Source organism: Macaca mulatta, chromosome X, assembly GCF_049350105.2.
Source record: "Macaca mulatta isolate MMU2019108-1 chromosome X, T2T-MMU8v2.0, whole genome shotgun sequence".
Lineage (NCBI taxonomy): Eukaryota > Metazoa > Chordata > Mammalia > Primates > Cercopithecidae > Macaca > Macaca mulatta.
Window position 1 is genome coordinate 57,025,877 of NC_133426.1, and position 72,089 is coordinate 57,097,965.

Below are 72,089 nucleotides of genomic sequence, written 5' to 3' on the forward strand. Positions count from 1 at the left end.
AAAAAATAGATTTAGCAGATAAGTACAGCCATTCTAACAAACAATCACAGAATATACATTTTATTCATCAGTGCATAAAACTTTCTCCAAGATAGACCATATGATAGGCCACAAAACAAGTCTCAACAAATTTAAGAAAAGTGAAATTACATAAACTACTCCCTCAGATCACAGTGGAATAAAAGTGGAAATCAACTCCAAAAGGAACCTTCAAAACCATAAAATACATACAAATTAAATAACGTGTTCCTGAATGGTCACTGAGTAATCAATTAAGTCTAAATGGAAATTAAAATATTCTATGAACTGAAGAATAATAGTGACACGACCTTTCTAAACCTCTGGGATACAGCAATGTCAGTGGTAAGAGGATAGCTGATAACCTTAAATGCCTACTTCAATAAGTCTGAAAGGGCACAAATAGATAATCTAAGGTCACACTTCAAGAAACTACAGAAACAAAAGCAAACCAAACCCCAAACCCAGCAGAAGAAAAGAAATAGCAAAGGTTATACCAAAATAAAATAAAATCTAATATAAAAATATAAAACACAAATAAAACAAAAGGCTGGTTATTTTAAAAGACAAATAAAATTGATAAACCTTTAGCAAAATTAACCGAGAAAAGAGAGAGAATATCCAAATAAGCTCAATTAGAAATGAAATGGGAGATTTTACAATCGACACCACAGAAATACAAAAGATTATTCAAGGCTACTACAAACACGCACATAAACTAGAAAACCTAGAGGAGATGTATAAATTCCTGGAAAGATATAACCCTCAACCTTCCTAGCATAAAACAGAAAGAATTAGAAACCCTGAACAGACCAATAAGAAGCAGCAATATTGAAATAATAATAATAAAATTACCAACAATAAAAAAGTTTAGGACGAGACAGATTCACTGTTTAATTCTATCAGGCATTAAAAAAAAAAAGTGGGTACCAAGCCTATTAACTTTATTCCACAAGATAGACAAAAAGAGAATACTCCCTAAATCATTCTATGAAGAGAGTATCACCAAGGAGAAGACATAACCAAAAAATGAAACTACAGACCAGTATCTGTAGGGAGCTGAAGGCCTGTGGGATGTGACCAACTCGGCATTCCACTGGAGGCTATGTGATCAAACAGCAAACTGTTTATCATGAATGCAGGATGTGGGCAAACTCACACTGTGCCTGATGCCAAAAGGTTTGCTGAGGGCCTTCACTCCCTGGCACCGGGCTCCTTGAAGTTCTCTACTGGAAAATTTAGTGCCTATTTTTCGAGGGATGCAGTCTCAGAAGCCTGCTGTGAACCAAACGGCAATTGACAATTATCCAACAATCACCACCCCCCCCTCATTATGTCTTTTACCTAAAAAATTTGGAGGACTGAAAAAGCGTAGGACCCTTGTCCACGAGATGCAAGGTGCCCCCTGACCCCTTCTTCCAAACATATTCTTTTGTCTTTGCCTTTTATTCCCGTGTTTGCCCCGTTTGTTCAGTCCCCCAAGGTCCATGCAGGTTATAAGTGGCGTTCAAATACAGGGACTTCAAGGACGTGAACAAAGAAGGTCTGCTGGAGCAGAGGAACTGAAATTCACAAGGTGAACGGGGACCCTGGGACGAGTCTGCCTGCAGTGGATACAAGGTTAGTGCCCTAAAGAGGTACTGATCAGTGCCCTAAAGAGGTACTGGGTACTGGGAAGAGGAAGTTTTCTGAATCAGGGTAACGTGGGGCAGAATTTGTCTGTTGAAGAAAAACATGTGCGGTTGCTTAAAGTTCTATTGAGACAGTCTGGAGGTCAGGTTAATTCACAGACACTAAATAACCACCTGCAGAAGCCACAAAATGTTTTCCACAGGCAGGCACTTTTGATGTGGAAAATTGGGACAGAGCAGGAGATGGATTAAAACAGGCTCATCAAAAAGGTCTTAAAGTTGATTCTTCTGTTTTTTCCACTTGGAGTTTAATTTGTACTGTACTTCTATCATTATCTCTTTATTCTGCAGGACAGCAGGCCGAGTCTAAAAACCTGAAATAATCTGTTGTCCCACCCACAGCACCAATTGAAAATAAAAAACAGGAGAGGGAGGATAAAAATTGGCCTATAACACCTCCTCCAATTGCAGAAACATCTGTACCACCTTCTTCAGTAGAAGAAATAGAAATAAAAAATACAAAGAATTTTACCCTCTGCTGCGATAGCTGAAGAGCTCTTAGGACCTTGCACTTTTCCTATTTCTGTAAGGCCTGATCAAAATAATCCACAGCAGCTTATTCATGAACACACTCCACTAGAGTTTAAGTTGTTGAAGGAATTAAAAGCAAGTGTGGTAAATAATGGCGTACAGAGCCCATTCACTTTAGGATTGCTAGAATCTGCATTTGGTGCTATGCGTCTTTTACCCTTTGATGTAAAACACTTGACACGAACTTGCTTGTCTGCTAGTGCATATCTGACAGGAAATTTAAATTAACAAGAAATGTGTGCAGATCAGGCTAGACAGAACCGTGTTGCAGGACACAGAGACATTACAGAGGATATGCTACTGGGTAATGGCCCTTATTCAGACCAGGAACGTCAAATGGCACTCCCAGACGCTGCTTATCAGCAGTGTGCACAGGCTGCTAAACACACCTGGGCCACAATTCCTGAAGAAGGAGTCCCAGTACAATCCATTTTACATATCATGCAAGGGTCGCAGGAACCCTATGCACAATTTCTTGCGTGATTACAAGAGGCAGTGAAGCGTCAGATTCCTCATATGATGGATGCATAAATGCTAACCTTAACTCTAGCTTTTTTTTTTCCACAGAGGTGATAATAAAATAAAATTAGACCGTGTTTTTTTATTCTCCTTTATTTTTACATATTAATTAATATACAGAATCAGTAAAAAAATAATAAAAATGCATTCATATTATCATCTAAAAGAAGAAATACTGTTTTTAATCAACTCTAGCTTTTGAGAATGCCAGTGCAGATTGTAAATGTGCACTGACACCTGTGAGTTGTACAAAAAACTTGGGAAATTTTCTCAGAGGTTGTCAGGATGTAGGAACTGAGCTTCATCGATCTGCAATGTTAGCGTAAGCAATGGCTAATTTAGCAGTTGACAAATCTAAAAGGAACCAAGGGTCAAACTCTAAAATGTGAAAATGTAATAGTTGTGGGAAAACTGGACATTTTAAAAAGGATGCTGCAGGATCTCAGGACAGAAAGCACCTTATAGTGCAGTTACCCCCCAACCCCAGTGGAAAAAAATGCCAGAACTTTGTCCTTGCTGTAACAAAGGAAATCACTGGGCTAATCAGTGCTGCTCAAAATTTCATAAGAATGGCACCCCCAGTTGGGAAGCTAGATGGGGGCCTTGACCCACGCCCATCAAACAATGAGGGCATTCCCAGTTCAGACCACAAGGCTGCTTCAGGGATGGGTTCCTGGAAGCACATTGATTGCCTCACCGCAGGAACACCAGGAAGTGCAGGATTAGATCTACCCACCAGAGAAAGAATCACGTTAGTTGGGGGAGATAAACCCATCAAAGTTCCCACTGGTATTTGGGGACATTTACCAACAGGAAACATGCGACTAATTTTAGGCAAAAGCCATCTTAACTTACAGGGCATTACTGCAGTCCCAGGAGTTGTTGACTCTGATTATGAAGGAGAAATTCAAGTAGTTTTAATGTCACAAGATCTTTGGGTTTTTGAACCAAGAGAATATATTGCTCAATTATTGCTTATTCCCTGCAAATTACACCCTTCTCTGCAAAAGAAGAAACGAGAAAATAAATGGTTTGGGTGCACAACTACAAAGAAATTTATCTATCCCATCTTGTAGCCTCTAATAGACCCAACCTGTGTAGTACAAATTAAAGGAAAGGAATTTTATGGGCTTATGGATATGGGAGCTGATGTGTCAGTAACATATAAAGATAATTGGCCCCCATCCTGGCCCTAGCAATTAACTTCTATGTCCCTGGTGGGAGTAGGAGCATCTAAGAGTGTTCAACAGAGTGCTAAGATTTTATCTTGTCTTGGTCTGAATGGACAATCATGTACTTTTCAGTTTTGTGTTGCAAATATAGCTATCAATTTATGGGATCAAGAATTACTTACAGCATAGGATATGAGACTTACAAATGAAAACTTTGATAACCCAGGATTTAAAATGTTGAAGAACATGGGATATCAGAATGGGAAAGGTTTAGGGAAATTCCTACAAGGAAACCCTAACCCAATATCAGTAACTAGAAAAACAGATAGAAAAGGGTTAGGACGTCAGGATTTCTGATGGGGGTCATTTATATTTCTCCTCTGCCTTACCATTAGAATGGCTTAGTGACAAACCTGTGTGGGTGGATCAATGGCCCCTAACACAGGAGAAGCTACATCAGCTTCATCTGTTGGTAAAAGAACCTTTGGATTCATATAGAAAAGTCAGTTAGCCCCTGGAATTCACTGGTATTTGTTATTCCAAAAAAGTCCAGAAGCAATAATGACCTCTGGGGTTTCAGCTCAATGCTCAGAGCTAATTGAAGTCATTCAGGTTTTACAGCTCACAGCTTCAGATTCTATCAACATTGTCTGTGATTCAGCTTATGTTGTAAATGTAACCAGTCACATAGAAACCACTACAATTAAAAGTCCACTAGACCCAGAACTGCTTAATTTGTTTATGTTAATGTGATCATAGACACTTATTCTCATATGCTGCATGCTACATGCCAAACAGGTGAGACAGCTGGTCATGTATGGCAACATTGTCTGTCATCATTTGCTCATATGGGGATATCTAAACAATTAAAAACTGACAATGGACTCACTTATACTAGTCATGCTTTTCAAAATTCCTTACAGCTTTGGACAATAACCCATAAAAAAGGAATTCCTTATAATCCTAGAGGACAAGGGATTATAGAGCAGGCACATCAAACATTACAATGCATGTTGAAAATAAAAAAGGGGGTATAAGAGGACAACTACCACCTCAATCAAAACTACAATTAGCCTTATTTACTTTAAAATTTTTGGCTCCTGGTACAGATGGTAAGACTCCAGTGGAAAGACAATGACAAGTGTTAGAGACAAAGACAAAAATTTATCTGAAAGTGCTATGGAAATCCGCAGAAGAAGGACAATAGAAAGGTCTGGTGGATTTACTGACATGGGGACAAGGGTATACTTGTGTTTTCACAGGAGATGGACAAACCGTGTGGGTGCCCTCAAGGTGCATGCAGCCATGGAATGGGATACTGGAGGAACCCAGGGTGGCCAACCATGGGCCCGGTCCCTCTGGTATGAGCCATGAGCCAGTTGAGCTTGAGTGCAAAGACGGAGAGAAGGATGACGAGAGTCACGAGGACATCAACCCCCATAACCTGGGGACAACTCAAGAACACCATGCAGGAAGCCGAGAAACTACTGGAGCGTCAAGGTGAGACAAAAACCCCTGATTCCATGTTCATGACCATGTTAGCCATAATGTCCTCTGCAGTATGTTTTCCCTGTGCAAAGGCAAAAACATATTGGGCATATGTTCCAAATCCCCCAGCAGTACGACCTATACTTTGGAGTGATACTCCTCCTGGGATTTATCACGATCAGGGAGAGTGGGCTCCAGGACCCATAACTCCCCCTGACATAGAACAATTAGACTCTCAGAATACTGTCATTAATTTGAACGCTCCACTGGAAGGATTTCCTTTGTGTATCACCACAAAGACATCGCTCAACCATAGCTGTCTTACAATTCAAGCTCAAACATGGTTGAGTCACTATGGAAAAATAATGTACTTATTAAGTCTTGGTTCTATTAATGTAACTGATGTGCTAACCAACCTTTCCTGGCCCAGTCACCCTAATTGTGCTGACTATATGGAATGGATTCCCTTCAATATTTCCTACCCCCCTCCATGAAACCAGTGTCTTGGCCCACTGGCTAGAAAACAATCTATGTTAACTGGAGACATTGTGGATTGGGGACCTAAAGGTCAATTAGATGGAAAAGATGAAAATCAGAAATCATGGCACAAACTTCACTGGCATTGGTGGCGAGCTTTTAATACTTCTTCTTTATACAACACTGGGATCCAATCCCCGTCTGCTGCCCAGATTGCTTGTCATGGAGCAGGCTTTAGCCTGCTTCTTCCTCAGTGGCATTATGTAGGGAGGAAAGGACCAATTCAAGAGACGATATGGAAGGCAGCACTCCCGTTTATGAATGACAGTATCTGGATTGGGATACTATCCAATAATAGCAATAGTAAACAATACTGTCTTAATGTTACATTTGTAAAGAATATCACTACGCAATTTACAGTTTGTGTTTTTAATCCTTATGTCTTTTTGGCAGCTAAGAAGGACCAGCTCCAGGTAAACAGTATCCAATTGACCTGTAAATCTTGCCATTTGTATCACTGCATTAATCATAGCACATTGCAAACACATAATAGCTCGACTTTGATTTTAGGTTGCATCCCTGGGCTATGGATTCTTGTTAATCTGTCCGAGCCTTGGGTTGCCACAACTGCCTTGCATTTTGTGAAACTTCTAACTCATCATGTCTATAGATCCTTAGGTATGATAATTTTTGCTATTGTTTCCTAGGTCACGCTAATAACTTCTGTTGTGATGTCCTCTGTAGCTTTGCATAGTTCTATTCAAACAGCTCAGTACATGGAGAACTGGATGTGCACAGCCAAGCAAGCATGGCTACATTGAGTTACAAACTGAAGTGGCAATGTTGAAATCCATGGTTCTATGGTTAGGAGAACAAGTACAAAGCTTGCAGTTGCAGCAGCAATTGCATTGTCATTTTAACCACACTCATATTTGTGTAACAAACTTAGAATATAACCTAAGTGAGTATCCATGGGACCTCGTGAAAGCCCATTTGTAGGGAGCTTTCACATCCATCATCACCTTTGATATTGGTGAATTACAAGACAAAATTCTTGATTTAAATAGGCAAACTCAAGAATTTCAGTCTTCTTTAGAAGACTGGACTGAATTCCAGCAAGGCCTGGAGAGCCTCAACCCTTGGACCTATCTAAGGCACCACATTAACATCTTATATGTAGTTCTTAGAATAATGTTGCTTTGTCTCTGTCTTCTGTTCATAGTCTGTGAAATTGGATGGACCACCAATTGGAAAACAGGTGCTGCCAAGCCTGGATTTACATTCTTTCTATTAATTTGTAAACACAAAGGGGAACATGTAGGGAGCCAAAGGCCCGTGGGACATGACCAACTCAGGATTCCACTGGAGGCTATATGATCAAACAGCAAACTGTTTATCATGAATGCAGGATGTGGGCAGACTCACACTGCTCCTGCCACCAAAAAGTTTGCTCAGGGCCATCACTCCCTGGTGATCCTTGAAGTTATCTACTGGGAAATCTAGCACCTACTGTTCAAAGGATGCAGTCTTACAAGCCTGCTGTGAACCAAATGGCTGAGTGACAATTACCCAACAATCACCACCCCTCTTTCTCATTATGTCTTTTACCTAATAAATTCGGAGGGCTGAAAAAGCTCAGGGTCCTTTTCCACTAGAGGCGGGGTGCCCCCTGACCCCTTGTTCCAAACATACTTTGGTCTTTGTCTTTCATTCTAGCGTTCGCCCCATTTGTTCAGTCCCCAAGGTCCGTGCAGGTTACAAATATCCCTGATAAACATAGATGCAAAAATCGTTAACAAAACACTAGCTAATGGAATCCAACAGCATATTAAAAACATAATCCGTCATGATAAAGTAAGTTTCATACAAGGGATACAGGGGTGGTTAAACATATGCAAGTCAATAAATGTGATACACCCCATAAAGAGAATTAAAAACAAAAATCACATGATTATCTCAATAGATGAAGAAAAAGCATTTGACAAAAGCCAGCATCCCTTCATGATTAAAACTCTCAGCAAAAGTGGCATACAAAGGACATACCTCAATGTAATAAAAGCTATCTATGGCAAACCTACAGTCAACATAATACTGAACAGGGAAAAGTTGAAAGCATTTCCTCTGAGAATTGGAAGGAGAAAAGTATGCCCACTCTCACCACTTCTGTTCAGCATAGTACTGGAGGTCCTAGCCAGAGCAATCAGACAAGAGAAAGAAAGAAAGGGCCTCCAAATCGGTAAAGAGGAAGTCAAACTGTAACTGTTTGCTGGTGATATGATCGGATACCTAGAAACCATAAAGACTTCTCCAAAATGTTCCAGGAACTGATAAATGAATTCAGCAAAGTTTCAGGATACAAAATTAATGTACACAAATCAGTAGCTCCGCTATACACCAACAGCAACCAAGCTGAGAATCAAATCAAGAACTCAACCCTTTTCACAATAGCCACAAAATAAATAAAATACTTACAAATATATATAAACAAGGAGGTGAAAGATCTCTACAAGGAAAACCACAAAATACTGCTGAAAGAAACCATAGATGACACAAACAAAGGGAAACAAATCCCATGCTCATGGATGGGTAGAATCAACATTGTGAAAAAGACAATACTGCCAAAATAAATCTACAAATATAATTTCAATTCTCATAAAAAAGCCACCATCATTCTTCACAGAACTAGAAAAAAAAAATCCTAAAATTCACATGGAACCAAAAAAGAGCCTGCATAGCCAAAGGAAGACTAAGCAAAAAGAATAAATCTGGAAGCATCACATTCCCCAACTTCAAACTATACTGGAAGTCCATAGTCACCAAAACAGCAGGACACTCGTATAAAAACAGGCACATAGACCAATGTAAATAATAGAGAACCCAGAAATAAACCCAAATGCCTACAGTCAACTGATTTTAATCGAAGCAAACAGAAACATAAAGTGGGCAAAGGACACCCTATTCAACAAACGGTGCTGGCATAATTGGCAAGCCACATGTAGGAGAATGAAACTAGATCCTCCTCTCTCACCTTATACAAAAATCACCTCAAGATGGATCAAGGACTTAAATCCAAGACCTGAAGCTGTGAAAATTCTAAAAGATAACATCAGAAAAACTCTTTTAGGCATTGGCTTAGGCAAAGACTTCATGACAAAGAACCCAAAAGCAAACGAAACTAAAACAAAGATAAGTAAGCGGAACTTAATTAAACTAAAGAGTTCTGCACAGCAAAAGGAACAGTCATCAGAATAAACAGGCAACGGACAGAGTGGGAGGAAATCTTCACAATCTATCTATTCAAAAAGGACTAATATCCAGAATATACAAGCAACTCAAAAAATTATCAAGAAAAAACAAATAATCCCATCAAAAAGTGGGCTAAGGACATGAATAGACAATTCTCAAGAGAAGATATACAAATGGCCAACAAACGTACAAAAATGCTCAACATCACTAATGATCAGGGAAATGCAAATCAAAGCCACAATGCAATGCCACTTTACTCCCATGAGAATGGTCATTATAAAAAAATTAAAAAATAATAGATGTTGGCATGGATGCAGTAAAAAGGGAACACTTCTACACTGCTAGTGGGAATGTAAACGAGTACAATCACTATGGAAAATAGTGTGGAGATTCTTTAAAAAATTGAAGTAGGACTAACATTCCATCCAGCAATCCCACTACTGGGTATCTACCCAGAAGAAAAAAAAGTCATTTTACAAAGAAGTTATTTGCACACGCATGTTTATAGCAGCACAATTCGCAATTGCAAAAAAATATGAAACCAGCCCAAATGCCCATCAATGAATGTATAAATAAACTGTGGTGTATATATACAACAGAATATTACTCTGCCATAAAAAGAAATGAATTAATGGAATTTGCAGCAACCTGGATGGAATTGGAGACCATCATTCTAAGTGAAGTAACTTAGGAATGGAAAACCAAACATTGTATGTTTTCATTCATAAGTGGGAGCTAAGCTATGGGGATGCAAAGGCATAAGAATGATACAATGGAGTCTGGGGACTTGGGGGAAAGGGTTGGAGTGGGGCATAAATGATAAAATACTACAAATTGGGTTAAGTGTTTACTGCTTGGGTGATGGGTGCACCAAAATCTCACAAATCACCACTAAAGAACTTACTCATGTAATGAACTACCACCTGTTCCCCCAAAACCTATGAAAATAAAAAAATTATTAAAGAAATTAAACGTCACACTTTGGGTCACCTAGAAAATTCGAATATTGGGGACATATAAACCATGCAATACTACCTAGCCATAAAAAGGAATGAGGTCATGTCCTTTGTAGCAATGTGGATTGAGCTGGGGGCCATTATCCTAAGCAAGCTAACGTAGGAACAGAAAACCAAATACTGCATGTTCTCCCTTATAAGTGGGAGCTAAACACTGAGTAGAGATGGACACAAAGAAGGGAACCATAGACACTGTGGCATACTTGAGAGTGGAGGGTGAGCAGAGGGAGAGGATTAGCAAAGTACCTATTTAGTACTATGCTTATTACCTCGGTGATGAAATAATTTGCACACCAAACCCCTATGACATATAGTTTACCTGTATTACAAACTTACACATATACCTCTGAACCTAAAATGAAAGTTAAAAAAAAAAACACTAAAGCATGAGCCACAAATATAAAAAAAAGATTAATTCAGCCTCATCAAAATTAGAACCACTTATGCTTGAAAGCACACTCTCAAGAAACTGAAAGGCAAACCCATAGATAGGGAGAAAGTATTTGCCTCTCATGTATCTGATACATAAAGAATTCTTATAATTCACCAAAAATAAGTAAATCAACCGAACAGATATTTCTCCAAGGAAGATATACAAATAGCCAATAAGTTCAGAACATTTTGCTTAGCGTCATTAGTCATCAGGGAAATTCAAAGTAAAACACAATAAGGTAACACATCAGACACACTAAAATGGTAAGAACGTAAAAGTCTAATAACAATTGTTGAACATTTAGAGAAATTGAACTCTTCATATACTGCATGTGGAACATAAATTTTCACAGTCACTTTGATAAGCACTCTGGAATTCCTCAAACAGACATAGAATTACCATATGGTCCAGCAATTTCTCCCTTGGTATAAATCTAAAAGAAATGAAAAAAAAAAACTAAATAAAAACATTTATACAAATATTTATAGCAGCATTAGTCATAACTGTCCAAAGGTGAATACAGCCCAAATATCTATGGAGGCATAAATGAATGAACAAAATTGTATATATCCATATGCTCAGCCATAAAAATGAATGATGAGCATGCTACAAGCATGGATAAATTTTGAAAACATGCTAATTGAAAGAAGCCAGTCACAAAGGACCAAATATTATACAATTCCATTTACATAAAATGTTCACAATAGGCAGATATATAGGAACAAAAAGTAAATTAGTGGTTGCTTAGGGCAGGAAGGATGGGAGCATTGGGGAAATGATAGCTAAAGTTTAGGGATTCCTTTATGAAGTAATGAAAATGTTCTAAATTTACTGTGATGACGGTTAATTGTATACTTTAAATTAGTGAATCATATTCTATGTGAGTTACATCTTAATAAAGCTATTTTTAAAATATCTGGTGCTTCTGTATGGTAGGGAGCATGGACAGTCCATGAATACCTTCACTGTTAAGCCATTGTTGAATGGCTTTCGTGATGCAAGATGCACCATTTCCAACTGCAAATGGTCCAGGAAAATAAAAACATGACACATGGTTTCTTCAGGGACCATAATGTTGTGTCAGTGCTGGATAATTGGATTGGAACAGCAGCATTATTAATCTGAAAAATGGTCAACAGTGGTAAGGCACTGCCAATAACCCATAGAGGAGATAAAAAAATTCATTGTCATCCAGGTGCCAAGTACAGTGGTGTCAGGAGCAAAACTTTATGCAATGTGGCCACTCTCACTGGCAGATAAGATTTGGAAGGCCAGAAGTCTGGCATGCAATGGTAGCCTCCACAACAGAAACAATCCTGTACTTTGATCCTGTTTATGAAGGTGGATGTTTTGCCAAATCCAGTAGAATTATGGATTCAGTTAGAAATTGAAGCAACTTAAGTGGTTCATGCTCATTCTGGAGCTTGATTTCAGTGTCATCAGATCATGGTCTCTTATGTGGTCATCATCTACATGAGTAAATCAGATACATTAAGCAGGGGCAGCAGCAGCAACAATTTGTTTCTTTAGTTGCAGGCCCAAAGAGAGGTGTCTTTAGTCTGCAATTTTGTAGTTTTCCAAGTGGCAACCCAAACAAGTAGGTCATTGTCAATATCCTATGAGTCAGTAAAAGTATAACAAACTTCATCTAGTGGAGGATAACCCAGATCTATGAAAATGGCTTTGCATTCTGGCCACTGAGGAGAGGATCCATTATCTTTTCAATTTTGCATAGCTAGTGGTAAGATTGAACATATGCAGCAATCCAGGGGACATCAGCAGGTTTCAGCTTATCTGAACTGTCAGTGAACCAGGCCCACACATTTAGTTGAACCTCTGTGAGTCAAGGGCCTCATTTAGCCAGCTGAAAATGGGTAATAGCCACTTTTTCAGGTAAAGCCTATATGCTGCTGGGGTGAGGCCAACTAAGTTTTAAGATGCAATTTACCTTTCACAAGCAAGGCTTGCTGAGCTCTTCTCACCATTGGAGGTATTAAGTTGAAATTGATCAACCCCAAACAGGAATGTCAAGCTGGAGAGGTGCAAGGCTGACCTCCATGGTTCAGGTGTTCAGTTCTGAAATGAGCCCAGTAGCAAAATGTATTAGTCAATTCTCACACTGCTATGAAGAAATACCCAAGTCTGGGTAATTTATAAAGAAAAGAGGTTTAATTGACTCAGTTCTGCATGACTGGGAAGGCCTCAGGAAACAACAATGGTGGAAGGGGAAGGGGAAGAAAGGTACCTTCTTCACAGGATGGCAGGAAGAAGAAGCACAAGCAGGGAAAATGCCAGATGCTTATAAAACCATCAGATGTCATGAGACTCACTCATTATCACAATAACAGCATGGGAGAAACCACCCCCAGGATTCAGTTACCTCCACCTGGTCCCACCCTTGACACATGAGGATTACGGGGATCACAATTCAAGGTGAGATTCAGGTGGGGACACAAAGACAAAACATGTCACAGATAATAGCTGCTTTTCAAAAGTGGTGTATCTGGCAGTCTTGTCAGGAAGTAGAGGAGTCCAAAACCCCAAGACACCCCAGGTGAAGATTGCTTCCCATTTCCGGAAATAGCAATTGTAAAATCATCAGTTACAGATACTTATATAGCTCAAAGTTATCATTACAATTGTAGGGCTCCAAAGGTAGAGAACATGACACAACTTACTGGACTGTTTTCATGGCAGAACTTCATTTCAGGCTTTACTCAAAAGATGCTGATTTGTGGGTTAGCTAATATAAAGGACCAAGCAGAATGTCCAAGCAATCACAAAGCATTTCCAATATCCAAAGAATCTAGTTAGTTGCTGAAACTCCTTTTTGGTGGTGGGGGTGCTGAAGAGACAATTTTTCTTTGCCTGAGGTTTTATTGTGAATTTTCCTACATACTTCCAGGAAACATTACTGGCAAGCAAGAGACATTACTGGCAAACAACATTACTCTTGAATTTTGGCAGTGATTTTCAATATTAATCCTGATTTTTTTTTTTTTTTGGAGACTTTCAGTCATTCTTCCTAGAGGATGTGTGATAATACCACAGCTAGGTAGGGCTATTGAGACTGAGACTTCTTACTGCCAACCATCAGGACATCATGTATAGTGAAACTTTTGGAAATCTGAATGAAGAAGAACTTGCCCCAAATTCTAACCTATTCAATTTTGGCAAGTGGCACTGGAGTTTAGGTAACACTGGCGGAGTACAACAAACATGTATTAGAGGCCTTGTCACATGAATGTGAACAGATCTTAATTCTCAGATGCTAATATGGGAAAGAAAGTGTTGTCAATGTTTAAAACAGTGCACCATGTTCTATTAGTCTGTGTCTTAGATTCGTATAGAGTCAAGATGTCTGCAACAGCTGGGGCCATTGGAGAAACAACTGAATTTATTTGAAAATATTCCACTATCATTCTTCAACTCCTGTTAGATTTTGCACTGGGCATACAAGGCTGTTCTGTAAAGATCCTGCATCTCTTACTACTGCCTCCTATAGGTACTAATATTTACTCAGGGCACAGATTTTCTTTTTTCTTCCTAGAATTCTATGCTTTGTGTTGGATCAGAAAGCGCAGAATGTGGGAGAGACAGGAAAGCTGGTGACAGATAAATTTATGTGTCCCACTAGTACTTATCTATGTATAGCTGAATTTCATCTGGCACTTATGAAACAGGGAAATACAAGCATCAGTTCCCAGTGATATTCAGATGTGAAGGTAGCAGCATCAGTATGCTGAATTAGCCTAAAAAGTTTTGTTCACAAGGTCATACTGGCTTCTTTCTTTCTCCTGCTGTAAACCTGGCCAAACCCTGTTATCTAATTTGGGATGCTTTCTCCTTCCAGGAGTCCAGTAGAAGAGTTTACTTGGGCACCCATATCTAACAGAGCCATAAAAGCTTGATTCTTTCCTTCATGAAAATTCTCTGACCTACTAAGATGGATGCATATGGAACTTGATCTCCATTAAGGACAGAGATCACTTGCCCCGTTTCTAATGATTTTTCTCCTTATGGCAGCTGTGCCTGAGAAAGTAGAGACAGAGCTGCACTGTACCATTAGCAAGGCTTAGCATTTACTTTCGATTCTGTGTGGCATAATGGCTGCTTGTGTCTCAAAACAATAAACTTCCAATGTTTTTGGCTGACTCAATTCTCAGTATCAGGCAACAAAGTCCTACATAATAGCTAGGGGAGTTATCCAGAGGGGCAAAGCTAATAACAATAATTTATCAATGAGACTCAGGGTCGGTTTCTCATTGTTAGAGATCACTTCATCAGTATTGTATACCCAATCAAGGCATTGAGTATAGAGCCCAATTCTGTCATCTATGGTTTTCACTGGGAATTTGTTTCTCTTAAGAAAATCTTCAAAAGAAGACTGGAAAAGGTCGTGCTGTCCTTGATTGATATTTATCTTCTACACAGTATTATCAAATAGGAAAACATGCAGGGTATACCTGAAAACAGCCAGATCCAACTAATTTTCACCATGTCTACTACCACCAGGATACTGAAACCCACCATTATCAGTTACCAAAATAATTGGAATATCCTACTAATTATTCTCCCTTTATTCATCATATACTAATAAAAACTATTCTCCAAGTTGTCAGAGTGATCCTGTAAAACTAAGACAAATCTTGTCTCCCCTCCACTATCAATACATGGATGGGTCTCCATCACATTCCATGTAAAAGCCAAATTGCATTTTGAAACCTACAGGGCTATAAGCTGTCTGCCTCTCTCTCTCATCCCCATTACCTCTCTGAAACCAGCTCCTGCTTTTCTCTGCCTTGCTCACTCAGCTCCAGACATGATAGCATCCTCCTTGCTCCTCAAACATGCCAGCCTAAACCTGTCTTGGGGCCTCAGCACCTGCTGTCCCTCCATCTGGAATGCTCCTTCCCCAGACAGCTACAGGGTGAGTTCTCCCACTGCCTTCAGGTGAGACTCAAAAGCCAAGTTCTCAGTAAGGCCTTCCCTGGACACCTTATCTATCTAGTTTCAGCCTCCCTCCTGAAATTTTCTATCCCAATTCCTTGCTTTATATTTTTCTATTTAACACTAGTCACTATGAATACACATTATAATTGCTTATTCATTTTGGCTACTGTCTATCCCCCACACTAAAATGAAAGCTCCATGAGGATAAGAATTTTGGTTTGCTTCTTTCATTCATTATTACATCATCAATATCTGTGCCTAGAAGAATGCCTGGCAGAGAGCCCACCTGAAGTAAGTATTTGTGGGGTAAAGATAAAACAAGTAAATTAAAAAGCAAATGGGATCAAAGCGAGTCAAAGGGGCAGTGTTTCCAGGGTGTAGCCCCAGTCACAAGTGCAAACGCTTCCAGGGAACAACTGTGCATTTTATTAGAGTGAAGCAGGCCAGCTGGGGGTGTGGCCAACTGGAGAGGGTATTCGGAGTATACACTGGACTGAGACCTACCTAAGGCCCAGCTGCATGTATCCTTGTTGGAATGAGGGCCCCAATCCTCACGTTGTTGTTGTTGTTGTTGTTGTTGTTGTTTGTAATTGTTCTGTTTCACTTTCAGGAGATGCCAGAAACATAAATTTTCATTGTGTGCAATCTCTCAAATATCTAAAGTACTTAATTAAAAACAGAAAACAATGAAAACACAAAGATGAAACAAAATCTGGCAGCTGACTGAGATTGGTCCCTGGGCAGTCAGCTGGTATTTGTTGGACTGAATTGTGTGATGTATACATGAAAATTAATCCCTGCTACGGTGAGGTAGGCTTGCCTTGTGTAATTCTTGAGGCAGTCAGCCTCAGGCCATGTTGGGTGCAGAGAATAAACTCTATTTACCATCTTCTTTCAACTCCTGACAGCTCCTTGCATCTCCCACTATCCATGGAGTTAGGGTAACCTGGGCAGCAGGTGTCACCAGCACTCTTTCTTTGGGGTCAGAGGTATAATTTAGTGAAGGGTGTGGTTGCAGAAACTAGTGAGAGGGTTTTCAGATGGGCTACAGGAGAAAGACTGGGGAAAGGCAAGGAGGGGAGGAAGAGAAATACACAGATCTATCTTTGCATCAGACACCATAGTTCTGAGGGACTTTTGGTGGGTTGCTGCTCCCTCTCCCCACCAACCTTGACACTTCCTTGTGATACTGTACAGCTGAATGAGTTATACCAAGTCACAACTTCCAGCCCGACTGCCCCATGGCATCTGCCTCACCTGGAAACAAAGAGCTTCACAGACTTCTATCACAGATTTCTGTGAGCTTGGGTAGGCAAGACTGGCCAACAGGTGCCTGTGAGGGGTATGCAGACACCAGCTTTGTGGGGAAGGTCTAACCAGAATGTGGCTTCTTGGGACAGCAGGTGTCTTTTAGTGGGTCATTGGTCGGAGCCACCTATGGTTTCAGGCAGCTGCTGAAAGAAGTGTGGACAGTGAGGCACTCCCCATAACCTAGAGAGAAACACTAGGCTCAATCTTCTGATGCCCCTGGTCTATAGATAGAAAACAAACATTCCAGCAGAAGGAACTGGTGTGATGAGACTGCTGCACCTGAGTTCAGTAAGGTTCCATTTTTTCCTGGATAAAGTATTTTCAAATGCAAGATGGCACATCTCTTAAGTTCTGAGAGCCCCACGAACCCATACTCTACCCAGATTGTTTATCTAGTGCAGGACAAATGTGAGGAGGCAGCCCACAGTCCAGCACATGTGGTGCACCACATTAGTGTGTTTAGGCTGAGGGCTGGGGTTCTGCTGGGTAGCAGCATCCTGAACTCCCTGAAAGAGGAAAAGCTCTATGGTTATAAACTTTGCTCCGGATTAACTTGACTGAGTCATCCCTGTCAGAATGCCATTCTAGGGAACCTCCAATGTATCTGGCATCTTTGACAGATGCCACTTCCTTTGTGCGTAGAGCCAGGAAGAGCAATGTAAACACTACCAGAAGTCCAACATTTTCCTCGGCCTTCCCATCTCTCATGGGCCCCACACCCCACAACTCTTTTCCTGTATTCCCACTCCCTCTGTCAGTCTTTCTTCTTTGAATTCCTCCTTCCTCAATGGCCCTCTTCTTCTAACTGCTCCAACACCCTAACCCACATAGCTTCTTCCTTTGTGTATCCTTTAGGCTCTCCTCAGATCCCTGTCAGGTTGATCCTTCTCCTCTTTACTCTGGATCTCTTCTAAGCTTCTTTGTGTTCCTCTCTACTCAATTTATTCTGTGTATTTTCCTCTAAGCCACAAGATCTCTGACATCTGTTCCTTCCTTTCATGCCCCATTCACCAAACACACCCGATCTTTCCAACAAGACAAAGCGCTTACACACAGCATGTCATATACACACGAGTTTGTATTTTTTAGAGCAAAACAACAGTTAATGCTGGCAAAGATGTTGGGTTATCAGGGATTCCATAAGCTTTCAATACACTGAAAGGCAACATTTTTTGCATGTCTACAAATTATACATTTGTTTCCACACATGTGCCAAATTTTACCCTAACAGTTAGGACTTTTTCACCAAATCATAGACATAGATATGGAAATCATCATCAAACTTGATGAAATACACAGAGGGTTTGGCTTCCACTTGGTGAATGACCATGCCGATCCTTTTGGAGCCATCTTCTTTGGTATATTCCACATGCTTACCTATCAGGCCATCTACAACTCCTCCTGGCTCCCTCTCTGTTGGAGGAGACTCATTGGATTCTGGCATGATGCGGAGGTCACCTTCCTTATAATCATCTAGAAGCTGGTACATGTACAAGACAGGATCTTTCTCATAGGTAATATAAAACCAGGCTTTCATGATAGGTGCTTGAGCTAAGACCATACCCCTCCATTCATCCTTAGAACCATGCTCTCCCTCAAACATGTGTTCCACTGCTTTGCCAATTATGGTATTTGCAAGGTTGGCATCACTAACGTGAGATGATGCCACCCTGTCAGAAAGAATTTTAAGAGACAAAACTCTTTCATCTCTGTGAAGTTCCAGTCCATAAACACAGTCAATTCCATCATATTTCACCAGATAAAGAGAGGGATTTATAGGCACCTGATCCAGAACGGTTCCTTTCCACTGGGTGATGGGCTCATCTCCTTCTTTCCATCCATGAGAAATTCTGCATCCCACGATGTTCCTGCGGGGCTGGGATGAAGGTCTGCCTCTCTGCTTCTTTTGGGAGACTTTTTTCTTTGTCATGTTTGCAGACCCAGTGGCCCGTCCTGCAGCTGCCCTGGTTTGTTGCCCTTCGGCTTCCTGTGCGTTGGGGGTCTTCATGCCTGCTGGGGGAGGAGAGAGGATAGAGAGACATATCCAGTGTGCCACGAGGCAAACTTTTCCCTATAGCCATGTCTGGATATACTCTGCGCTAGTGCCTAAGGTTCCCCTAGGAGCCTGGAAGCAATGCTGGAAATCTGGCTGCATGCCTGCAGTGCTCTCCCTCTTAAGTTCCTTTGGGCTGTGGGGAAAGGCTGGAGTGGTGCAGTAGAGCTGTCTGTGGTTAGGAACTCTGCAGAAGTGGCTGGGCCACGTCCTCCTAGCTCAGAGCCCACTGCCCTCCCCGAACCCCTTGCTGCCACTGGAGTCCACTCCCAATCCCCTGCAAAGCGGCCTTCACCGGCACCCACTGACCTCCTTCCCTGAGTGTCCCAGCTGCTGTCCACAACAAACCCTGCCTACCCTAACCACTTCCCTGATACCCACCGCCCTTGCTTCCTGGAGCTCACCTTCAAATCCTTGTCTGGCTCCCGTTCTTACCCCCTTTTCATGTAGCTCACCGCACTCCCCAACCCGACTTTTGCCTGGCGCCCACCTCCACCCCAGGTCTCCTGCTGGATTCCTTCCCATCCCCCTCTCCATTCTGGCGCCCACTAATGGCCTTGCCCTGCCTGGCGTCCACCGCCGCGGATCGCGGGCCTCACGTGCCCAAATCGGACACCTCGCTGCTGCCTCCGCTATGAGCCTGTGGCGAAGGAGGGTCAGCAGGCGACCGGCCGAGTGAATGCTTGCAAGAGCTGGGAGGGTAGGATCCGTAGATGAGCGTGTCTAGGAGGGCTGCAAGGCAGGCAAAGAGGACTGCAGCGGCGTTGCCACCGCTTGGCTTGCTAGCCCTCCGCCTCCCTGCTGGCGGTGGCGGCCCCTCAGCCACATCGGGATTCCACCAGTCCCTGCTGTCGCCGCCGCAGTCTCCTCCCTCTTTCCGTAGCGCAGCTTCCTGCCCAGAGAGAGGCCTCCTCTTCCTGTCAAACACCGCGCCCTCCTCTCCACCAGGCTCCCACGCCCACCACACAGCCTGGAGCCCTGGAGAAGCTATAGGCTCTGACTCCGCCTCTTCCCAAATTCAGAGTAGTTGGTGCCACAGTAGTCCTCGGAACCCTGTGGCGCCTTCATCACCCGTTTCAGGGTCCCTTGATTCCCACCCCCACCTTCTTAGTCCTCCTGCCCTATCTGCTTTCCATCTTCTTGGAATTCGCCTTGCCGCCGCCCCGCGCCCACACCGCTCCCCCACCCCGCCCCGCGCCCAGTCCCTTGCCCTTATGGATTTATTCTTTACACCTAAATATGTCTTTCCTCTTTTTGAAAGGATTTGGAGTTGGAACAGAGAAATTCACTATGGTAAGTCTGCCGTTTTGACCCAGTCTCTACCTAATTTTTCCTGTCTGATCTTTCCTGACGTTTTTGTTTTTGTTTTTAAGGGATTTTTTCCCTTTTCTTTATTGCAAGATAAGTGCATGTACAATGTGAGCACTATCTAAATTTTGGGAAATTAATATTAAGAGGAAAATCATCAACTGCAGTCGTATCTCCCATTTTTGAGGGCCTCACAGCAAAATATTAATGCTCATAGGTTTTTTCCCCCCTTTTTCCTAAATTTTTGCAAAACTGAGATTGTTTTTTATCTGTAATTTCATGTCTATTAATTTTTCCAGGAAATTAGATGCTTTCTAATCGATTTTTTCATTCAACAAATATTTGTTGAGCACCTGTTACATATCTTGTGCTTGGTCCATAAAACTCAATTTTAAAGTGATTTATAATTTGGCTTTTCTCCCAGTACTGGACATTTGACATAATGTTTCTACAATAATGAGTAATCAGATCTATGTATCGGAATAGAAAGCTTTGCAAAAAATAACTTCCTAAGAAATAATTAGATAAAAGTTATAGTTTTATAAATCAGTGGAGAAACACTGGGTATTCTTTAAGGAATGTTAAAATGATTCTTTAAATATTTTGAGAAAGGTTGTATACTAATGTTGTACCAATATCAATATTTGATTTATTAAAAGGTAAAAAGCAGCCAAATAAAATTGACCAGAAAGCAAATGAACCAACCAAAAACTCTGTAAACAAAACATTGCTTAATGGTATCTTTCTTATTCAGATACTTATGGTATTTGAATGAGGGGATGAGTCGGATGTTAACAGACCAAGTACAGTTAGTAAAATAACGTCTACAAGGAAAAATAGAAATAATAATCTTGATTCAACAAAGTATGAAAGAACATTAAAATGTTACTTAATGTCATTGATCATGAAAAAAGGGGTTCATATCTAGTGCTGATGCAAGTGAAAGTTTATACAATTTTTATGGGAAGCAATTTGCATATATGTTGTAGTTTCAGCGAAGGCTTTTTTAAAGTTATGGTTAACTCTTACTCCTAGGATTTCAACCCTGGAATTTCAATGAAAAGTAACGGGTTAGGGAGTTACCAAGGTTCTGGACTCCAGATTCTGTATTCATATATTTAACAAGCAGTCACAAGTTCTGTTGAGCATCTAAGTCTTTCAGTGGTTCTCTCTAGAATGGGTAAACTTTCCCAGTAGAAAAACATCCACCAAATGCCCTGTTTGCCTCTTGGATCTGTTCTCCTTCTATCTCAGCTAGATAATTATTTCGTATTTCTCAGCTTTTAGATGCCATTGAGAGCGGATTTTCTTTTTTACTATATTTGTTCAGATTTACTCAATTTGTTCAGATTTTAGGGAAAGTTGTTTTGAACTGTTTAGTCTCCTATTACTAAAATCTCAAACCCTATTTTTTATTATGAAATATATGTGTTCATCCTTAGGATGTATACATTAAATAGGCACAGCTTTGTGACTGTAAATCATACCTCAATAGTGGTTTGAAAAAGAAAAAAATGTGTTTAACTATTTGTAATGACTCCAAACTAAAAAACACCTACATTTCCATCAACCATATACTAGATATGTTGGGGTATATTCATACATTGGAATATCATGCAGTAGTGAGAATATTCAAGCTACAACTACATGGAAAAACATGAATGAATCTCTCAAATATGTTGAAAAAAGAAGCCAGAGAACAAAGGGGCACACATTATTCTATTCAATTTATTTAAAGTTCAAAAACAATCATTAACTAATCTGTTGTCTAAAAAGTTAAAGTAGCAGTTATTCTTGCAAAGATATTTTCCAAATAGACAGCAATTCATACTTTATCAGTAGCTGATCAAAGTAAAAATTAGAGAAATATTTGGACATGTATATATAGCAGGAAAGGTTTATATAGATGCTGAGCTGCAAAAATATATTTAATTGTAATAGACATCAATTGATACTGCAGCCTAGCATCTTATCACCGTTCTTCTGGTAATAGTGCCACAATTTTCCTCTTGGGAACAACAAGTCTGACTTTTCAGGGTATGGAATTACTGTTGCAATGATTAGTTTAGGAATAAGCATCCAACCTAGTCAAAGCCAATGAGACACAAACTCCTAGGCATGTGGCAGTTTCCATTGGAAGAGAGTGAACCCGAAAGGATATGAGGATTAAGCTGCTCTGTTCACTTTACTATCATCAATAGATTGAGAATGAAGGTACCCCAAAGAACAGAATGGAGCCAGCCTATGCAAAAAGAGGGAGACTGTCCTAGTGACACATTCTGTACATGTAGGTGGTTATGGCCACTGACTGACTTTTGAATATTCATCTCACTTTAGAAGATTAGTCTAAGCTAGTTATGGTGATGCCATTCTTCCTGTAAGTGATTGATTTGGCATTGGGCATGTGATCTAATCCTGGTCAATTAAGCATCATAGTATATCTGCTGGAAGACTTCTGAAAAAAATTTCTTTACTCTTAAGAAAAGAAACAGGAAATAATGTTCCCTTTTCTTTTTTAGGATGATGCTATATCTTTATATGACCTTTGGAATATCTGTAATCATCCTGAGGGCAAAACTTATGTAATGAAGATGGAAGAAGAGAGAATAGGAATACTCTGTGCGCTTTGATCTTATCATTTTGCTGTTGATCATGCCATCCCTGGAGTCCTACTTCTGACTCCAAGTTATGAGGTAACAAGTTTCTTTATAGTTAAAGCAATTTGAATCTGGGTTTTCTGTTACTTACAGTTGAAGGCATCTTAAATGGCTTAGCGTTCCCAGACTTAAATTATATAGTATCCCTAGACAATACCGTTATACTTTTAAGTTATATGAAACAATACATTCTCAGGCACTCATTCATCCAACCAGCTCCCATATCAGGAAATGGGACATTACTTCCAGACTTAAAAAATCCAGTATTCAGCTGCAAATAAGGAATAAGGAGCTATCTAAAAAACAAGCATGAGGTAAAAAGGCATCATTCTCATTTGCACTACAAGAAAAAATATATCAGGATTAGTAAATAACTCCCTAAATAAACGCTATCAACAAAGTGATGAGCCTCTTATATTTCCCTCAAAGGAAGAGGTAGGCTTCCGGACTCCAGTCTCTCCACCTCACATGTATTATTTTCCATATACTTTAGATTTCTCTGTCTTAAAGAGGTGATCCTGATATTCAATCTTGTGAGAATAAAAAATAGCATTCTAATCACTTATTTTTAAATTTCATGCATTAATATTAGTTAAGACTATCTTTCAAAATTACCAAAAATTAATATGGTTTACTGCGATCTTTTTAACAATGAAAAGATCTATGATGAATGAAATAGACCTTTCTCTATCTCATTTCCTTTTTCTCCTTGCCACCTCTCAGGACATCCCAGTGTTCTCACGTTCCATCTTCAGTCACACTTCACCAGTGTTAAATCCCTGGTATATGTTCTTCCAAACCATTTTGTATGATACTACAACAATATATAAATATAAACGTAAACATCGGAATTTGGAAGTCCTTCTCACTTTTTAACATAAGTGGGATCATACTCTTTACATTTGTGTGCAACGACACATCTATATATATTTCTAAAACATCTTCTTTATAATTGTATACTATTTCAAGTGATACATAAACACAATGTATTCAACAGTTCTGGTATTGATAGACATTCAAGATTTTCCCCCAGCTATTTTTGCTGTTTCAAACAATGCTGCGATAACAAGTGAATGCAATCCAATTGTGACATTTCTCATTCCATCTATTTTGAGGGTTGATGGTGCCTATTTTGCTGATGAGGTAGGTATCTTTGTCTTCTCTCAATGTTGCCACATTCTTCCTTCTTAATGTTACCTGTCCTGATATAAAAGAACCTTTCCAGATAAAGAAGACTATCTTTTATTTAAGAATATATATGTGCTTTGTCTGGCCTTCCCCCAGTATTTATAAATTTTTAGCAATCTTCCAAGAAGTTATTGAATCAAAAAGAAAATAAGAAAAAATTAACAACAGAGAACTTGAGAAATGATAGCAATGAGGACACAACATATTAAAATGTGCCAGTTACAGCCAGAACTCTATTCAAAGATAAATTTATAGTAATGACTATTTCCCTTAAAAATTAGCCAGAAATTATCATTATAGATAGCCGTGGAAACTTAAAGGAAGTAACTAAAATATGCAGAGACTGATGAAGTGAAAAAATAGAAAATTAGTAGAATATATAGCAAAACATATGTCTAAGTTTTGTGAAAAAATAAAACAATAGGAAAGAAAACTGGCAATACAGAAAAAAGGACCAACAAATGCAAAGGGATTTATAATAGGTTATTTGAAAATATAAAATTGTCATGCAATAATTCACTTGCTCCACAATGTTTATAGAGTGTCTCCTATGTTCCAGACCCTTTCATAGGCACTGCATTACTAGAATGAATTAGATAGACAAGATTCCTGCATTCAAAGTTTTTATTCTAGTGGAGTAAGACAGAAAATAAACAATCTAAAAGACAAGTTCACATAGTGGTAAGTACTACAGAGCAAGAAACACCAAGGTTATGGGGTAGAAGGAGAGAATCTCTGAACAGGTGATATTTGAGTCAAGACCTGAATATGAGAAGCAACCACTTATGGAAAGTTATGAAAATCTCTGGGGGTAAGAAATAGCTCTAGCATGAAGACTTTGAAGTGGAAACAAGCTTGTTACCTTTGAGAATAGAAAAAATGTTAGTATGGCTGTAATATGTAGTAAAAAGGAGACCATATTTGAATCGCAAAAGAGTGAGATCATCTAGAGCACTGCTTCTTCATTCTTTTTTTATTTATTTTTTATTTTTTATTATTATACTTTAAGTTCTAGGGTACATGTGCATAGCGTGCAGGTTTGTTACATATGTATACTTGTGCCATGTTGCTGTGCTGCACCCATCAACTTATTTCACTATTATCCCCTCCCCACTAGATGGCTTTATAAGGATTTTCTTCTTTTTCCTAATTGTCTCCTCATGAAATTTGAATACCAATGATGTACTGTATAATCTAGTCAATAAATGCATGTATATCTGTATTTTATATATAATCAACCTGTATGCAGGATTAAGTATGAATAAAATTTGAAGGTAGTAGTTAAATTAAAAATTAGAAAGCTAGCAATATCTAACTTAACTGTATAAGTGTATTTGCTAAGTGACTTTTAATGGAATGTATTTACTTACATAAATTATAATGTGTCAAAGTATGTATGCAAATTGGCAGTTTATATAAATACATAATAGTGATGTAATCACATTTAAAAAATTATTCACGACATTTTTCTAGAAAAGGTGAAACAATGGAAAACATTAAATTAATTTCTTCAAAGTAATTTTTGTGAATTTAACTTTTCACTTTTGCTTGATATGACAAAATCAGTTGTAACTAGCAGCTAGATATTCATATATTATCATTTTTTCTTTTTAGTACTTGACAGAAATTATGATGGGTTAAATAACTTCTGTAAAGTTAAATATTAACTATTTTTATTTAATTCTCAAAGCCCAAGTCACACACCAGACATCGAGGATCAAACATAGTCACTCAGTGGCAGCCAGTAGGTACACAAAGGCCACTTCTTGACATATGACTTCAAGAATGAGCAATAGATTGAAAGTCCTACAATCAAAGTCATCTATTTGCTATGATTTTGTAGTGCTGGTCTTGCATACATTTCATGTATCTTCCATGAGCTCAATGGCAATGTTCCTGTGATATCGAAGAAAACAAGAGTGATTAAGTTCTAAAGTATAAGATTTTGTCAAATACAGTTGAGCTTTGGAGGACACAAACCATTGTAAAACTTCATATCTTTCCACTTCTCACACCAACAATCATATTTCCCCCTTTTGGGGGCAATATCATTCTGTTTGAGAATGCATGATCTAGCGCATGCAGAATAAGGCATGAAGATTGTTTTGTATATTAACTGCAATAAGAAGCCTTTGGAGCATTCTAAGCAGGAGGGTGGCATAATCTGGTTTACATTTTTAAAATATAGTTCGGGGCTATTTATGTGGAGAGTTGAAATACAGGTGAGAAGATCTTAGTTTCCAACAGCCAAATTTATCGAACTTAAGGCCTTATCTTCTTTTTAAAATCCTTTAGTTACTGAGACAGCACCCCTCTCCTTCCATGTTGCCAAAGCATCAGGTTATGTGCTTACTACTGTTGTTTGCAGTTCTTTCTTAATTGTTGGTCCCTGTTGACTTCCCTCACAATATTTAAAGCTCAGCTATACATTTAAAAGGAGGTCTGTCATATTTCATTCAACATTTTAAAGTTTAGCGATTTTTAGCGAAAGAGTTTTCATGTGCCCACTGTTTAGTGTCTTTTAGACTAGTGGTTTTAATTAGCCACTCCTGTGGTCAATCAGTGGTATAGTTTACTTCCTTCAAGACAGAGGCAAGAAGATTTTAGGGGAGTCAGTGGAATCATGCTCCCACTTCGTGAGGTCCCTCTTTAATATGTGCTATTACTTATTTAAACTAGCGAGCTCAGCAACTTATAGTTTATTTCAGATGCCTCCGAAATAGATTTTTAAAAGGACATTAAAGCCACACTGAAAATATCTAACCTCTAACTACAATACATTGCAAATTATTCTCAGGTATATTGTGCAACGTATTAACTGCATAAAATTAAAAAATTCCATTTTGTTTCTATGAAGTACTGTGTATAGCATTTGCCAAATAGCACCCTAATTCCCCTGGCTGCATATCTCTCAAAGGCTTTCCTAATTGGTGAGTGTGAGAGGAGTTGGACATGTGAAAAACCATTTTATTTATCTCTTGGGTTTATTTCTTTTGGACAGAAGAGACACTCTAATTCATTCTCAAACGTAGGATAAGCTTTGCGGCCGTATCAGAGAAGTCCATCATTATCCAGTTGTGCTTGTGTTTGGGTGAAATATTAGGAAGTCCTTGAAGCCCCGTATCTAACCATGTCCTCCAGTTCAGCTTTTATTAAATACCAAGGGGGTATTTTGACTTCCAAATGTGTCATTATGGTGCTGTTCTCTCAAATGGTTACAAACTTACAAAGAGTAAAGATTTTTCATTCTTAGTCCTCTGAAACATTAACTGTACATAACTGTAACGTTTTCTTGAGATGTGGTACAATTTCAATCTGAAAGAGAAAGCAAAAATGTTATAGATCTGCTTGAACCTATCATTACCTACCAAAAATAAATATAGGAAATGATTTACTAGGAAATGTACCGTAATCTCTGAGAGGAAAGAAAAACTCTTGGAATTTCACAGTGTCAACTTCCATCTATGTCCAGTAGTGACCTAAGGAAAAGAGTTGGAGGATTCTGACCATATCTCTTTTACTGTGATGAGTGCACGAACCAAGACTGATTAATTGTGTGTGATCCCATCACTGATCATTAATATGAAACTCTCTTACATTTTAACTCATGTATTCTCAGTACCAATAATAGCACATGGGCTTGGGGAATGGGAAATGGGACGTGATATATGTAATGAATTTTGAACAAATCTACTGAAATATAAACATCTGTTCTTTATCCAAACAGAATACAGGTTTAAGCCCTGTCTGAATACTAAGAACTTTTGAACAGCCGTACATTAAATTTTTCACTAACAGTTTTAAATCTGTGACAAACTCCCTTTGTTGGCCCATTGCCAAAATAACATATCAGTGGTTTCCAATATAATGGCTATGGGAGTTATCCAGAGCGGGGAGGCCCAATCTAGGCATTGAGTATAGAGCCCAATTCTGTCATCTATGGTTTTCACTGGGAATTTGTTTCTCTTAAGATCTTCAAAAGAAGACCGGAAAACATGGTGTAGTCCTTGACTCATATTTATCTTCCACTGCACAACATCATCAAATAGGAAAACATGCAGGGTATACCTGAAAACAGCCAGATCCAACTAATTTTCACCATGTCTACTACCACCAGGATACTGAAACCCACCATTATCGGTTACCAAAATAATTGGAATATCCTACTAATTATTCTCCCTTTATTCATCATATACTAATAAAAACTATTCTCCAAGTTGTCAGAGTGATCCTGTAAAACTAAGACAAATCTTGTCTCCCCTCCACTATCAATACATGGATGGGTCTCCATCACATTCCATGTAAAAGCCAAATTGCATTTTGAAACCTACAGGGCTATAAGCTGTCTGCCTCTCTCTCTCATCCCCATTACCTCTCTGAAACCAGCTCCTGCTTTTCTCTGCCTTGCTCACTCAGCTCCAGACATGATAGCATCCTCCTTGCTCCTCAAACATGCCAGCCTAAACCTGTCTTGGGGCCTCAGCACCTGCTGTCCCTCCATCTGGAATGCTCCTTCCCCAGACAGCTACAGGGTGAGTTCTCCCACTGCCTTCAGGTGAGACTCAAAAGCCAAGTTCTCAGTAAGGCCTTCCCTGGACACCTTATCTATCTAGTTTCAGCCTCCCTCCTGAAATTTTCTATCCCAATTCCTTGCTTTATATTTTTCTATTTAACACTAGTCACTATGAATACACATTATAATTGCTTATTCATTTTGGCTACTGTCTATCCCCCACACTAAAATGAAAGCTCCATGAGGATAAGAATTTTGGTTTGCTTCTTTCATTCATTATTACATCATCAATATCTGTGCCTAGAAGAATGCCTGGCAGAGAGCCCACCTGAAGTAAGTATTTGTGGGGTAAAGATAAAACAAGTAAATTAAAAAGCAAATGGGATCAAAGCAAGTCAAAGGGGCAGTGTTTCCAGGGTGTAGCCCCAGTCACAAGTGCAAACGCTTCCAGGGAACAACTGTGCATTTTATTAGTGTGAAGCAGGCCAGCTGGGGGTGTGGCCAACTGGAGAGGGTATTCGGAGTCTAAACTGGACTGGGACCTACCTAAGGCCCAGCTGCATTTATCCTTGTTGGAATGAGGGCCCCAATCCTCACGTTGTTGTTGTTGTTGTTGTTGTTTGTAATTGTTCTGTTTCACTTTCAGGAGATGCCAGAAACATAAATTTTCATTGTGTGCAATCTCCCAAATGTCTAAAGTACTTAATTAAAAACAGAAAACAATGAAAACACAAAGATGAAACAAAATCTGGCAGCTGACTGAGATTGGTCCCTGGGCAGTCAGCTGGTATTTGTTGGACTGAATTGTGTGATGTATACATGAAAATTAATCCCTGCTACGGTGAGGTAGGCTTGCCTTGTGTAATTCTTGAGGCAGTCAGCCTCAGGCCATGTTGGGTGCAGAGAATAAACTCTATTTACCATCTTCTTTCAACTCCTGACAGCTCCTTGCATCTCCCACTATCCATGGAGTTAGGGTAACCTGGGCAACAGGGGTCACCAGCACTCTTTCTTTGGGGTCAGAGGTATAATTTAGTGAAGGGTGTGGTTGCAGAAACTAGTGAGAGGGTTTTCAGATGGGCTACAGGAGAAAGACTGGGGAAAGGCAAGGAGGGGAGGAAGAGAAATATACAGATCTATCTTTGCATCAGACACCATAGTTCTGAGGGACTTTTGGTGGGTTGCTGCTCCCTCTCCCCACCAACCTTGACACTTCCTTGTGATACTGTACAGCTGAATGAGTTATACCAAGTCACAACTTCCAGCCCGACTGCCCCATGGCATCTGCCTCACCTGGAAACAAAGAGCTTCACAGACTTCTATCACAGATTTCTGTGAGCTTGGGTAGGCAAGACTGGCCAACAGGTGCCTGTGAGGGGTATGCAGACACCAGCTTTGTGGGGAAGGTCTAACCAGAATGTGGCTTCTTGGGACAGCAGGTCTCTTTTAGTGGGTCATTGGTTGGAGCCACCTATGGTTTCAGGCAGCTGCTGTAAGAAGCATGGACAGACAAGTACTCCCCATACCGTGGAGAGAAACACTAGGCTCAATCTTCTGATGTACCTTGTCTCTAGATAGAAAACAAACATTCCAGCAGAAGGAACTGGTGTGATGAGACTGCTGCACCTGAGTTCAGTAAGGTTTCCTTTTTTCTGGATAAAGTACTTTCCAAATGCAAGATGGCACATCTCTTAAGTTCTGAGAGCCCCACTGACCCATCCTCTACCAGGATTGCTTATCTAGTGCAGGACAAATGTGAGGAGGCAGCCCACAGCCCAGCACTTGTGGGGCACCATGTTAGTGTGTTTAGGCTGAGGGCTGGGGTTCTCTGGGTGGATGTGTCATGAACTCCCTGAAACAGGAAAAGCCTTATGGGCATAAACTTGGCTCCGGATTAACTTGACTGAGTCATTCCTGTCAGAAAGCTCTTCTAAGGAACCTCCAATGCATCCAGCATCTTTGACAGTTGCCACTTCCTTTGTGCATAGAGCCAGGAAGAGCAATATGGACACTGCCAGAAGTCCAACATTTTCCTTGACCTTCCCATCTCTCATGGGCCCACAACTCTTTTCCTGTATTCCCACTCCCTCTCTCAGTCTTTATTCTTTGAATTCTTTCTTCCTCAGTGGCCCTCTTCTAATCCCTGCAACACCCTAACCCACGCAACTCTTCCTTTGTGTTTCCATTAGCCTCTCCCCAGATCCCTGTCAGGTTGATACTTCTCCCCCTTACTCTGGTCCATCTTCTAAACTTCTTTATGTTCCTCTGTTCTCAATTTATTCTGTCTGTTTTCCTCTAAGCCCCAAGATCTCACTCTCCCTCTGTTAGTCTTCACTCCTTTCCCATTTGGAGGTTTCCTCCTCATAGGTCATCCCCTCCCCCAAGAATCCCCTCCCTTTCTGGCCCTTTTCCACCTTTTCCTAAGCAGTCACCTCCTCCTCTCTCCCCGAGACAGCTAATCTCTTGTTCTTTCCCCTGCCCCTTCCAGACCAGACCAGCTAAGTCTGGTGCCATTTTTAAATGACTGATTATGATTCTAACTGAACTTTATTCACAGCCGAAATTGACAGCTGTTCCTTCCTTTCATCCCCCATCTACCAAACACACCTGATCTTTTCAACAAGACAAAGCGCTTACACACAGCATGTCACGTACACACAAATTTGTATTTTTTAGAACAAAACAACAGTTAATGCTGGCAAAGATGTTGGGTTATCAGGGATTCCATAGGCTTTCAGTACACTGTAAGGTAACTTTTTTTTCATGTCTACAAATTATACATTTATTTCCACACATGTGCCAAATTTTACCCTAACAGTTAGGACTTTTTCACCAAATCATAGACATAGATATGGAAATCGTCATCAAACTTGATGAAATACACAGAGGGTTTGGCTTCCACTTGGTGAGTGACCATGCCGATCCTTTTGGAGCCATCTTCTTTGGTATATTCCACATGCTTACCTATCAGGCCATCTACAACTCCTCCTGGCTCCCTCTCTGTTGGAGGAGACTCATTGGATTCTGGCATGATGCAGAGGTCACCTTCCTTATAATCATCTAGAAGCTGGTACATGTACAAGACAGGATCTTTCTCATAGGTAATATAAAACCAGGCTTTCATGATAGGTGCTTGAGCTAAGACCATACCCCTCCATTCATCCTTAGAACCATGCTCTCCCTCAAACATGTGTTCCACTGCTTTGCCAATTATGGTATTTGCAAGGTTGGCATCACTAACGTGAGATGATGCCACCCTGTCAGAAAGAATTTTAAGAGACAAAACTCTTTCATCTCTGTGAAGTTCCAGTCCATAAACACAGTCAATTCCATCATATTTCACCAGATAAAGAGAGGGATTTATAGGCACCTGATCCAGAACGGTTCCTTTCCACTGGGTGATGGGCTCATCTCCTTCTTTCCATCCATGAGAAATTCTGCATCCCACGATGTTCCTGCGGGGCTGGGATGAAGGTCTGCCTCTCTGCTTCTTTTGGGAGACTTTTTTCTTTGTCATGTTTGCAGACCCAGTGGCCCGTCCTGCAGCTGCCCTGGTTTGTTGGGGGTCTTCATGCCTGCTGGGGGAGGAGAGAGGATAGAGAGACATATCCAGTGTGCCACGAGGCAAACTTTTCCCTATAGCCATGTCTGGATATACTCTGCGCTAGTGCCTAAGGTTCCCCTAGGAGCCTGGAAGCAATGCTGGAAATCTGGCTGCATGCCTGCAGTGCTCTCCCTCTTAAGTTCCTTTGGGCTGTGGGGAAAGGCTGGAGTGGTGCAGTAGAGCTGTCTGTGGTTAGGAACTCTGCAGAAGTGGCTGGGCCACGTCCTCCTAGCTCAGAGCCCACTGCCCTCCCCGAACCCCTTGCTGCCACTGGAGTCCACTCCCAATCCCCTGCAAAGCGGCCTTGACCAGCACCCACTACCCTCATGCCCTCTGTGCCCCTGCTGCTGTCCATAACCCCCACTGCCTATCCTAACCACTTCCCTGGTACCTACCTCCCTTGCTTCCTGGGTATCACTTTCAAATCCTTGTCTGGCTCCTATTCCTACCCTTTCCCCTGTTGTCCACCGCACTCCCCCACCCCACCCTTGCCTGGCGCCCACCTCCACCCCCTGTCTCCTGCTGGATTCCTTCCTCCATTCTGGTGCCCACCAATGGCTTTGCCCTGCCTGGCCCCCACCGCTGCGGATCGCGGGCCTCGGGTGCCCAAATCGGACACCTCTCTGCTGCCTCTGCTGTGAGCCTGTGCCGAAGGAGGGTCAACAGGCGATTGACTGTGTGAGTGTTTGCAAGAGCGGGGAGGATAGGATCCGTAGATGAGGAGCGTGTGTAGGAGTGCGGCGAGCCTGGCAAAGAGCACTGCAGCGGTGTCCCCAGCGCTTGGCTGGCTGGCCGTCTGCCTCCTTGTTGGCGGCGGCCGCCCCTCAGCCACATGGGGCTGCCACCTTTCCCTGCTGCAGTGGCTGTAGTCTCTGCCCTTTTTCTGCACAAGACCGCAGTGTTAGTTTCCCCTTAGTACTGATGTCTTCCCTTCTTCTAAACACAGAGTAGGTCTTCCTTTCTTTCCCTGGGGCCCCTCCTGGGCTCCTCCTTCCCTTTCCACAGTTCACAGCAGTGGAACCTGTAGGTGGCCTTTTCTCTCTTCCTGTCTCTGCTCACTGAATCCTTCAAGCTCTCTAGCTCCTCCCCTCAGGTCTCCTGCTCCATCTGTTTTCCATCTTTCAGACATTTCTCACATTCTTTGGAAACCTACCAATTAACATAGAAATACCATGTGTATACACTTATGGCGACATGAATCCATTACGACCATACGCAAATGTGTAGCATACATACTCGCGAATACATATATTAAGTGTTTCTCCACAGCATTGTGTAGGCATATTTTAGATTTAGAGACATGGTTTATTTTAAACTTAAAGAGTTATTTTTGAATGTGATTACAATACTTAACAAACTTTATCTATTCCGCATAAAGTGACATCATTTAAATTTTTTTTTTGTGAGTCATAGTTTTTCACAGTATCCTATAATTCTGAAAATAATCAACAATATTAGGTTGCTATATCAAGTAAGATGTTTTCAGTTACATGTTTTAGGATAATAAACCAAATGGGTATACAATAAAAACAATGTATTGACTAACATATTAAAAAGTTAAAAAAAAAAAGTTAAATAGGTGTTAGGTTAATCTTAATCTATGGTGGAATAATATTTTATTATATATATATATCACATTTTTTTATCCATTTATTTATTGATGGACAGTTAAGTTGATTCCATATCTTGTCTATTGTGATCAGTGCTGCAAATAAATATGTGAGTGCAGATAGCTCGTTGATATGCTGATTTCCTTTCTTTTGGATATATAACCAATAGTGAGATTGCTGGATCTTATGGAATTTTTAGTTTTAGTTTTTGAGGAACTACCACACTGTTTTTCATAATGGTTATGCTAATTTATATTCCCACTAACAATGTCCAAGGATACCCCTTTCTTCACTTCCTTACCAACAGTTTTTATTTTCTGTGTTTTTGATATAGCCATTTTAACTGGGGTGAAATGGTATCTCATTGCTATTTTGATATAAAATTACCTGATGATTAGTGATTTAGAACACTTTGTATATATCTGTTGTCCATTTGTATGTCTTAGTTTGAGAAATGTCTACTCAGCTCTTTTGCCCATTTTTAAATCAGATTGTTTGATTTTTTACTATTGGGTTGTTGGAATTTCTTACATATTTTTATTATTAATCCCCTGCCAGTTGAATACTTTGCAAATATTTTCTCTTGTTATCTAGGTTGTCTCTTCATTTTATGATTGTTTCCTTTGCTGTGCAGAAGTTTTTTAGCTGTTGTGATTTCATTTTCCCGTTTTTCCTTTGGTTGCCTGTGCTTTGAGGTCTTACTCAAGAAATCATTGCACAGACCAATATTCGGAAGCTTTTCCCCAAAGTTTTCTTCTAGTCACTTCATAATTTTGGATCTTAGATTTATGTCTTTAATCCATTTTGATTTGGGTGTTGTATATGGTGAGAGATAGATGTGTCTAGTTTCATTCTTCTGTGTATGGATACCCAGTTTTCCCAACAACATTTATTACAGAGGCTGTCTTTACTATAGTGTGTGTTCTTGGCTCTTTTGTTGAAAATAAGTTGACTATAAATGCATAGATTTATTTATGAGTTCTCTATTTTGTTTCATTGGTCCAGGTGTCTATTCATATGCCAGTACCATGCTGTTTTGGTTACCATAAGTTTATAGTATAATTTGAAGTAAGGCAATTTGATGCCCCAGCTTAGTTCTTTTTCTTCAGGATTGCTTTGACCATTCTTATCCTTTTGTAGCTCCATATGAATTTTAGGACTGTTTATTTTCTGTTTCCATAAAGAATGTCTTTGGTATTTTGACATAGATTGTGTTTATGTATATGTAGATAACTTGGAGTAGTATGGACATTTTAACAATGTTAATTAGTCCAACTCATGAACATGGATATTTTTCTATTTTTGTGTGGTCTTTATTTTTTATCCATGTTTTATAATTTTTATTGCAGACATCTTTCATTTCTTTGGTTTAGTTTATTTCTAGGTATTTTATATTTTGTAGTCATTGTAAAAAGGATTGCTTTCTTTATTTCTTTTTTACATTTTTCACAGTTGGCATTTAGAAATGCTACTGATTTTTATATGTTGATTTTATAAATAAAATCAGTTTCTTAGTTCCAATTCGTTTTTGGTGGGGTCTTTAGATTTTTTCTAAATATAAAATCATATTATCTGCAAATAAAGACAATTTAACTTCTTCCTTCCCAATTTGGGTGTTGTTTCTTTCTCTTAACTAATTGTTCTTGTTGGAATTTCCAGTACTATGTTGAATAAAAGTGGTGAAAGCACCGTGGAATACTACACAGCCACCAAAAAGAATAAAATCATGCCCTTTTCAGCATCATGGATGCAGCTGAAGGCTATTATCCTACGTGAATGAATGCAGAAACAGAAAATCTAATACTGCATGTTGTCACTTATAAACGGGAGGCAAAAAATGGATGCATATGGACATAAAGATATAAATAATGGACACTAGGATTTCCAAAAAGGGGGAGGAAGAGAGGAATGATTGAAAAACTACCTATTGAGTACTATGTTAGCTATCTGGGTGATGGGTTCAGTAGAAGCCCAAACCCCAGCATTATGCAGTATATTTATGGAACAAGCCCACACATGTACCCCATGAAAATAATATTTTTTGTGTGGTAAAAGCTGTTATTTTGTCTTTTTCCAGGTCATAGACAAAGGGCTTTCAGGTTTTTTCCCATTTAATATGATGCTAGCTGTGTTTGCCATACATGACCTTTATTCTTTTGAGATATGCTCCTTCTATATCCATTTTGTTGAGAGTTTTTTTCATGAAACGATGTTAAATTTCATTGAATTTTTTTTGGCATCTATTGAAATGCCCTTATGGTTTTGGTACTTTATTCTATTTATGTGATATATCGCATTTATTGATTTGTGTATGTTGAACCATCATTGCATCCCTAACATTAATCCTACTTGATCATACGAATGATCTTTTAAATTTGTTGTTGGATTCAGTTTGCTAGCATTTTGTTGAGGATTTTGCATGTATGTTTATTGGTAATATTGGCCTACAATTTTCTCTTTTGGGGTGTCTTTGGTTATGGTATCTGAATAAGGCTAGCCTTCCAGGATGAGTTTGGAAGCATTCCCTCCTATTTGATATTTTGGAATGATTTGAGTAGGATTTGTATTAGTTCTTCCTTAAATTTTTGGTAGAATTCAGCAGTGTAGCCACAAGATCCTGGGCTTTTCATTGATGGGAGACATTTTATTACCATTGTTATCTCATTACCTATTATTGGTCTGTTCAGGTTTTCTATTTCTTTATGATTCAATCTTGGTAGATTGTATGTGTCTAGGAATTTACCCATTTCTTCTAGGTTTTAAAATTTATTGGCACTGCTCATAATCATCTGTAATAATCTTTTTATTTTCTGTGGTATTACTTGTAATGTCTCATTTTTCTTCTTTTTTTTTTTAATGTTACTTTAAGTTCCAGGATACAACTGCAGAATGTGTAGGTTTGTTACATAGGTATATGTGTGTCATGGTGGTTTGCTGCACCTGTCAACCTGTCATCTAGGTTTTAAGTTCCACATGCATTAGCTATTTGTCCTAATGCTCTCCCTCCACTTGCCCCCAACACCCCAGTCTAATTTTTCATCTGTCATTTTATTTGAGTCTTCTCTTAGTCTGGCTGAAGGTTTGTAGATTTTTGTCATGTTTTCAAAAAGCCAACTTTTTGTTTAATTGATCTGTTGTATTGTCTTTCAGTTTCAATTTTATTTATGCTCCAATTTTTATTATTTATTCTACTAATTCAAGGTTTGATTTGTTCTTGATTTTCTACTTCTTTAAGGTGCATTTTTAGGTTGTTTATTTAAAGTTTTTATGCTTCTCTTGACTTAGGCATTTATTGCTACAATCTTTCCTCTTAGTATTGCTTTTGCTGTGTCCTCTAGGTTTTGGTATGTTGTGCTTTAATTTTCATTTGTTTCAGGAAACTTTAAAAATTTCCTTCTTAATTTCTTCCTTGACCCATTGGTCATTTAGGAGCCTGTTGTTCAATATTCATGTATTTGTATAGTTTTCAAATTCTAGTTATTTATTTCTATCGTTTTATTCCATTGTATTTAGAAAGGATACTTGATATAATTTTAATATTTTAAAAATTTGTTGAGATTTATTCTGTGGCCTAACATATGGTCTTTCTTAGATAATGTTCCATGTGCTGAGGAGAAGAATGTGTATTCTGCACCTTTTGGATGAAATGTTTTCTAAGTGTGTAATAGGTCCTCTGAGTTTATAGTGCAGATTAAGTCTGACATTTCTTTGTTAGTTTTTTTGTCTAGATGATCTTTACCATGTTGAAAGTGGGGTGTTATAGTCCACACCTGTTATTGTTTTGGGATCTACCTCTCTCTTTAGTTGTACTAATATTTTTAAATATATCTCTGTGCACTGGTGCTGGGTTCATATACATTTACAATTATTATATCCTCTGCTGAATTGACCCTTTTATCATTGTATAATGACCTTCTTTGTTTCTTTTCACAGTTTTTGGCTTGACATCTACTTTATCTGATATAAGTATAGTTATTCCTGCTCTGTTTTGGTTTCCATTTGCATAGAATATCTTTTTTCCATTCCTTAAGTTTCAGTCTGTTGTATGTCTTTATCAGTAAAATTAGTTTCTTGTACACAGAATCTACTTTGGGTCTTATTTTTTGATTCATTCAGCCACTCTAGGTCTTTTGATTAGATAATTTATTCCATTTACTGCCAATATTATTATGGATAGGTAAGGACTTACAACTTTCATTGTGTTATTTGCTTCCTGCTTGTTTTCTAAGTCCTTTTTTTCTTTATTTCTGTCCTTCCTTGTGTATAAGTGATTTTTTTCTGGTAGTATATCTTAATTTCTTGCTTTATATTTTTTGTATATTTGTTACAGACTTTTGCTTCATGGATACAAGGAGACTTGCAAGACTATTCTAAAGAATTGTTTTAAACTAAAGACAACTCTGACGATGATGGAGAAAAAAAGAGAAAATTGAAAAAGTGCTACACTTTAACTCCATCCCCCCTTATGACTTTTTGTTGTTTCTATATATCTTTTTATATTGTCTGTCTCTTAAAATTGCTTGTATTATTATTATTATTGAGATAGGATCTTACTGTGTCACGCAAGTTGGAGTACAGTGACATAATCTTGGCTCACTGCAACCTCTGCCCCCAAGGCTCAAGTGATCCTTTTACCTCAGCCTCCTGAGTAGCTAGAACCACAGGAGTGCACGACCATGCTCAGCTAATTTTTTGTATTTTTGGTATAGATGGGTTCCGCCATATTGCCTGGGCTGGTCTTGAACTCCTGACCTCAGGTGATTGACCCATCTTGGTTTCCCAAAATGCTGGGATTATAGGCATGAGCTACCATGCCTAGCCTGTTATTATTTTTGATAGCTTTGTCTTTTAGTCTTCACAGTAAAGATATAAGTGGTTTATATACAAGTACAGTACTATAATATTCTAAATTTGTCTATGTATCTACATTTATCAGTGAGTTTTAGATCTCTAGATGATTTCTTGCCTTTTTGTGTCATTTCCTTTCATATTGAAGAACTCAGTATTACTTGAAAGACAGGTCTAGTAATGAATTTCATCAGCTTTTCTCTGTGAAAGTCTATCTGTCCTTCATGTTTTAAGGATAACTTTGTGGATATTCTCAAGTTAAAGATAACTTTGCTGGCAGTATTCTCAGCTTTCAGTTTTTTCCTTTTGCACTTTCAATATGTCATCCTATTCTTTACTGGCTTGCAAGATTTCTGCTAAGAAGTCTGCTGATAGACGTATCAGAGGTCCTTTACATGTTATTTGGTTTTTTCTCTTGCCGACTTTAGGATTCTTTATTTGTCCTTGACTTTTGTGAGCTCGATTATTATATGCCTTGCAGTCATCTTATTTAGATTGAGTCTTCTTGGTGTTCTTTAACATTCTCGTATTTGGATATTTATATTTTTCTCGAGGTTTGAAAAATGTTTTGTTATTATTTATTTGAATAAACATTCTACCCTGATCTCTCTACATCCTCTTTAAAGCAAGTAATTCTGTGTTTTTTTCCCCCCACTTGAGACAATTTTCTGGATCTCATAAGCACATTCATTCTTTCTTTTTTTATTAGATTTTAAAATTTCCATTGGTTTTTGGTGGAACAGGTGGTATTTGGTTACATGAGTAAGTTCTTTAGTGGTGATTTGTGAGATTTTGGTGTACCTATCACCCAAGCAGTATACACTGAACCCAATTTTCAGTCGTTTATCCCTCAGCCCTCCCTCCCATCCTTTCCAAGTGTTCCCAGATTCCATTGTATCATTCTTGTGCCTTTGCATTCTCAGAGCTTAGCTCCCACTTATGAGTGAGAACATACAATGTTTGGTTTTTTATTCCCGAGTTACTTCACTTAGAATGATAGTCTGCAATTCCATCCAGGTTGCTGCAAATGCCGTTAATTCCTTCCTTTTTATGACTGAGTAGTGTATATATATATACACACATATATATGTATATATTCCACTATATATATCCCACTATATATATATTCCACTATATATATATTCCACTATATATACGTATTCCACTATATATATGTATGTATATGTGTGTGTGTATACATACACACACACACACACACACACACATCCCACAGTTTCTTTATCCACTCATTGATGAACACTTGGGCTGGTTCCACATTTTTGCAATTGCGAATTGTGCTGCTATAAACATGCATGTGCAAATATCTTTTTTTGTATAATGACTTTTTCTCTGGGTTGGTACCCAGTAGTGGGATTGCTGGATCAAATGTTAGTTCTACTTTTAGTTCCCTAAGGAGTCTCCACACTGTTTTTTTCTAGTGGTTGTACTAGTTTACATTCCCACCAGCAGTGTAGAAGTGTTCCCTTTTCACCACATCCATGCCAACATCTATTAGTTTTTGATTTTTTTTATTATGACCATTCTTTGGGGGTAAGGTGGTATTGAATTGTGGTTTTGATTAGCATTTCTCTGATCATTGGTGACATTGATCATTTTTTATATGTTTGTTGGCCATTTGTATATCTTCTTTTGAGAATTGTGTATTTATGTCCTTACCCCACTTTTTGATGAGATTATTTGCTTTTTCTTGCTAATTTGTTTGAGTTCCCAGGAGATTCTGGATATTAGTCCTCCATTGGATGGATAGATTGTGAAGATTTTCTCTCAATCTGTGCATTGTCTGTTTACTCTGATGACTGTTCCTTTTGCTGTGCAGAAGCATTTTATTTTAATTAAGTCCCACTTATTTATCTTTGTTTTAGTTGCATTCACTTTTGGGTTCTTGGTCATGAAGTCTTTGCCTAAGCCAATGTCTAGAAGGATTTCTCCAATGTTATCTTCTATAATTTTTACAGTTTCAGGTCTTGGATTTAAGTCCTTGATACACCTTGAGTTGATTTTTGTATAAGGTGAGAGATGAGGATCTAGCTTCATTCTCCTACATGTGGCTTGCCAATTATGCCAGCACCATTTGTCGAATAGGCTGTCCTTTCCCGACTTTATGTTTTTGTTTGCTTTGTTGAAAATCAGTTGGCTATAAGCATTTGGGTTTATTTCTAGGTTCTCTATTCTGTTCCATTGGTCTATGTGCCTGTTTTTATACCAGTATCATGCTGTTTTGGTGACTATGGCCTTATAGTGTAGTTTGAATTTGGGTAATGTGATGCCTCCAGATTTCTTTTTTTTCTTTTTCTTTTTTTCTTTTTCTTTTTTTTTTTTTTTTTTTTTTTTTTTTTTGCCTAGTCTTCCTTTGGTTATGCAGGCTCCTTTTTAGGATTGTTTTTTTCTAGTTTTGTGAAGAATGATGGTATCATTTTGTTGAAAATTACATTACATTTGTAGGTTGCTTTTGACAGTATGGTCTTTTTCACAATATTGATTTTACCCATCCATGAGGATGGGATGTTTTTCCATTTGTTTGTGTTGTCTGTGATTTCTTTCAGCAGTGTTTTGCAGTTTTCCTTGTAGAGGTCTTTCACCCCCTTGGTTATGTATATTTGTAAGTATTTTATTTACTTTGTGGCTATTGTGAAAGGCATTGAGTTTTGATTTGATTCTCAGCTTGGTCACTGTTGGTGTATAGCAGAGCTACTGATTTGTGTACATTAATTTTGTATCCTGAAACTTTGCAGAATTCATTTATCAGTTCTTGGAGCTTTTTGGAAGTCTTTAGGGTTTTCTAGGTATCTGATCATATCATCAGCAAATAGTGGCAGTTTGACTTCTTCTTTACCAATTTGGATGACATTTATTTCTTTGTCTTGTCTGATTGCTCTTGCTAGGACTTCCAGTACTATGTTGAACAGAAGTGGTGAGAGTGGGCATCCTTGTCTTGTTCCAGTTCTCAGAGGAAATGATTTCAACTTTTCCCCATTCAGTATAATGTTGGCTGTGGGTTTGCCATAGATGGCTTTTATTACATTCAAGTAGGTCAGGCTTTTATTACATTCAGGTATGCTGATTCTGCTGAGGATTTTAATCATAAAGCACTGCTGGCTTTTGTCAAATGCTTTTACTTCATCTGTTGAGATAATCATGTGATTTTTGTTTTTAATTCTGTTTATGGGGTGTATCACATTTATTGACTTGCTTATGTTAAACCATCTCTGCTTCCTTGGTATGAAGCCCACTTGATCATGGTGGATTATGTTTTTGATATGCTGTTGGACTTGGTTAGCTAGCATTTTGTTAATTATTTTTTTATCTATATTAATCGGGGATATTGGTCTGTAGTTTCCTTTTTTGGTTATATCTTTTCCTGGTTTTGGTGGTAGGGTGATACTCGCTTCACAGAATGATTTAGGAAGGATTCTCTCTTTATCTTGTGGAATAATGTCAATAGGATTGGTACCTATGTTCTTTCAATGTCTGATAGAATTCTGCTGTGAATTTGTCCCATCCTGAACTTTTTTTCTTGTTGGTAATTTTTAAATTGCCATTTCAGTCTTGCTGCTTGTTATTGGTCTGTTCAGGGTTTCTAAGTCTTCCTGATTTAAGCTATAAGGATTGTATATTTTCAGGCATTTATTCATCTCCTCTAGGTTTTCTAGTTTATGCGTGTGTTCACAGCAGCCTTGAGTGATCTTTTGTATTTCTGTGGTGTCAGTTGTAATATCCCCCATATCATTTCTAATAGAGCTTATTTGGATATTCTCTCTTCTTTTCTGGGTTAATGTTGCCAATGGTTTATCAATTTTATTTATCTTTTAAAATAACCAGCTTTTTGTTTCATTTTTCTTTTGTAATGTTTTGTTTAATTCAATTACATTTCGTTCTGCTCTGATCTTGGTGGTTTCTTTTCTTCTGCCGTGTTTGGTTTTGGTTTGTTTTGGTTTCTCTAGTTCCTTGAGGTGTGACCTTACATTGTCTATTTGTGCTATTTCATACTTTTTGTTGTAGCTTAACACTATCAACTTTCCTCTTTGCACCACTTTTGCTGTATACCAGAAATTTATAGGTTGTTTCACTATTATCATTCGGTTCACAGAATATTTTAATTTTCATCTTGATTTCATTGTTTACCCACTGATCATTCAGGAGCAGGTTATTTAATTTCCATGTATTTTCATGGTTTTGAAGATTTCTTTTGGAGTTGATTTCTAGTTTTATTCCAGTGTGGTCTGAGAGAGTACTTGATGTAATTTCAATTTTTAAAAATTTATGGAGACTTCTTTTGTGGCCTATCATATAGCCTATTATGTAGAATTTTCCATGTGCTGATAAATAGAATGTATATTCTGCAGTTGTTGGGTAGAATGTTTCATAAATATTTGTTAAGTCCATTTGTTCTAGGGTATAGTTTAAGTCCATTGTTTCTCTGTTGACCTCTGTCTTGATGACCTGTCTAGTGCTGTCTGTGAACTTTTGAAATCCCCCACTATTATCGTCTTGCTGTCTATCGCATTTTTAAGGTCTGGTAGTAATTGTTTTATAAATATGGAAGCTCCAGTGTTAGGTGCATATATATTTAGGATTGTGATATTTCCCTGTTGGTCAAGGCCTTTTATTATTATATAATGTCCCTCTTTGTCTTTTTAAACTGCTCTTGATTTAAAGTTTGTTTTGCCTGATATACGAATAGCTACACCTGCTTGCTTTTGGTGTCTATTTGCATAGAATATCTTTTTCCATGCCTTTACCTTAAGTTTATGTGAGTCCTTATATATTAGGCGAATCTCTTGAAGGCAGCAGATACTTGCTTGGTGAATTCTTATTCATTCTGCAATTCTGTATCTTTGAAGTGGAACATTTAGACCATTTATATTCAACGTTAGTATTGAGATGTGAGGTACTATTCCATTCATTGCGTTATTTGTTGCCTGTATACCTTTTTAAAATTGTATTTTAATTTTATGGGTTCTGCGACATTTATGCTTTAAAGTGGTTTTGTTTTGATGTGTTTCCAGGATTGTTTCAAGATTTCAATCTCCCCTTAGTAGTTCTTGTAGTACTGTCTTGGTATTGGCAAATTCTCTCAGCATTTGTTTGTCTAAAAAACACTGTATCTTTTCTTCATTTATGAATCTTAGTTTTGCTGGATACAAAATTCTTGGCTTATAATTGTTTTGTTTAATGAGGCTGAAGATAGGGCCCCAATTACTTCTAGCTTGTAGGGTTTCTGCTGAGAAGTTTTCTGTTAATCTGTTTTCCTTTATAGGTTACCTTGTACTTTTGCCTTGCAACTCTTAAGAGTCTTCCCTTTGTCTTGACCTCAGATAACCTGATGACAATGTGCCTAGGCAATGATATTTTGCAATGAATTTCCCAGGTGTTCTTTGAGCTTCTTGTATTTGAATGTCTAGGTCTCTAGCAATGCCAGGGATGTTTTACTCGAATATTCCCCCAAATATATTTTCCAAACTTTTAGATTTCTCTTCTTCCTGAGGAACTCCAATTATTCTTGGGTTGGGTTGTTTAAGATAATCCCAAACTTCTTGGAAGCTTTGTTCATTAAAAACATTTTTCTTCTTTGTCCTTGTTGGATTGATTAAAGCAAAATCTTGTCTTTGAGCTCTGAGGTTCCTTCTTCTGCTTGTTCTATTTTATTGCTGACACTTGCTAGTACATTTTGCATTTCCCTAAGTGTGTCCTTTATTTCCTGCATTTGTCATGATTTTTATTTATGCTATCTATTTCCCTGAAGACTTCTCCCCTCATATGTTGTATCTTTTTTTTTTTTTTTTGGACACAGTCTCACTCTGTCACCCAGGCTGGTGTGCAGTGACATGATCTCGGCTCATTGCAATCTCTGCCCCCTGGTTCAAGCAATTCTCTTGCCTCAGCCTCCTGAGTAGCTGGGACTACAGGTGCCCACGACAATGCCCGGGGAATTTTTATTTTTATTTTTATTTTATTTTTATTTTTTTGTATTTTTAGTAGAGACAGGGTTTCACCATGTTGGCCAGGCTGGTCTCGAACTCCTGACCTCAGGTGATCTGCTCACCTCGGCCTCCCAAAGTGTTGGGATTATAGTTATAAGCTACCATGCCTGACCTTGTTGTGTCTTTTTATTTTTATTTTTATTTTTTTAAGTTGGACATCACCTTTCTCATTGATTAGCTTAATAATCAGCTGTCTTAAATTTTTTTCGGGCAATTCAGGGATTTCTTGGCTTGGATCCATTGCTGGTGAATTAGTGTGATGTTTTTGGGGGTGTTAAACAACCTTGTTTTGTTATATTTCTAGATTTTTAAAAAAATTTCTTCTAATTTGGTTAAGGCTATGTCTGAGGGAAGAACTGAGACTCAAGGTTGCTGTTCAGATTTTTTTTTTTGTCTCACGTGGTGTTCCTTTTATGTAGTACTCTCCTCTTTTTCCTAGGGATGTGGCTTCCTGAGAGCTGAACTGTAGTGATGGTTATTTCTCTTCTGGGTCTAGCCAGCCAGCAGAGCTACCAGGCTCCAGGCTGGTACTGGGGGTTGTCTGCCCAGAGTCCTGTGATGTATACTATCTTTACTATCTTCAGGTCTCTCATCCATGGATACCAGCACCTGCTCCTGTGGGGATGGCAGGAGAGTTAAATGGACTCTGTGAGGGTCTTTAGTTGTGGTTGTTTGATGCACTAGTTTTGTGCTGGTTGGCCTCCTGCCACGAGGTGACACTTTAAAGAGATATGGAGGATCAGGCGGTAAGTGGGGCCCTAGTACTCCCAAGATAATATGCCCTTTGTCTTCAGCTACCAAGGTGGGTAGGGAAGGACCATCTAGTGGGGCAGGGTTAGGTGTGTATGAGGTGAGACTCTCCTTGGGTGGAGCTTGCTGTGGCTGCTGTGGCAGATGGGAGTGTGATTCCCAGTCAATGGAGTTATTTTCCCAGGAGGATTATGGCTGCCTCTGCTGTGTCATGCAGAGTATCAAGGAAGTTGGGGAAGCTGGCAGTTAGAGGCCTCACCCAGCCCCCACACAACAAAAAATGCTAGTCTCACTCCCACCATGCCCCAACAGCACTGAGTTTGTTTCCAAGCAGTGGGGCCTGCTGGGCAAACTTGCTCCAGGCTACTACGAGCCTCCAGGCTGAGAATAAAGCAGGGCTCCCTGCCTGGGAGTCTGCGCACCAGATTCACGTCATCCCCCGAGTTCTGGCCAGGAGACTTTGGGTTCGGTTGGAATTGTTACAAAGTTCAGCTGGAGGTTTCCTTCTACTATGATCTTTTCCCAGTTCCTCTGGCAGCCCTCCCCAAGGAACCCTGTGAGACAAGTCAGACATAACTGCCCTGGGGACCCAGAGAGCCCACGGGACTTTTCCTGCTTCTCCTCTACCCCTGTATTTCACTCAGCACTATAGATTTACTCAGCTCCAGGCAAGGTCAAATCCTTCTCCCGTGATCTACACCTTTAGATTCCCCTGTAAGGGTGTGTGTTCAGGGGTGCATGATCCCCCTTTCTCACTTTCGCAATTTGGGTACTCACAGTATTTGAGCTGTCTCCTGGGTCTTGCAGGAGCAATTCACTTCCTTCTCATATTTCATTCTTTTTCATCCTCTGATAGTGTGTTTTGACGTATCACATCTTTGAGCTTACTAATTCTTTCTTCTGTTTGATCAACTCCGTTGTTGACACACATGCATTTTTCATTCTGTCAATTTAATTTTTCAACTCTAAGATATCTGTTTGATGTTTTTAAATGATTTCAGCTTCTATGGTAAAATCTCTGATGGAATTCTGAATATCTTCTCTGTTTTATCTTGCAGTTCATTGAGCTTCCACAAAATAGCTATTTTGAATTCTGCCTCTGAGAGGTTCTATATCTCTGCCACTTCAGGATTGGTTACTAGTGTCTTAGTTAGTTCATTTAGTGATATCATGTCTCCTGAATATTCTTAATGCTTGTGGATATTCTTCAATATCTGGACATTGAAGAGTTATGTATTTATTTCAGTCTTTGCAGTCTGGCCTTGTTCATACTCAACCTTTTTGAAATGGTTTTCCAAGAATTCAGAGCATACAGTATTAAGTTACCTAAGCTGTGGTGACTGCAGCCATTTCAGCACTAGGTGGCACCCTGAGCCCTGGTATGCTACAACTCTTGCAGTCTAGATACACAGCCTTCGTGGACTTGGAAAAGATAAGAGAGAATTCCCTGACTTTCCAAGCAAAGTCTCTTGCTCTGTTACCTCTCTTTCTGCTAATCAGATGGAATCTCTCTGTGCTGGGCTGCCTGGAGTTGGGGGAGAGGTGACACAGGCACTCCCATAGCCACTGCGACTGTCACTATGCTGGGTTGCACTTGAAGCCCAGGGCTTTCCAGACCAACATTAGTACTGGACCTCACCAAAGGCCCACAGCTGCCATTGTTTGGCTACTGCTGATGTTTATTCAGTGTCCAAATACGCTTTAGTCTGTAGATGGTGAATCCAGCCAGAACTTGGTCTACTCACCAGGGCAGCAGATTGCCTTCTTCCTCAGGGTGGGTCTAATAATGATGTACAGGAACAAAATCCTGGAATTGGAAGCTTCAGTATTTGACCTGGTGCTTTATTTAACTGTGGTTGAGCTTATATCCAGTTGCAAGACCAAGTCCCTTGTACTTTTATCTCTCCTTTGCCCAAGTGGAAAGAGTCTCTCTCTGAGCTGCACTACCTGGAATTGGGAGAGGGATCACACAGGTCCTCCACACCAACTGCAGCTGGTGTCCTACTGAATCTCACTTCCATTCCACAGCATCTGAGACCAGCAGGACTCACCCAATGACTGTAGTCACTATGGCCTGGTTACCACTCAAATTTTCGAGGCCCTGAGCTACTTTAGTCAGCCCATGGCAAAGTGGGCCAGGACGTGGTTTCTCCCACTGGAGTATCAGATTCCCTCCTGGTCCAGGGCTGGTCTAAATGCTCCCTCCATGGGTACCAGTAGAAGTCGACCTGGTGTTGTGTTCCACTGTGACAGGGTGGCACACAATGTGCTAACGAGTTCTAATGCAATGTCCACACTCATTTCAGTTTTTCTCTCCCGACACATAGATTCTTCTAGCTGCCCTGTTTTGGATTGGGAGGGGGTCATGTAGACAATGTGAGACTCTCCTTTCTATCCTCTTGAATGCATTTTTTTCTTATATTTATGTTAAAACCAAGTACTGTGATCAATCACCTGATGTTTTGGTTTTCATAAAGGTACTTTTTTGCATGAATACTTGTTTATTTTGGTGTTCTGCAGAGGGTAGGAGGATAATTGCTGGAGGGTTCTATTAAGCCATCTTGCTCAGTTTTTTTTAAAGCAACTTTCAATCAAAATTATTTTGCTTTTTTTAAATTGGACCATCATAAGTTATTTGCCTGCCCTCATAATATGGCCAAAGAAAATGCTATGCCCAATTATTTTATTTCCATTTTATATACACATTTCAGAATCAATCACATAGACAGAGTAGAGCCACATGGCTATTATGCTTATGATAGCAAAGGCCCAACCTGAATTTGGGGATGGTGTTAATTCCACCAAAATGGTATGAGTACTATAAAATGAGAAAAGGATTAAAATGGAAACTAGTGAGGTAATCTATAATGTCCACAACAATTTCAGCTTATTATTTTGAAAGACAATCTAAGAGTTATTATATTTACAACATGTGTGTTTCTTTAATACATTCCCAGAAATGCCACTGCAAAATGCAGATTTGCTAAAATTTCTTTGACTAGGCTGTAACAATGTACCTCTTTCAAACTTGTTTATTTCTAAATTATTTCAAATTGTTGGTGTATTTGCATCATTTCCTGTGGCATATTCTGTTTGGGGTCCATTTATGAAGACCTTTTCCAGGGAATTGGACCAGCCTCCTTTACAATTATAATTTCATATTCACAATTTTAAATGGTATCATCCCATAATGGTAACTACCAGGGCTATACTAACACATTGAGTGTCCAGCACATCAAAGTTCATATTGTACTTACAAACCCACACAGAACTTCTCTACTAAAACAGCTTTCTGAATACATTTTGTTGAAAGTCACTGTCTCCAACTGGAATCTGGAATGACTGGTGAGGCCTAATATATACACCTTTTTTGGGAATTAAGGTGATGCAGAAATAATTTTATAATAGGCCCATTGGGCACCTACAGGAAGGACTTTAATGTTGTCTTACAAAGTTTATCTCTTAGTACCATGACATCTAGAAACTATGCAGTGTCCACAGAATGTCCCTTAAACACTGATCACTGAGGGACTATTTTTCCCAACTGTTTTTACTGATCCCACCTTGTGCCTTCTCCAAATCATAAAGGTTTTAAGGTCAGGTATATTGTTCAGATTCTGTTTTCTTCTGGCCTTATTTAGCCTTAAATTGACAATCACATCTTGCCATTACTGTCCTTTGAGCCTGTATTGCCCACAAATTTCAGGCTAAAATAGTTATTGTATCTAATATTTACCAGGAAATCATCAGAATTCCACAACATTCATTTTCCATTTGTTAATTTGACCATACATCTGTTAAGAAATTAATATTAAGTTCTTCAAGCTGAGCATGTATGATGGTAATATGGGAGGGGGACAGGGAAGGGCTGGGTAGAAAAATGTGGGGTTCCTGTCAAGGGCTCCACTTTTGGGCCTGTGCCTGCAGACCTAGGTGAGGACAGGCACTTCTGTTCTGTTTTCACACCCAAATGTTGCATTTTCCAAGACCACCTTGGCCTGCCGTGCCCCCCATCCTGTGGGAAAAACCCCAAGACTCTAGCATACACAAGTGGCTGGATGTTGAGAGGAACACACAAGTGGAAGAACACACAGGTGGCTGGATGTTGAGAGGAGCAGAGTAATAGAAGAGCACACCAACAGGCACCAACAACCACCGACAGGCCATCAACAGTGGGATGATGTGGAATTCGGCTGGGGGTGGTCAGAGGAGAGTACAGCCTCTGAGCGGCCTGACCCCAGAGAAACACCACTTTCCCACTCCATCTCACCTCTGGCTTTCCATCCTTCTGCTGAGAGCTACCTTCACTCAATAAAACCATGCACTCCTTCTCCAAGCCCATGTGGGATCTGATTTTCCTGGTACACTAAGACAAGAACCTGGGATACAGAAAGCCCTCTGTCCTTGTGATAAAGCAGACAGTCTAATTGAGCTGATGAACACAAGCACCTGCAGACAGAAAAACTGAAAGAGTGCACTGTAACACACACCCACCCTAGATGCTGCCATGGGATTGGTGATCCCCATGACTTGCCCATAGGCATGCTCCCCCTAAGGGTATGAGCACTAGGGCACCAAAGAAGTGAGACACACCCCCATTACATGCCCTGAGATGGGGTTAAGGGAGCTTTTCCTGTTTCAATGGTATTATGTGAAGCTGTGGTACAAATTCAATCTGGAAGAAAGCACAGAATTATTCCACACCTATGGTTTTGGTCATTGGGCTAGCACTCCATTAATAAAGCACATATTACTATTAGGAGACACAGTTACAGTGATCTTTAAGAAAGGGGAGAGGTCGCCCCACCCATCCTTATCATCACCCTATCATATCATATTGAGTTCCTCACTATCTTTGGTTTGTTGCACTGGGAAATAAGAGCAGGTCCTCAACATGCTTGATACTTGGTGGAATTGCCTAGATAAAAACTGACTTGATCTTGAATTACTGGGCTGTATGTGGTAATTGTGCAACCAGTTCAGAAGCCCTATTGGTGGAATGTGTAGACAGTTGTTACACTTTGGTGGAGCTTCATCACACGTTTATAGTTCCTTACAAGACTACTTCTCACCATGAAGCTTTTATGACCGACTACCCAAGATAGTATCCAAGTACTTTTTATTTACAAATGGTATAGGAGCTATATAGATATCTGATGCCACAGCTTTATGTTGGGATGGGTGCCCTAATGTCTGGAAGTCACAGGGTCACAAAGATGGGAGCATTCTGGAGCTGTGCTTTGCAAATGTCTCTAGTTTTAACTATGAAGAGAAGGTTAGATTTCTCTGACCACACTTCTTTAACTGTAATACATAAACAAAACTGGTTGATTGGCCCCATTTTCCTAGCTGTATATATCACCTCTTCTCCCACACTAACTCACACGGGACCATCCCAGTGTGTCTTGAATCATTGATTATGACCTTAGCAATGAATCTTAAACAGTTGTCCCTCTAGGCCAACACCTGTCCCTTTACCAGATCTTACTCCCTTCCAAACAGTAATTTTAATTTAATCTTGCACAATCTATTGTAATTATTTGCTAATCTCTAAGGATACTTGACATTCACAGTGGTAACTACTGAGAATGACAGTCTCAGTGTATTAAACCCTTTTTTCTCCTCAATTAACCGCTTCTTAACTTATATTGTGAGAATAATTACTTTTGATTTTTTTTGTCTTTTCAGCAGAGAAAGGTGTTAGCCCAGTAAGAATCCAGGCATCATTCTTATGCATTTAAATGTTTCCTTCTGCCAGTGTTAAGAATGTGAAGTGGTGAGCTTTGTACAAACGCATTTCAATTCTTGGGATACTTCAGAGATGGGCTCAGTAAGGGCTTCGAGATCCATTTATTCTCCAGCAGAAAAAAATATATATACTAGGTATTGTATAGTGGTAGGAGCATCCACCTACTTGGGCAAGCTTTGGCCCAGTGACACCAACTTGTCAGAAAAACAAACTCAGAAGTATTTGCAACAGACCAGAGTGAGCCTCCTGTCTTTAGAGTCACAGACATCAAGGATGTTCCAGGAAGACCTTTTTAAGATCTTTATGTGATGTTTTAAAAGGTCATTTTATTTGGCCTGATAATTATAAAGCAAATTGTTCAAAATAAGTTAAACTACAAATTGACAGAAATATAATTATAATGAGTTTAAATGATTATTTTTAGTAATTTCTTTTTTTAATGTTTGCAAATGCTTAAAAATATAGACTAGATTTTGACATCTTATGATCAGATTTATTTACTTGCTTTTTAAATTTTTAGTAATTTCTTACTTTCTGACACTTACAAGATGCTCCAGTCTCATCCTGTATATTCTCTGCCCTAGTTCTGGAATCATCAGTTTTTCCAAGGATCCCTGGTTTCTTTTATTATATAATCATATTAGAAACAAAATTTGGCCACTAGTGTGCTCATCACTACTGGAGCATCATTTGTTCTAGGTCCTCTCTGCTAATAGAGCAAGGATATATATGTGTATTACACACACACACACACACACACACACATACACATTTCTTTATGCAACCATCTGTACTTAAGTAAAGCTAAATATGACTTTATATTGATATCTTCAAATCAAATAAATTACCACATGCATTATTCTAGCCTTCTCCTTTGGCTTAAAAGAGAAGGCTAGAATAATATAGCCTGTAACCTCCAACTCAAACAGTGAGAAACCTGGCTCCTAACACCTGCCCATCCATTTATTAATTGTTCAATTTCAATATACATGTATAGTGATTTTGCAAACCTGAAACTATGAGGAAACAACTTCATCAACTGCAGTACAGTGCTAATACAGTGCTTATGTATATTTCTATTTGCCTTTAGTCTTGCAGGCTCCACTCATATTCAAAGGTAATTAGGTCAGTAACTTATCCACCCCCTTATGTGTATTATTACATGCATTTATAATACATTTACATTATTTTGTTACAGCCTGCATCAAATTTTGGGATCCACTACCTCTTAAATTATTTTTTTAAAACTCGTAAATACTAAAGTTTAATCTTTCTAATTGATAAAACTCTGTGGATTTTGACAAATGCATAGTGTCATATATCCATCCATATTAGTCTTCTTGATCTACCATAACAAAATACCATAGATTGAGTAGCTTAAATAACAGAAACTTATTTTCTCAGATCTCTGGCGGCTAGAAGTCCAAAATCAAGATGCCATCAGGGTTGGTTTCTGGTGGGGCTCCTTCCTGGCCTGGTAGACGGCCACCTTCTCACTGTGTTTTCACATGGCTTTGCTTCTGTGCATCTGTGGAGAAAGAGGGAGAAAAGGGGAGCTCTGTTGTCTCTTCTTCTTTTTATGACGACGTCAGTACTGTTGGACTAGGGATTTATCCTTACGACGTAATTTAAATTTAATTACATCCTTAAAGGCCCTATCTCCAAATGCAGTCATATCAGGAGACTTAACATATGATTTTTTATGGCCTTCAACATATGATTTTTGTTGAAGGCTTCAACATATGATTTTTTAGGAGAAGCACAATTTAGTTCTTACCGCTGTCATCACATATGTGTGTGTGTATGTGTGTGTGTGTATGTGATTTCATCACCCTAAAAATTGCCCTATGATTCACCTATATAACAATCCTTCCTCTCTTTTCAAACTTCCTTCCAAAACCACTGTTCCGTTTACTCACTATGGGAGTAAATTTTATGTGTCAACTTCTTAGGCTATAATTTCCAGTTATTTGGTCAAACACCAGTATATGTATGTGTGTGTGTGTGTGTGTGTGTGTGTGTGTGTGTGTGTGTGTATTTGTGAAGGTGTTTTTTAGATGTGACTAAAATATAAATCAGTAGACTTTGAGTAAAGCAGATTACTCTTAATAACGTGGGTGGGCCTAATCCAATCAAAAGTTGTAGGAGAAAAGATTGAGGTCCCCAGAAGAGGAAGGGATTTTACCTGTTGACTGTTTTCAACACTTAAGACTGCAACATTGACTTCTATGGGAACTTTTATCCAACTGACCTGTCCAGCAAATTTCAGACTTACCAGTCCAACAATAGTGTGAGTTAATTCCTTCACATTAGCATCTGTCTCTCTCTTTCTAAACACACACACACACACCCTTTTCCAGAATGTCATGTAAATAGATTCATGAACTATGTGGCCTATTTCAACCGACTTCTTTACCTCGGTGCTATGGATTGAATGGTTGTGTTTACCCAAAATTTATATGTTGAAACCCTAATCCCCAATCTGATGGTGTTTTAAGATGAGGCCTTTGGTAGATAATTAGGTGATGACGGTGGAGACCTGATGGTGGGATTAGTGCCCCTATAAGAAGAGACAGGAGAGAATTTTCTTTCTATTTTAATTTCTTCCCATCATGCAATAAATAAATAAATAAATAAATGTCTAGGAGAAGGCCATCTGCAAACCATGAAGATGTCCCCTATCAGAACCTGATCATGCTGGCTCCCTTATCTCAGACTTCCTAACCTCCAGAATTGTGAGAAATTAATTTCTGTTGTTTAAGTTAACTGGTATATGGTAACTTGTTATAGCAGCCCTAGAAGAGAAGACACTTAGCAATATGAATTTAAAAATCCTTCTTTTTTTGGATGGCTTGTTCATTTCTTATTGTGAAAATCATAACATAAAAGTTATCATCTTAAACACTTTTAAATGAATAGTTAGCGTTACGTGTATTCACATTATTATGAAAGAGATTTTTGGAACATTTTTATCTAGCAAAACTGTAACTCTATGGTCACTAAATAACAATTTCCCCTTTCTCCCTCCCCTAATCTTCAGTAACCGCCATTCGACATTCTCTTTGTATGACTTTGACTACTTTAGATACTTTTTTTGAGACAGAGTCTCACTTGGTCATCCACGCTACAGTGCAGTGGCACAATCATGGCACACTGCAGCCTCAACCTCCCAGGCTCACCCAGTTCTCCCACCTCAGCCTCTTGAGTAGCTGAAACTAGAGATGCATACCACCACTACTGGCTAACTTTTGTATTGTAGAGACTGGGTTTTGCCATGTTGCCTAGGCTGGTAAATACTTTATGTAAGTGGAATCACAGAGTATTTGTTGTTGTTGCTGCTACTGGCTTTGCTTGCATCCTCAAAATTTATTCATGTTGTAACATGTGACAAACATTCTTCCTTTAAAAGGCTGAATAATATTCTATTGTATGAATATACCAATTTTGTCTATTCATTCATCTGTTGATTGACATTTGGGTTGCTTCGACCTGTTGGTTATACTGAATAGTACTGCTATGACTATTCTAATTTTTTTTATTTTGGTAGCTATAGAGGTACAAGTGGTTTTTGGTTACATGGATTACTTGTATAGAGGTGAAGTGTGGGATTTTAGGGCGCCTGTCACCTGAGTACTGTACATTGTACCCAATAGGTAGTTTTTAATTCCTTGGCCCCCTTCTACACTCCCCCTTCTCAGTCTCTAATATCCAATATACCACTCTGTATGATTTTGCAAACCTGTGGTGTAGATCCCACTTATAAGTGAGAACACTCAGTATTTATTGTGTGTGTGTGTGTGTGTGTGTGTGTGTGTATGTGTGTGTGATGAGTCACACTCTGTTGCCCAGGCTGGAGTGCAGTGGTGTGATCTTGGCTCACTGCAACCTCCATCTCCCAGGTTTAAGCAATTCTCCTGCGTCAGCCTCCCAAGTAGCTGGGATTACAGGCACTCACCACCACAATCTGCTATTTTGTTTGCATTTTTAGTGGAGACAGGCTTTCACCATGTTGGCCAGGCTGGTTTCGAACTCCTGACCTCAAGTGATCCGCCCATCTCAGCTTTCCAAAGTGCTAGAATTACAGGCATGAGCCACTGCAACTGGCCTGCATTTACTTTTGGATTACTGAGTTACTTTACTTAGAATAATGGCCTCCAGTTCCATCCAAGTTGTGGCAAAAGATATTATTTTATTCTTTTTTTTAATGGATGAGTAGTATTCCATGGTACGTATATACCACATGTTATTTATCCAATAATTGGTTAATGGGCTTTAGGTTGATTCCATATCTTTGCAATTGTGAATTGTGCTGTGATAAACATACACATACAGGTGTCTTTTTGATATAGTGATTTCCTTTCCTTTGGATAGATACTCAGTAGTGGGATTGCTGGATCAAATGTTAGATCGACTTTTCGTTCTTCGAGCAATTTTCATATGGTTTTCCTTAGAGGTTGTACTAATTTATATTCCCAATAGCAGTATACAAACACTCCCTTTTTACCACATCCATGCCAACATCTATTGTTTTTTGACTTTTTAATAATGGCTATTTTGGCTTGGTTAAGGTGGTACCTAATTGTCATTTTAATTTTCATTTCCCTGATGATTAATGATGATGAACATTTTTTCATATGTTTCTTGGCCATTTGTATATTTTCTTTTGAGAAATGTCTACTCATGTCATTTGCCCACTTGTTAATAGAATTACTTTTTTTAATTGCTGATTTGTTTGAGTTCCTTGTAGATTCTGAATATTAGTCTTCTGTCAGATGAATAATTTGCAAATATTTTCTCTTGTTTTTTAGGTTGTCTGTTTACTCTGCTGATTATCTCTTTTGCTGAGCAGAAGATTTTTAGTATAATTAGGCCCCATTTATTTATTTTTGGTTTTGTTGCATTTGCTTTTGAGGTCTTAGTCATAAATTATTTACCTAGATTGATGTGCAGAAGAGTTTTCCAAGGATTTCTTCTATAATTTTTGTGGCTTCAGATTTTAGATCTAAGTTTTTAAAATCCATTTTGAGTTGATTTCTGTATAAGGTGAGCAATCCAGTTTTATTATTCTGCATGTGACTATCCAATTTTCCTAGCACATTTATAAAATAGTATTTTCCCCAGTTTAGGTTTTTGCATGCTTTGTTGATCATCACTTGATTGTAAGTATTTGGCTTTATTTATGGGTTCTCTATTCTTTTTCATTGGTCTATTAGACTAATTTTATAGCAGTACCATGCTGTTTTGGTTCCTATAGCCTTGTAGTACAATTTGAAGTCAGGTAATGTGATGCCTCTAGCTTTGTTCTTTTTGCTTAGTATTTCCTTGGCTTTTTGCGTTGTTTTCTGTTTTCAAATGAATTGTAAAATTATTTTTTCTAATTCTGTGAGAAATTGAGATAGGAAAAGTTCCCTTGTTCCCCTCACAGGGTGTGAGACATGGGGAGTGGCTCGTTTCTTCAGTGCTCTGCTGCTCAGATCTCTAGGGGAGCATACAGATGGGCAGGTTGTGGGGCTCCAACCCCAGGGCAGTGTCTAGGGGTGGATGTTTACAGCTCCTGAAGCCCCAGTGGACGTGTGCTACCGTGTGCTCCTTTAGCTTTGCCATCTATAGGTGGCTTGTGTTAACCAACTCAATTAGACCCTCTACCTTATCACAAAGACAAAGGGCTTTCTGTACCCTGGGTTCTTGCCTTGGTGTACTGGAAGAATTGAATCACTCATGGGCTTGGAGAATCAGTACAAGGTTTTATTGAGTGGAAGTAGCTCTCAGCAGATGGGGAAGCGAGAAAGGAAATGGTTTTCCCCTAGAGTCAGGCCACTCAGTGGCCCGGGCTCTCCTCCAACTGCCTGGGCCAAACTCTGCCTCATTCCACTGGTTGATGGCCTGCCAGCCTGCCGGTGTGCTCCTACGCTGCTGCATTCCTCTCAACATCCAGCCACCTATGTGTTCTTCTTCTAATGTGTTCCTCTAGACGTCCAGCCACCTATGTGTCTGACTGCTAAGGTCTCCGGGTTTTTATAGGCACAGGATGGGGGCTTGACAGGCGAGGGTAGTCTTGGGAAATGCAACATTTGAGCAGGAAAACAAAAATGCCTGTCCTCTTCTAAGTCTGTCGGGGTGGAGCCCTATCCAGGGACCATGCCCTACCCCATTTCCGTATAATTTAAAGGGACCACACCTTTCTCTACCCTGCACTTCTGTATCAAAGTAATGTTAAAATTTTTATAGGGACCGCATTGCATCTGTAGATTGCTTTAGGCAGTATGGTCATTTTCACAATATTCACTCTTCTAATCCATAAGCATGGGATGCATTTTTATTTTATTTGTGTCATCTATTATTTCTTTCAGCAGTGTATTATAGCTCTCCTTATAGAGATTTTTCACTTCCTTTGTTTAAGGATACTCCCGGGTATTTTATTTTTTCAGTTGCTATTGTAAAAGGAATTGAGTTCTTGATTTGATTATCGGCTTGGTCACTGTTGGTGTATAGCAGTGCTACTGATTTTTGTGCATTAATTTTATAATCAGACTTTACTGAATTCACTTATCAGATGAAGGAGCCTTTTGGAGGAGTTTTTAATGTCTTCTAGGTATAAGATTATATTATCAGCAAAAAGAGGTAGTTTGACTTTTTGTCCTGTTTGGATGCCCTTTATTTCTTTCTCTCTCACCTGGTTGCTCTGGCTAAAACTTCTAGCATTAAGTTGAATAGAAGTGATGAAAGTAGGCAACCTTGTTCCAATTCTTAGAGGGAATGCTTACAACTTTTCTCCATTGAGTATGATGTTGGCTGTGGGTTTGTCATATGGTTTTTAATATTTTGAGGTATATTTCTTCTATGGCTAGTTTGTTCACAGTTTTTATTCTAAAGAAATGCTAGATATTATTGAATTTTTTTCTCATTTATTGAGATAATTATGTGATTTTTGTTTTTAACTCTGTTTATGTGATGAATCATATTTATTTACCTGGGTATGTTGAAGCATTCCTGCATCCCTGGGATGAAACCCAATTTATCATGGCAAATTATCTTTTTGATATACTGTTGGATTAGGTTTGGTAGTATTTTTTCAGGATTTTTGCATCTATAATTCATCAGAGATATTTGTCTGTAGTTTTCATTTTTTATGCCCTTTCCTGGCTTTGGTATCAGGGTGATAATGGCTTTGTAAAATGACTTAGAGAGGATATCTAAGATTCTTCTCAATCTTTTGGAATAGTTTTAGTAGAATTGATACCAATTATTCTTTGAATGTTTGATAGAATTCAACTGTGAATCTGGACTCTTTGAATGTTTGATAGAATTCAACCGTGAATCTGGAATCTGTCTAGCCCTGGGATTTTTTTTTGTTCTTGGCAGTTTTTTTTGTTTGTTTGTTTTTTAAATTATGAATTCAGTCTCACTGATTATTATTGGTTTGTTCAGAATTTGTTTCTTCCTGATTCAAGCTGTGTGTTTGTATGTTTCCAGAAATGTATTCAGTTCCTCTAGATTTTCTAGATTGTGAGCATAGAGTTGTTCATGCTAGTGTCAAATAATCCTTTTCATGACTATGGTATCAGTTGTTATGTTCCAAATTTCATTTCTAGTTGAATTTATTTGAATCTTTTCTTGTCTATTCTTGGTTAACATAGCTGGTGGTCTACCAATTTTGTTTATCTTTTCAAATAACAATCTTTTGGTTTTATTAATTTTTTGAGGGAATAAAATTCATTTAGTTCTGTTCTGATCTTCATTTCCTTTCTTTTACTAGCTTTGAATTTGGTTTGTTTTTGTTTCTCTAGTTCCTTGATGTGTTTTGTCATGTTGTCAATTTGTGATCATTCAGATTTTTTGATGTAGGTGTTTAGTGCTATAAACTTTCCTCTTAGCCTTGCTTTTGCTGTATACCAGAGGTTTTGATAATTTGTGTCACTGTTTTAATTTATTTCAAATAATTTTTAAATTTCCATCTTGATTTCATTGTTAAGCCAAAAATTTTTCAGAAGTGAATTATTTACATTTTATACATTTGTATAATTTTGAGTGTTCCTTTTGGAATTGATTTCTAATTTTATTCCACTGTGATTTGAGAAGATGCCTGATACGATTTTCATTTATAAAAATTTATTGAGACTTGTTTTGTGGGCTATCATATCATCTATCTTGGAAAATGTTATGTGTGGTGATAATGTATTTTCTGCAGTTCTTGGGAAATTATTCTATAAATATTTGTTACGTCCACTTGTTCTAGGGTGCAATTTAAGTTTAGTCCTTCTTCACTGACTTTATGCTTCAATGATCTGTCTATTGCTGTCAGTAGAGTGTTGATGTCCTCCACTACTATTGTGTCACTATCTCTTTTCTTAGGTCTGGTAGTAATTGTTTTATGAAGCTAGAAACTCCAGAGTTAGGTGCATATATAATTAGGATTGTAATATCTTCTTGTTGGAATTTTCCTTTTATCATTATATAACCTTCTTTGTCTTTTACTATTGTTGTTCTAAAATCTGTTTTATGTGATATAGGAATAACTACTCCTGAATGCTTTTGGTTGTCATTTACAAATAGTATATTTTTCCACCCCTTTACCTTGAATCCATAAGAATTATTTTGTGTTACATGACTCTCTGGAAGATAGCAGATATTTGGTTTGTAACTTCTTATCTATTTTGCCAACCTGTATTTTTTAAGTGGAGCATTTAGATGATTTACATTCAATGCTAATATTGAGATGCGAGGTACTATTCCAGTCATCATGTTGACTTTTACCTAGATATTTTGTTTTCTTTACTGTGTTATTGTTTTATGGGCCCTGTGAGTTTCATGTTTACAAGAGGTTCTATTCTGGTCTATCCTGAACGTCTGTTTCAAGCTTTAGAACTCCTTTTAACATTTATTGTAGGGCTGATCTAGTGTTGATGGATAACCTCAGCATTTGCTTGTCTGGAAAAGACTATTTCTTCTTCATATATGAAAATTATTTTTACTGAACATAAAATTCTTGACTGACATTTATTCTGTTTAAGAAGGCTAAAGATAGGACCTCAATTGGTTCTGCTTTATAAGGTTTTCTGCTTAGAAGTCTGCTTTTAGACTGATAAATTTTTCTTTTTTTTTTTTTTTGGAAAGCGTCTGATTTTACTGAAGGTGCAATTGAAGTAATATTTAATGTTTTCTTAAGAAGTATCATTTCCCAAATTTAGAAGATCGTCTTCAGAAACACAGTCACTGTTCTTGCCTTTCAAAACCTGTCACTGCATTTTGCCAAAGCACAATTGTTCTGATTTTAACCTTTAATTTCGTAGAGTAGATAATCATCTTACAACCACGAACACCAGACTGATTTCTTGCCAACTCTTCCCATCTTTAACATTGATGTTTATTGATTTGAGGCTTCTGCCTCACAGTACTTAATTAATTTCAAACACAGCAGAATATTAGGGGATTTTAAATTCAGGATCCCATTGATTTCTTGTCTTGCCAGTATTTTTTTTTATTATACTTTAAGTTCTAGGGTACATGTGCACAATGTGCAGTTTTGTTACATATGTATACATGTGCCATGTTGACGTGCTGCACCCATTAACTCGTCATTTACATTAGATATATCTCCTAATGGTATCCCACCCCCATACCCCCTCCCTACAATAGGACCTGGTGTGTGATGTTCCCCTTCTGTGTCCAAGTGATCTCATTGTTCAATTCCCACCTATGAGTGAGAACATGTGGTGTTTGGTTTTCTGTTCTTACGATAGTTTGCTGAGAATGATGATTTCCAGCTGCATCCATGTCCCTACAAAGGACACTAATCCTTTTTTATGGCTGCATAGTATTGGGTGGTGTATATGTGCCACATTTTCTTAATCCAGTCTGTCACTGGAGGACATTTGGGTTGATTCCAAGTCTTTCCTATCGTGGACAGTGCCACAATAAGCATACATGTGCATGTGTTTTTATAACAGCATGACTTATAATCCTTTGGGTATATACCCAGTAATGGGATGGCTGGGTCTAATGGTATTTCTAGTTCTAGATACTTGAGGAATCGCCACACTGTTTTCCACAATGGTCAAACTAGTTTACAGTCCCACCAACAGTGTAAAAGTGTTCCTATTTCTCCACACCCTCTCCAGCAGCTGTTGTTTCCTGATTTTTTAATGATTGCCATTCTAACTGGTGTGAGATGGTATCTCATTGTGGTTTTGATTTGCATTTCTCTGATGGTCAGTGATGACAAGCATTTTTTCATGTGTCTATTGGCTGTATAAATGTCTTCTTTTGAGAAATGTCTGTTCATATCCTTTGCCCACTTCTTGATGGATTTGTTTGTTTTTTTCTTGTAAATTTGTTTGAGTTCTTTGTAGGTTCTGGATATTAGCTCTTCGTCAGATGAGTAGATTGCAAAAATTTTCTCCCATTCTGTAGGTTGCCTCTTCACTCTGATGGTAGTTTCTTTTGCTGTGCAGAAGCTCTTTAGTTTAATTAGATCCCATTTGTCAATTTTGGCTTTTGTTGAAGTTGCTTTTGGTGTTTTAGACATGAAGTCCTTGCCCATGCCTATGTCCTGAATGGTATTACCTAAGTTTTCTTCTAGGGTTTTTATGGTTTAAGGTCTATGGAATGCTTTTTCATTTGTTTGTGTCATCTCTGATTTCTTTGAGCAGTGTTTTGTAGTTATCCTTGTAGAGATCTTTCACTTCTCTGGTTAGCTGTATTCCTAGGTATTTTATTTTTTATGGAGATTGTGAATGGGCTTCCTGATTTGGCTCTTGGCTTGGCTGTTGGTGGTGTGTTAAATGATGGTGAGTTTTGTACATTGATTTCAAATTCTAAAGCTCTGTTGAAGTTGTTTTCAATTTAAGAACTGTTTGGGCAGAGAATATAGGGTTTTCTAGATATAAAATCATGTTGTCTGCAAACAGAAATACTTTCACTTCCTTTTCTCTTATTTTGATGCTGTTTATTTCTTTCTCTTGCCTGATTGCTCTGGCCAGGACTTCCAATCTATTTGGGTTTTCAAGGTGAATGCTTCTAGCTTTTTTCCATTCAGTATGATGTTGGCAGTGAGTTTTTCATATGTGACTCTCATTATTTTGAGGTATGTTCCTTCAAAATCTAGTTTCCTGAGAGCTTTTAACATGAAAGGATATTAAATTTTATCAAAAACCTTTACTATATCTATTGAGATGATTATGTGGTTTTTGTCTTTAGTTATGTTTATAAGATAAATCATGTTTATTGACTTGTGTATGTTGAAGCAATCTTGAAAAAGCTGACTTGATCATGGCAGATTCATTTTTTGATGTGCTGCGGGATTTCGTTTATCAGTGTTTTATTCAGGATTTTTGCAATGATGTTCATCAAGGATATTGGCCTGAAGTTGTCTTTCTTGTTGTTATTGTATCTCTGCCAGGTTTTGATGTCAGGGTAATGCTGGCCTCATAGAATGCAGTGGGGAGGAGACCTTTCTTTTAATTTTTTGGAAGATTTTCAGTAGAAATGGTACCAGCTCTTCTTTTTACATCTGGTGGAATTCAGCTGCTCATTCTTCTGGTCCTGGGCTTTTTGTTTTTGTTGTTGTTTGGTTGGCAGGCTATTTATTACTGATTCAGTTTTTGAGCTCTTTATTGTTCTGTTCATGGATTCAATTTATTTCTGCTTTTGTCTTGGGAGATTGTGTGTGTCCAGGAATTTTTCCATTTCTTCTTGATTTTTTAGTTGTGTTCATAGAGGTGTTCATAATAATCTCTGATTGTTATTTGTATAACCATAATATCTCTGAGTGTGTTTATTGGTAATATTTCCTTAGTCATTTCTAATTTTGTTCATTTGAATCTTCACTGCTTCCTTTTTATGAATCCAGCTAGCAGTCTATTTATCCTACATTTTTAAAAACTGGCTCATTGGTTCATTCATATTTTGAATGGTTTTTCATATCTCAGTGTCCTTCAGTTCAGCTCTGATTTTGGTTAATTCTTGTCTTCTGCTAGCTTCGGGGTTCATTTGTTTTTGCTACTCTAGCTCCTTTAGTTGTAATGTTATGTTTTTAATTTGAAATCTTTCTCACCTGTTGTTGTGGGTGTTTAGTGCCATAAATTTACTGCTTAACACTGCCTTAGTTGTGTCCCAGAAATTCTTGTATGTTGTATCTTTGTTCCCATTAGTTTCAAATAACTTCTTGCTTCCTGCCTAATTCCATTATTTACCCCAAAGTCATTCAAGAGCAGATTGTTTAATTTCCATATAATTGTATGGTTTTGAGCAATTTTCTTAATCTGGAATTATATTTTTACTGTGCTGTTATCTGAGGGAGTTGCTATTATGTTTTTGGTTCTTTTGCATTTGCTGTAGATTGTTTTATATTTGATCATGTGGTTGATTTTAGAGTATGTGCCATGTGGCAGTGAAAAGAATGTATATTCTGTTGCTTTTGGATGGAAAGTTCTGTATATGTCTCTCAAATACATTTGGTCCAGTGTTGGGTTCAGGTCCTGAGTATCTTTGTTAATTTTGGGCCTTGATGTTCTGTCTGATACTGTCAGTGGGTTGCTGAAGACTCTCACTATTATTTTGTGGGATTTTAACTCTCTTTGATGGTCTCTAAGAACTTGCTTTATGAATCTTGGTGCTCCTGTATTGGGTGCATATGTGTTTATAATAGGTCTTCTTATTGAATTGAACCCTTTACCATTATGGAATGCTGTTTTTTGTCTTATTTGATTTTTGTTGGTTTAAAGTCTGTTTTGTCTGAAATTAGGATTGCAACCCCTGCTTTTTCTGCTTTCTACTTGTTTGGTAGATTTTTTCTTTATCCCTTTATTTTGAGCCAATGGGTGTCATTGCATGTGAGATGGGTCTCTTGAAGACAACATACCAATGGGACTTGGTTCTTTATCCAATGTGCCACTCTGTGCCTTTTAATTGAGTCATTTAGACTGTTTATGTTTAAGGTTAGTATTGATATGCATGGCTTTGACACTGTCATCATTACGTTAGCTGGTTTTATCCAGACATTTTTTGTAGTTGCTTTATACCATCTCTAATCTATGTACTCAAGGATGCTTTTGTAGTGGCAGGCAATGATCTTTCCTTTTTATAGGAAAGCTCCTTCTTATAAGCTCTTGTAAGGCAGGTCTGGAGGTAATGAATTCCCTCAGCACTGGCTTGTCTGAATAGGATATTATTTCTTCTTCATTATTGAAGTTTGGTTTGGCTAGATATAAAATTATTGGTTCCAATATCTTTAATTATGCTGAATATAGGCCCTTAATCTCCTCTGGTTTGTATGTTTTCTGAGTCATAGGTAGCTTGTGAGAAGTGTGGCTTGAAATCCATGGTTTCTGTCTTGGTTGAAAAGCTTATGGCCTGGGGAAGTTGTGACTTCTGAGTAAAGGCTGCCTGGAATCCAAGTAGCTGCTGCTAGCAGAACACTGTTGTGTGAGACCTGTCATTGTCAAGTACATTGGAGCTGAATGGAGCTTACTGCCACCTGCTACTCCCTGCTTCCTATGTGAAACTTTTATACAGCAGAGGCAGCTATGCTTCTTCCTGAAATATTACCCCAGCAACTAGAGAACTGCCCTCTGATTCCCATTGAAGCTGCTGCTTGCACCCACATGTAAGGAGCCAGAGTGTGGACTTGCTTGACCCAGCCTCCACTAACTTTTGCCCTTTTCCTGCCCTGGTAGTATAACACAAAGCACAGGGATTTTGGGGAGCTCCATGGCCTCATCCACTTCCTAAGACACCAGAGTACCTCCTCTGGGTAATATAGAACAAGAACAAATCCCACTGCTACCACTGTAGCAGCAATCTATTGCAAGTCTCACCTCCTAGCTCGGGAACAACCAGCACAGCACATTCTAACATCTGCAGGCACAATAATAGTGTTTAGGAAGAAGAAAACTTTTTGTGTAACTTCAGCTATAATAATTGTCTGCATCATTATGGCTAAGCAAGAGATCTTGAGTCTGTCCATCTGCCCAGTACATTACTACTAGAGCTGGCATTTGAGAAAACCAACATAGTGATGCTATTAATAACCAAGAAAATCTCCATAGTCTATTTCACTCCCTTCCCACCCCCATCATGGCTGGTGCTGGGACCCATTGCTGGGAGATAAAAGGACAGGTCACATTACTGGATTCCTTGTAAACACTCTATGGCATCAGAAGTGTGGCAGCTCCACTGGGTGGCTAGACCCAGAGGAGTTTCAAGATATAGTAGTTTGACCCTCAGGGACTGCTATTCCTAGGGGAAGGGGAAATGGGGAGGCTGTGCCACGTTAAGAAAGCACCTCATGGGAGAAAAAAAAAAACAACAAACAGACTGCAGGCCAAGCATTCCTGAACTTTCCACTTGTGGGAAGTTTATTTCAACAGAGACACAAGTACACTACTGGGCTCAGTGGGAAAAGTCTGTAACTTTATCCCAACAGTCAGACAGCCCAGGCACTCATGAAGGGTCCCGAAGGAGACTTCTTTTCCCTTCACCCATCACTGTAGACACAGGTGGGGCTTCTCCACAGAAGTTCCATGTAGATGCATCTGTATACAGACTTTCTGAAACACTCCAGGGTGACTACATTCGGACAGGAGGAGTGCCTTCCAGGTTGCAGGAGAGAGTCACAATCCTTCTCTACTTGGAAATCAGCATTCCTGCATATGAAAAGATGTGCCTGTCTGATCTAAATAGCCAGAACACTGGGTCAAGAGGATGACTGGGAGGCAGATTGCTTTCCCACTGACCTATAAGTGCAGCCCTGGTGGCCCCCTCACTTCCCACTGAAAAGATCTCAGTGCATTTCATTGAGTACTTTCCCAGACACCTCTGTCAAGGATGGGACTTCTCACTATGGGGGTATTACATTTACTCACCTGCTTCAGTCACAGCCAGTTTTTCCTTGTGGATCCCTCTTACTGGCCTGAAACTTGAACTGTTCAACCAAGTGAATAAAATACTGGGGACTTTTTTTTTTTTTTAAGTGCAAACTACTGGGGACCAATATAAGCTTTATGGGACCTCTGCCATTCCAGCCGCAGAGGAGACGGAGAACTTGCTTACACATCTAGCACATCACTACTACAAGCAGCACCTGTGAAAGCCATTACACAAACATTCTCTGTTACCAAGGAACTCACATAGAATCTTTACCACTGAAAACACCTAGAGCAAAGCTAGGTAACAATAACCGGTAAACATTAAAGTCACATACTCAAAGGGGGAAAAATTACTTTATAAAAGCAAACCCAATGGAATCAAATATAAATGCAAAAATAATTGGAAGAAATAGACTACCCAAGTGAGAAGAAATCAAAGAAATAATTCTGGCAATATGAACAAAAACTGGGTTCTATAACATCTGAAAAAGATCATACTATCTCTCCAGCACTGAATCCAAGTGAAGACAAAATCTTTGAAAAACCAGATGAAGAATTTAAAAGGTTGATTATTAAGTTACTCAAGGAGATACAAAGGAAAGCTAAAAACCAACATTAAAAAATTCTTGAAACAATTCAGGATATGAGTGAAAAATTTTCTAATGAGATAGATAATTTAAAGAAACAATAATCAGAACTTCTGAAAATAAAATACAATTTATTGAACTAAAAATGCAGTGGAAAGTTTTAACAATAAACTAGATCAAGTAGAAGAAGGAATTTCCGAACTCAAAGAGAAAGCTTTTGAATTAACCCAAACAGATGAAAATAAATTTAAAAAAACAATTAAATGAAATAAAGCCTCCAAAAAATATGGGATTATACAAAATGGCCAAACCTAAGACTCCTAGGTGTTCTTGAGGGAGAAGAAAAGGCAAAGTTTGGAAAATATATCTGGAGGAATAATTGAGGGAAAATTTCTTGGTCTTCCTAGAGATCCCAACATGCAAACACAAGAAGGTAAAAAACCCATGGGAGATTAATTGCAAAAAGGACATCACCAAAGCACACATTCATCAGGCTATGTAAAGTCAACGTGAAGGTAAAAATTCTAAAAGCAGTGAGACAAAAGCATCAGATACCTTATAAAGAAAAACTTATCAGTCTAGTCTCGGAGGCACACCCAAGATGGCCAAATAGGAACAGTTCCAGCCTCCAGCTCCCAGCGTGAGCAACACAGAAGATGGGCGATTTCTGCATTTTCAACTGAGGTACCAGGTTCATCTCACTGGGGCATATTGAACAGCAGGTGCTGGTCTGCGGGTGCAGCCCAACCAGAGAGCTGAAGCAGGGCAAGGCATTGCCTCACCTGGGAAGCACAAGGGGGAAGGGAATTCCTTTTAATAGCCAAAGGAAATTGAGACACACAACACCTGGAAAATTGGGTAACTCCCACCATAACACTGCGCCTTACCAAGGGTCTTAGAAAATGGCACACCAGGAGATTATATCCCACACCTGGCCCGGAGAGTCCCAGGACCACGGAGTGTACCTCATTGCTAGCACAGCAGTCTGAGATCTAACTGCAAAGCGGCAGCAAGGCTGGGGGAGGGGCACCTGCCATTGCTGAAGCTTAAGTAGGTAAACAAACCCGCCAGGAAGCTCAAATTGGGTGGAGCCCACCACAGCTCAAGGAGGCGGGCCTGCCTCTGTAAACTCCACCTCTGGGGACAGGGCATAGCTAAAGAAAAATGAGCAGAAACCTTGGCAAAGGTAAATGCCCCTGTCTGACAGCTTTGAAGAGAGCAGTGGATCTCGCAGCACGGAGGTTGAAATCTGAGAATGGACAGACTGCCTGCTCAAGTGGGTCCCTGAACCCTGAGTAGCTTAACTGGGAGACATCCCACACTAGCAGCAGACCGACACCTCACACCTCACATGGTGGGGTTCACCCCAGAGACGAAGCTTCCAGAGCAAGAATCAGATAGCAACACTTGCTGTTCAGCAATATTCTATCTTCCGCAACCTCCGCTGCTGATACCCAGGCAAACAGGGTCTGGAGTGGACCTCAAGCAAACCCCAACAGACCTTCAGCTGAGGTTCCTGACTGTTAGAAGGAAAACTAACAAACAGAAAGGACACCCACACCAAAACCCCATCAATATGTCACCATCATCAAAGACCAAAGGCAGATAAAACCACAAAGATGGGGAAAAAGCAAGGTAGAAAGGCTGGATTTTCAAAAAATCAGAGCACATCTCCCCCTCCAAAGGAACGCAGCTCATCACCAGCAATGGAACAAAGCTACACGGAGAATGACTTTGACGAGTTGAGAGAAGGTTTCAGTCGACCAAACTTCTCAGAGCTAAAGGAGGAACTATGCAACCAGTGCAAAGAAACGAAAAACTTTGAAAACAGATTTGACGAATGGCTAACTAGAATAACCAATGTGGAGAAGTCCTTAAAAGAACTGATAGAGATGAAAACCATAACATGAGAACTACGTGACAAATGCAGTAACCGACTCGATCAACTGGAAGAAAGAGTATCAGCAATTGAAGATAAAATGAATGAAATGAAGCGAGAAGAGAAGTGTAGAGAAAAAAGAGTAAAAAGAAATGAACAAAGCCTCCAAGAAATATGGGAATATGTGAAAAGACCAAATCTACATCTGATTGGTGTGCCTGAAAGTGAGAGGGAAAATGGAACCAAATTGGAAAACACTCTTCAGGATATCATCCAGGAGAACTTCCCCAACCTAGTAAGGCAGGCCAACATTAAACTTCAGGAAATACAGAGAACACTAAAAAGATACTCCTCGAGAAAAGCAACTCCAAGGTGCATAATTGTCAGATTCACCAAAGTTGAAATGAAGGAAAAAATGTTGAGGGTGGCCAGAGAAAGGTTGAGTTACCCACAAAGGGAAGCCCATCAGACTGACAGCAGATCTCTCGGCAGAAACTCTCCAAGTCAGAAGAGAGTGGGGGCCAATATTCAACATTCTTAAAGAAAAGAATTTTCAACCCAGAATTTCATGTCCAGCCAAACTAAGTTTCATAAGTGAAGGAGAAAAAAAATCCCTTACAGACAAACAAATGCTTACAGATGTTGTCACCACCAGGCATGTCCTACAAGAGACCCTGAAGGAAGCACTAAACATGGAAAGGAACAACCTGTACCAGCCATTGCAAAAACATGCCAAAATGTAAAGTCCATCGATGCTAGGAAGAAACAACATCAACTAAGGAGCAAAATAACCAGTTAATATCATAATGACAGGATCAAGTTCACACATAACAATATTAACCTTAAATGCAAATGGACTAAGTGGTCCAATTAAAAGACACAGACTGGCAAATTAGATAAAGAGTCATGGAATAGGAACAGCTCCAGTCTCCAACTCCCAGCGCGAGCGACACAGAAGACCGGTGATTTCTGCATTTTCAACTGAGGTACTGGGTTCATCTCACTAGAGAGTGCCGGACAATCGGTGCTGGTCAGCTGCTGCAGCCCGACCAGCAAGAGCTGAAGCAGGGCGAGGCATCGCCTCACCTGGGAAGCGCAAGGGGAAAGGGAATCCCTTTTCCTAGCCAGGGGAACTGAGACACACAACACCTGGAAAATCGGGTAACTCCCACCCCAATACTGTGCTTTAAGCAAACAGGCACACCTGGAGATAATATCCCACACCTGGCCGGGAGGGTCCCACACCCACAGAGCCTCCCTCATTGCTAGCACAGCAGTCTGCGATATCACGGCAAGACAGCAGCCAGGCTGGGGGAGGGGCGCCCTCCATTGCTGAGGCTTAAGTAGGTAAACAAAGCTGCTGGGAAGCTCGAACTGGGTGGAGCTCACAGCAGCTCAAGGAAACCTGCCTGTCTCTGTAGACTCCACCTCTGGGGACAGGGCACAGATAACAAAAAAAGCAACAGAAACCTCTGCAGACGCAAACGACTCTGTCTGACAGCTTTGAAAAGAGCAGTGGATCTCCCAACACGGAGGTTGAGATCTGAGAAGGGACAGACTGCCTGCTCAAGTGGGTCCCTGACCCCTGAGTAGCCTAACTGGGAGATATCCCTCCCTAGGGGCAGTCTGACACCCCACACCTCACAGGGTGGAGTACACCCCTGAGAGGAAGCCTCCAAAGCAAGAATCAGACAGGTACACTCGCTGTTCAGCAATATTCTATCTTCTGCAGCCTCTGCTTCTGACACCCAGGCAAACAGGGTCTGGAGTGGACTCAAGCAATCTCCAACAGACCTACAGCTGAGGGTCCTGACTGTTAGAAGGAAAACTATCAAACAGGAAGGACACCTACACCAAAACCCCATCAGTACGTCACCATCATCAAAGACCAGAGGCAGATAAAACCACAAAGATGGGGAAAAAGCAGGGCAGAAAAGCTGGAAATTCAAAAAATAAGAGCGCATCTCCCCCGGCAAAGGAGCGCAGCTCATTGCCAGCAACAGATCAAAGCTTGATGGAGAATGACTTTGACGACATGAGAGAAGAAGGCTTCAGTCCATCAAACTTCTCAGAGCTAAAGGAGGAATTACGTACCCAGCGCAAAGAAACTAAAAATCTTGAAAAAAAAGTGGAAGAATTGATGGCTAGAGTAATTAATGCAGAGAAGTTCATAAACAAAATGAAAGAGGTGAAAACCATGACACGAGAAATACGTGACAAATGCACAAGCTTCAGTAACTGACTCGATCAACTGGAAGAAAGAGTATCAGCGATTGAGGATCAAATGAACGAAATGAAGCGAGAAGAGAAATCAAAAGAAAAAAGAAGAAAAAGAAATGAACAAAGCCTGCAAGAAGTATGGGATGATGTAAAAAGACCAAATCTACGTCTGATTGGGGTGCCTGAAAGTGAGGGGGAAAATGGAACCAAGTTGGAAAACACTCTTCAGGATATCATTCAGGAGAACTTCCCCAACCTAGTAGGGCAGGCCAACGTTCAAATCCAGGAAATACAAAGAATGCCACAAAGATACTCCTCGAGAAGAACAACTCCAAGACACATAATTGCCAGATTCACCAAAGTTGAAATGAAGGAAAAGATCTTAAGGGCAGCTAGAGAGAAATGTCGGGTTACCCACAAAGGGAAGCCCATCAGACTAACAGCTGATCTCTCAGCAGAAACTCTTCAAGCCAGAAGAGAGTGGGGGCCAATATTCAACATTCTTAAAGAAAAGAATTTCAAACCCAGAATTTCATATCCAGCCAAACTAAGTTTCATAAGTTAAGGAGAAATAAAATCCTTTACAGATGAGCAAATGCTTACAGATTTTGTCACCACTAGGCCTGCCTTACAAGAGACCCTGAAGGAGGCACTCAACATGGAAAGGAACAACCGGTACCAGCCTTGCAAAAACATGCCAAAATGTAAAGACCATCGAGGCTAGGAAGAAACTGCATCAACTAAAGAGCAAAATAACCAGTTAATATCATAATGGCAGGATCAAGTTCACACATAACAATCTTAACCTTAAATGTAAATGGACTAAATGCTCCAATTAAAAGACATAGACTGGCAAACTCGATAAAGAGTCAAGATCCATCAGTCTGCTGTATTCAGGAGACCCATCTCACACGCAGAGACATACATAGGCTCAAAATAAAGGGATGGAGGAAGATTTACCAAGCAAATGGAGAACAAAAGAAAGCAGGGGTTGCAATACTAGCCTCTGATAAAACAGACTTTAAACCATCAAAGATCAAAAGAGACAAAGAAGGCCATTACATAATGGTAAAGGGATCAATTCAACAGGAAGAGCTAACTATCCTAAATATATATGCACCCAATACAGGAGCACCCAGATTCATAAAGCAAGTCCTTAGAGACTTACAAAGAGACTCAGACTCCCATACAATAATAACGGGAGACTTCAACAGTCCACTGTCAACATTAGACAGATCAACGAGACAGAAAGTTAACAAGGATATCCAGGAATTGAACTCATCTCTGCAGCAAGCGGACCTAATAGACATCTACAGAACTCTCCACTCCAAATCAACAGAATATACATTCTTCTCAGCACCACATCACACTTATTCCAAAATTGACCACATAATTGGAAGTA

At 39.2% G+C, this 72,089-nt stretch overlaps 3 protein-coding genes and 1 long non-coding RNA gene across 19 annotated transcripts in view; 2 read left to right on the forward strand and 2 right to left on the reverse strand.

Moving 5' to 3' along the window:
* Positions 1–17,915: 17,915 nt before the first annotated feature.
* SPIN2B (spindlin family member 2B) lies at positions 17,916–19,777 on the reverse strand. 15 transcript variants are annotated; one of them, XM_077989159.1, is made up of 3 exons: positions 19,525–19,777; positions 18,639–18,865; positions 17,916–18,335 (listed from the first exon to the last, which is right to left on the reverse strand). In XM_077989159.1, the coding sequence occupies exons 2-3, from the start codon at positions 18,861–18,863 to the stop codon at positions 18,087–18,089; spliced, it is 474 nt and encodes a 157-aa protein (XP_077845285.1). In that variant the 5' UTR covers positions 18,864–18,865; positions 19,525–19,777; the 3' UTR covers positions 17,916–18,086. The 15 variants fall into 15 exon arrangements, with proteins under 15 accessions (XP_077845285.1, XP_077845284.1, XP_077845286.1 ...); XM_077989158.1 differs by having other exon boundaries at positions 18,639–18,868; XM_077989160.1 differs by having other exon boundaries at positions 18,639–18,868; positions 19,475–19,777.
* On the forward strand, positions 19,622–24,428 carry LOC144338694 (uncharacterized). Its single transcript, XM_077989162.1, has 2 exons — positions 19,622–20,201; positions 22,736–24,428. Exons 1-2 carry the CDS (start codon positions 19,622–19,624, stop codon positions 22,738–22,740), a joined length of 585 nt encoding a protein of 194 aa, XP_077845288.1. The 3' UTR covers positions 22,741–24,428.
* Positions 24,429–31,375: 6,947 nt separating this feature from the next.
* LOC705734 (spindlin-2) lies at positions 31,376–32,358 on the reverse strand. Of its 2 annotated transcripts, XM_077989161.1 has the most exons (2): positions 31,945–32,358; positions 31,376–31,641 (listed from the first exon to the last, which is right to left on the reverse strand). In XM_077989161.1, the coding sequence occupies exons 1-2, from the start codon at positions 32,218–32,220 to the stop codon at positions 31,393–31,395; spliced, it is 525 nt and encodes a 174-aa protein (XP_077845287.1). In that variant the 5' UTR covers positions 32,221–32,358; the 3' UTR covers positions 31,376–31,392. The 2 variants fall into 2 exon arrangements, with proteins under 2 accessions (XP_077845287.1, XP_014983050.2); XM_015127564.3 differs by having other exon boundaries at positions 31,376–32,358.
* Positions 32,359–66,089: 33,731 nt separating this feature from the next.
* The window catches only part of LOC144338695 (uncharacterized), a 6,017-nt gene continuing 17 nt past the window's right edge, over positions 66,090–72,089 (forward strand). Inside the window, exons 1-2 of the long non-coding RNA XR_013412989.1 lie at positions 66,090–68,365; positions 70,540–72,089. The exon at positions 70,540–72,089 is cut by the window's right edge and continues 17 nt beyond it. This is a non-coding gene — a long non-coding RNA (uncharacterized LOC144338695). The remainder of the gene's footprint in view (positions 68,366–70,539) is intronic.

Excerpts from the sequence above, each read along its gene's own strand:
- LOC144338694 (XM_077989162.1), top strand. The coding sequence starts at position 19,622 with ATGAGCGTGTCTAGGAGGGCTGCAAGGCAGGCAAAGAGGACTGCAGCG.
- LOC705734 (XM_015127564.3), bottom strand. The coding sequence starts at position 32,220 with ATGGCTATAGGGAAAAGTTTGCCTCGTGGCACACTGGATATGTCTCTC.
- SPIN2B (XM_015127558.3), bottom strand. The coding sequence starts at position 19,445 with ATGGAGAGGGGGATGGGAAGGAATCCAGCAGGAGACCTGGGGTGGAGG. Across the intron at positions 18,869-19,312 it reads AGCCAGACAAGGATTTGAAG|CAGGCATGAAGACCCCCAAC; the intron begins GTGAGCTCCAGG and ends CTCCTCCCCCAG.